Source organism: Camellia sinensis, chromosome 4 (assembly GCF_055761805.1).
Source record: "Camellia sinensis isolate YWXY chromosome 4, ASM5576180v1, whole genome shotgun sequence".
Taxonomy (NCBI): Eukaryota; Viridiplantae; Streptophyta; class Magnoliopsida; order Ericales; family Theaceae; genus Camellia; species Camellia sinensis.
Window position 1 is genome coordinate 210,948,740 of NC_138964.1, and position 72,089 is coordinate 211,020,828.

General features: G+C 38.3%; 3 protein-coding genes across 5 annotated transcripts; 2 read left to right on the forward strand and 1 right to left on the reverse strand.

Moving 5' to 3' along the window:
* The first annotated feature begins 9,000 nt into the window (after nt 1-9,000).
* LOC145789885 (isoprenylcysteine alpha-carbonyl methylesterase ICME-like) lies at nt 9,001-27,015 on the forward strand. 2 transcript variants are annotated; one of them, XM_082867453.1, is made up of 11 exons: nt 9,001-9,546; nt 11,495-11,571; nt 11,853-11,922; nt 12,035-12,115; nt 13,205-13,279; nt 13,884-13,985; nt 14,066-14,203; nt 14,434-14,499; nt 14,623-14,766; nt 25,911-26,001; nt 26,463-27,015. In XM_082867453.1, exons 1-11 carry the CDS (start codon nt 9,269-9,271, stop codon nt 26,622-26,624), a joined length of 1,284 nt encoding a protein of 427 aa, XP_082723579.1. In that variant the 5' UTR covers nt 9,001-9,268; the 3' UTR covers nt 26,625-27,015. The 2 variants fall into 2 exon arrangements, with proteins under 2 accessions (XP_082723579.1, XP_082723580.1); XM_082867454.1 differs by having other exon boundaries at nt 9,002-9,546; nt 11,500-11,571.
* Nucleotides 27,016-28,588: 1,573 nt separating this feature from the next.
* Nucleotides 28,589-45,571, forward strand: LOC114307974 (histone acetyltransferase HAC1). Of its 2 annotated transcripts, none has more exons than XM_028253462.2 (17): nt 28,589-28,782; nt 30,666-30,883; nt 31,030-31,132; nt 31,571-31,817; nt 31,902-32,135; nt 33,042-34,360; nt 35,711-35,998; nt 36,080-36,358; nt 39,578-39,706; nt 40,177-40,377; nt 40,512-40,654; nt 40,960-41,263; nt 42,150-42,289; nt 43,445-43,523; nt 43,681-44,073; nt 44,768-44,997; nt 45,083-45,571. In XM_028253462.2, the coding sequence occupies exons 2-17, from the start codon at nt 30,690-30,692 to the stop codon at nt 45,168-45,170; spliced, it is 4,371 nt and encodes a 1,456-aa protein (XP_028109263.2). In that variant the 5' UTR covers nt 28,589-28,782; nt 30,666-30,689; the 3' UTR covers nt 45,171-45,571. The 2 variants fall into 2 exon arrangements, with proteins under 2 accessions (XP_028109263.2, XP_028109264.2); XM_028253463.2 differs by having other exon boundaries at nt 31,571-31,793.
* A 1,670-nt stretch (nt 45,572-47,241) lies between these two features.
* On the reverse strand, nt 47,242-57,150 carry LINC1 (little nuclei1). The gene is made up of 8 exons (XM_082867455.1): nt 56,336-57,150; nt 54,760-54,969; nt 52,785-53,038; nt 52,369-52,643; nt 52,144-52,223; nt 49,618-51,671; nt 48,617-48,785; nt 47,242-47,836 (listed from the first exon to the last, which is right to left on the reverse strand). Exons 1-8 carry the CDS (start codon nt 56,621-56,623, stop codon nt 47,627-47,629), a joined length of 3,540 nt encoding a protein of 1,179 aa, XP_082723581.1. The 5' UTR covers nt 56,624-57,150; the 3' UTR covers nt 47,242-47,626.
* Between the last annotated feature and the right edge of the window lie 14,939 nt (nt 57,151-72,089).

The following is a 72,089-nucleotide window of genomic DNA, read 5'->3' on the forward strand; positions in this document are numbered from 1 at the left end:
GCTACTGATCAAATACGAGTGCTTATCTTTCAACTCTTCACTGTTCAAATACTCCCAATCTAAATTAGTCTTCAACCGATAAAACATTGGGTCAACTTCACCATTCTTGTGATCGAGGAGAAGGCAAACCTTGTAAATCTCTCATCAGTTCTCCATTATGGAAAACCAAAACTCAATTGAAACTTCAACTGCTTCCTTTTCCATAGGGACTTAAACTTGTGAATTTAACAAATCAAAAACAATCTAGCTGAAGCCCGGCCCACTCCAAGGCTCACCCTGCCTAAGGCCCAATGTTATTTTCAAGCTATTATTTGTGAAAAAAATAAAATTTTATTGGAAAAATATATATATATATATAAAAAAAAAATGGCCAGGCCAGACTTGCCAGCTTGCCCCAGGCCCAAGTATCCCCTAAGCGCTTGGGCTGAGATTTTACACGAGTGAACCGACCAGACCCGATTTTTGACAGGAGCTCGCTAGGCCCAATGATGAGCTAGCCAGAGCTTGAGCCCAAATTAGGCCAAGTTAGACCATTTTTACACCTCTAATGACATAGTATCAATAACAAAATTTACAAAAAAAATTGGAAAATATTATAAATTTTAATAATCAATATTATAAATTTTTTCACTAATATATAATATTCTTTTAAAAATTACCGTGAATAATAATTTTCCTCACCTAAAATTAGGGGTGCAATTTGGGTAGGCTCATCCCGAACTCAGCCTGAATTTTTTTAGGGGATATTTTCAAATTCGGTATGGGCTTGTGTAAAAATTCAGAAGTCTGAATTAAATCTGGATAGGCTTGGGCAAGACATCAAACAAACCAAGTAACCCGAAACCCGAATTGTACATATATAGATATATAAAAATATTAAATATATATACATAAATTATTAGTCTTTACATAATATTAAAGTAATTTAGATTCTTAAATCATATTGAATATATATTATATATGCATATAACATAAAATCTTTTCCCTTTTTTTTTTCACTCATAAATTGTAAAGACTATTATAGCAATATCTCTCTTACATTATATAAATTATTTGTTTTGATGGTATTAATGATTTTCTATAAAATAAAATAAATGTAAATAGAGTCAAACTTTAATATTTTAATAATTTAATAATGTAACTACAAAAAAAAATATATATTTACAATTCAGCAATTCGGGTTTAACTCAAGTCTGGCTTAGGTAGTCAACCTCAGGTTACAATTGGGGCCTAGGCAGATCTCAGCACAACTTGGACTAAGCTTAAACAATCTCCCAACTTGACCGAACCCGCCCAAGTTATACCCCTACCTAAAATCACTAATTTTGTTCAAATTTGTTTCTTATTTATTCAATTTTTTTCTATCTGTTCATTTTTTTACCCTATCTGTTCAATTTTTTAATATTTTTAATTCAAATTTTCCTTATCTGTTTAAATATTTATCTACGTAAAATTCTATATGTTCAATTTTTTCTCTATATGTTCAAATTCTTTCTTCTTTCTACCTCTATCTCCCTATCAGTTGCAATCAATTTCCTCAGCATCATCACCAACAACCGACAACAACACATATACCTTTTAGATCCCTAACTACACTAATCTGTAACTAGGAAACAAAGAAAAGAGAAATGAAAACCCTAGGGTTTTGTAATTTGGCAAAAACACACTTTCGATCCAAATCACTGATATCCGCTGTCAAAGTATATTTCCGATCTCTATTGCAGTGATGCAAATTTCGTCAATATACGGTTAGAGTTTGCTTCTGATGGCTTCTTCGAAGACTCTAGCTCACAGATTTGAGAAGATTATCACATATCTGAGAATAAGAGTGGTCTAAGGCAAATTTAAGGAAGATTGGTACTTTTATCGGTGACGATGTCTTGTTCCGGCGGGAGATCAGTAACAAAAGCCAAAGGAAGATCGGTGAAGATACCCTAACGGTTTGTTCTGTTAATATCTCCGATCGATGGATGGCTGGTGATCAATTGGCGGTAAGGCAGTAATGGAGGTGAGGAGAAGAGAGAGAGAGAAAGGAAGAAAGACAAAGGGTTTATTTTGGCAACGATAGAACGATAAGACGGTGACGACGATGACAACACAGTGGTGGAAGACAACGATCGCAAGCGTGACGCCGACGACAACATGGTGGTGGTAGAATCGGAAATGAAAAGAGAAAGAATGAGGGTTGGTTTTACTTTGTGGACCTCATAATACATACATATATATATATACATTGATGGTTCGGTCTTTTTGTATAAACTTATCCTTATAAGCAAAGAAAATCGGCACTTGAACCATTAAACAGTAGCTCCGTTTGGGAAGTGGGGTTGGCTTTTTGGCTTTTTAATTTTTTTGGTTATTTTAGCCTGGGGCTAAAAAGTCTGGTTTGGGAAGGGCTTTTGGCTTTTGACTTTTTTGGCTTTTTTAACTTTTTTGTGGGAGAAAGAATGTAATAATTATGAGTTGGATGTGATATTTTGTCTTATTGAGCTAAAAAACCTATTTTGTTTTTTATAGCTATTTTAGCCCCCAAAAAAAAATCCACAAACCAACTTCCCAAACGGAGCTAGTGAAAATTTAACTCTGTACTTTTAACCCTAGCTTCCATGTATTTTTGAAATCCTAAAACCAAACAGATTTTAAGGGGTGGTTTGGAATGATCTAAATAAATGCATTTTTTGACTTTTTATGAAATATAGGCCGGGTATGGGTTGAGTTTGAAGTGATGTAGTAAAGAGGCGATGTGACTTAAATATGATGACGTGACTTAAATAAGATAGTGACTTTTTTATTTTTTTAGATTATAACAAGGGTTTTTTATTGATAAATCCCATTTAGAGGTGTTTTAACCCAATAAGTCCACCAAGGAAAATTATAACCTAATTAGTCCCATGTATTTATACTTTTATTCCATGAGGTCCTTTTTTCCTAATTTATATTGTTTATTGGACTATTAAATCCTTATGTCTATTTGTTGATATATATTATATACAAAATAATATACATGTTTCTCTTTGTTTGTTGTGGTAGGATTTCATTCCTATAAGAGAGAAGACGACGGCACATAGTTCATGGTAGCATTTCATTGCGATACGGTTTCATTCCTGTAGAAGAGAAGATGACGATTCAGAGTTTATACTCAGTTTTTTTTTTTTTTTTTTTTTTTTTGGCCATAGTTGTGATTTCAGCCAGAAATCAAATAAAGAGAAAATGATTTGAATCAAAGAAACAGGGGTAATGGCTTACAAACTTATTCAGTAGATTGACTAAAACCCGCATTCAACTGGATTGAATCAAAGGGAAAGATGAGATGGATTTGAATATTTGTTCTTCGAAGGTGGGTTTAATTTGATTTGGATTGGTGGAATGGTGAAATTACACGGGTTGTTAATGATAGTGATATGATGAAGCTGAAGATGTAGGTGATAGTTTTTTGTTTTCAGAGAGATTGAGTTTTTTTTTTTTTTTTTTGGATTTATAGTTCTATTGCTGCCATTCTTTTTGGTTTTTCTGTCAATCAATGTGAATGTTCACATTTCATATTGTTTGGAAGCTTAAGAAATGAGTGTTAGAATTGTGAAGAATGAGATTTCTGATACAGTAATGTAGCTTTCTTTATAAAGAGATGAGGAGTGTTTGGTTTGATTTGGATTACTTTAATGGTGGAATTGTAAGAGGTTTTAATAATAGTGATAATGATGAAGATGGAGATGAAAATTATGAAGATACAGATGAGGATTTGTGTGATGGTTTTTTTTATTTTTTGAGAGATTGAGATTTTTGAATTTGGAGAAGACGAATACTGTGCTCTGTTTGATTACATTGTCTTAAGGTTAGTATGTAATGGATGCATGTCATTTGTGATTAGATTTATATGAAGTGTTATATGGTCTGTTTTTTGCTTCCAATTTCATTTTCTAGAATTGATGGACATGGAAGTTTTTTTTGGTTGTATGGGGTTATGGATTTTGGCTGGTTATGTGGTTGAGTTATGGCTCTGTTTTTTTGAATGTGGTGAATATTCACATCGCATTGAGAATGTGAATGTACATGAATGATTGTATGATCTATTTCTTGCTTTCAACATCATTATCTAAATTAAATTTTTGTTGGTTATATGAGGATATGGGATTTTCCTAGTCATGTATATTGTGAGGCATGCATGTCTGTGATGTGAATATTTGCATTCTTGTTACCATTGATAGTATCAAAGTAGTTAACATGAATATTTATATCACTGTAACCATTGATATTACCAAAATATTACCAAATCATTTATGTGAATATTTAGATTTGTATTATGAATTGTCATTGTGAGTATTTTTTGCTAGCAAAATGGGATGTTGTTGTGTATATTATGATGCATGTACGGGCGCGGTGTGAATATTGACAAGTCTGTTACCATTTACAACATGAAAACATGTGATGTGAATATTCACATCATCTGCAATATGCTATTTTGATGTGAATATTCACATTCTTATTACCACTGACAACATCAAAGTAGTTAACATGAATATTTATATCATTGTAACAATTCACATTATCAAATCATTTGATGTGAATATTTAGATTTGTATTACGAATTGTCATTGTGAGCATTTTCTGATAGCAAAACGGGATGTTGTTATGTATATTATGAGGTATGCATGGGCGCGGTGTGAATGTTGACATACCTGTTACCATTTACAACATAAAAGCATATGATGTGAATATTCATATCATCTGTAACTATTAACATCATCAAATTATTTGCTGCGAATATTCACTTATGTGTTAAGAAATATGATATTCACACCAGTTACATTGTATTACAATAATATTTTAAGTAATATTCACATCCATGTGAATGATCAATACGAAATAGGCCTCAAAATGCATATATATATATATATATATATTGAATGAAAAATTGGAGTACAAGCATTGATACAGAATTGATTTACACTTAAGCTAGTCTGCTCCAATATGTCAAAAATATTGATACTAAATTGTCTTAAATGTGGATAACAATTATGGATAACAATTACAGGTGGACACCCCCCACCTATAGGTTTTTATATTGCACTGTCTTTGTGTGATTCAGAAAAATGTGTACAATGAGTCTCTTATTTGACACCATTCAAAGCGATTAAGGCTGTCAACAAGTTCCTCACGGTATACATGCGCCCTGATGATGTAACACACTGCGGGCCCGCAATCCACCCTGAAAATGCAAAGTTGTTATTGTTAGAATTTGAAATTTAGGTGTGTATAATGGTTGTAGAAGATGTGTACAAATTGATGTAAGGCTTACCATTGGTTTTTAGTCATTATCAATATCTGACAATTTGATGTACATATTGACATTGTGTATAATAAAATTCAGATTGAACCCAAAAAGGGTTGACAACCATTCAAGATTAGGGACTTTTCATCAACAAGCAACAATACTAACAACTTTGTTAATATCTACATCATATTCCATTGATAACAGGAGGTAAATATTGACATTGATGTTAGAATGTGAATATTGGCATTATGTTCAGAATGTAATTATTTCATCACCATCAACAACCAACAACATTAACAAATCTGACATTGACACAAGGGAGAAGATAGGAAGTGTATTACAAAAGAGTGTATTACACGTGTCAATTTAAGACAAACAAGTCATTACCAATATATAGCAGTATGATGTAAATATTGACATTATGTATAATGAGATACACATTGAACCAAAAGAGAGTTGACAACCATCCAAGATTATGAGCTCTAATTGCTTTATAACCATTAACACACAATAATATCAACAACTCTGTAAATATTTACATCATATTTCATTGATGTTAGAAGTTGAATATCTACATTATATTGATAATGTGAATATTCACATTGAAATAGATATTTACATCAATGCCAATATTTACACCATATTCACATCATATTTGATCACATTTTAAATATTATACAGATTATGTATAATGGAATACACATTGAACCAAAAAAAAGTTGATAACCATTCAAGATTAGGGGCTCTAATTGGTTTATAACCATCAACACGCAACAATACCAACAACTCTGTAAATATTTACATTATATTCCATTGATATTAGAAGTTAAATATCTACATTATATTCATAATGTGAATATTGACATTGAAGTAAATATTTACATCAATGTCAATATTTACAACATATTTACATCATATTTGATCATCCTTTAAATATTGTATAGATTATGTATAATGGAATAGACATTGCACCAAAAGAGAGTTGACAATCATCCAAGATTAGGAGCTCTAATTGGTTTATAACCATCAACACGCAACAATACCAACAGCTCTGTCATATTCGATTGATGTTAGAAGTTGAATATCTACATTATATTCATAATGTGAATATTGACATTGAAATTAGAGATGCGAATATTCACATTACTGCTAGGGTACAAATAGGAGTGAGACAACACCAATATATGGTGGTTTTTCATATTGACACAAACAAAATTTCACAACATAAAGGAAACAACACATGTGAAATAGCTAGCCTTAGAATGTGAATATTCACATTGATTGTTACTCAATAACAGATAATCAACAAACAACACAAACATTGATTATTACTCACATTACTGCTAGGGTACAAATAAGAGTGAGACAACACCAATATATGTTGAATTTTCATATTGGCACGAACAAAATTTCACAACATAAAGGAAACAACACATGTGAAATGACTAGCCTCAGAATGTGAATGTTCACATTGATTGTTACACAAACATTTGAGACTACGAAACTAAGAATAAAGCAGATAATCAACAAACAACACAACAAACATCATAATGTAAATTTATAAAATAGCTAGCCTCAGAATGTGAATGTTCACATTGATTGTTACTCAATAACAAAAGAAACAATAAGATGTTATTATTTATAACATGCCTACAAGAATTCACATTGAACTAAAACAACGTTGACAACCATCCAAAATTAAGGTTGTAATTATTTGATCACCATGAATAACTAACAACACCAACAAGTCCGACATTGACATAAGGAGGGAGATACAACATACACCATAATGTAAATTCATAAAATGGCTACCCTTAGAATATGAATGTTCACATTGGTTGTTACTTAATAATAAGAGAAACAATAAGATGTTATTATTTATAACATGCTTATAAGAATTCACATTGAACTAAAATAGGGTTGGCAACTATAAAAAATTGGGCATCAACACCAACAAAAACAATGTAAGTTTATCCAGTAATGAACAGTAATGTGAATGTTCACATCATCTATGTTTGCAAAATCAATTCCGAAAATAACAACAGTTATAGGGCAATGTAAATGTTTACATTGGTGATCACATTATGTTATAATTGGCTGAAAAACAAAGGGTGGAACCAACAACACCAAGAAGTCTGACATTGATGTCACAATGTGAATGTTTACATCATATTCCATCACATTGTTGAGTGAAGATTGGAGGTTCTATGGACATCAACAATCAACATTATCAACAGTGACAGTAATGTGAACATTCACATCAGTGTCTACTAATGTAAGTTTATCCAGTAATAAACAGTAATGTGAATGTTCACATCATCTATGTTTGCAAAATCAATTCTGAAAACAACAACAGTTAGATGGCAATATAAATGTTTACATGGGTGATCACATTATGTATAATTGGCTGAAAAACAAAGGGTGGAACCAACAGTACCAAACAACACCCAACAACACTAACTAGTCTGACATTGATGTCACAATGTGAATGTTTACATCATATTCCATCACATTGTTGAGTGAAGATTGGGAGTTCTATGAACATCAACAATCAACAATATCAATAGTGACAGTAATGTGAACATTCACATCAATGTTCACATAAGTATCTACTAATGTAAGTTTATCCAGTAATGAACAGTAATGTGAATGTTCACATCATCTATGTTTGCAATAACAGATATAATATGAAGTTCACGCATTGAATGAATAAGATCATATACTATGAAACTCACTACTGTAGAAGTTCGTATTAATGAAATGGGTATAGGAGATTCACATGATTAACACATACAACAACAACAACAACATCTGAAATAATTGACTTGGCCCAACATTTTTCATTCCCATGTAAATGTTCACAGCTTTTGACAACACAACGTAATTGCTATTGCATTATTTTTGGGTGAACAAAACCATATACTTGGAAATTGGAATTGAAGGGTTCACATTAACAATTAAGGCATGAACAATAAAAATATGAAGTTCCACACATTGTATGAATAGAAATAGGGGATATTGGAAGTTCACAATGGTGTAATTTGAATAAGAGATTTAGGGTTTACATACAAGATTGGTGAGATTACTTACTCTTTTTCCATATTGACAGTTGGGTTGTCACAAATGGTCATCGGTGGTGATTTTGACGAAGATGGAACTTCAAGATGTTCACCAATGGTGATTTCCACGTTTCCGTAGACAGATGGTGGAGGTATGACGAAGCCGACGATGAGACGTTGCGACGATGGAACAATGAGATACGTATGGGTGTGAGACGATATGGAATACGATTTTGGGTTTTCGAAAGTGTGGAGATATTGTGTGTGATTTTCTGTAAAAAAGAGAGGGGAAGAGGGACAGTTATTTGATTCAAAAAGAGAGGGAAAGAGGAGAATGGTGTTTTGGTCTTCTAATATAAAATAAGACTTGATGGAATAGTAGAAAACACTATGGAGTTTATGAAATAGGATTCTTAGAGAATGGATTTATTAAAAAAGCTCCCTTATAACAAACCAGGCTTAAATTTTAGACTGAAAATTAAGGGGTTGTTTGAAATGACCTAAATAAGTGTACTTTTTGTCTTTTATAAAAAAATATGTAAAAAAATAGAAAAGTAATATAATGAAAAAAAAATATAAAAATAAAAAGATGAAAAGATGAATTATTTGAAGTATGCCTAAATTTAAAAAGGAAACGAAACGGAGCCAATAATTTCGTACAGGAGAACAAAACATTCAAAACTTTCCAATTCCTTTTCTCCTCCTTTTTCTCTCCTTCCAAACACAGCATTATTCCAGACGTTTCACCGTTAGAGCCTTGAAATATCCGTTGTCCATGGTTTGGCATCATCATCCCTCTGGCAGTGTCGGTCTCTGGCACCGCTCTAGTCACCATCATCCTCCTAACAATCCAGATCTCTCTCTCTATATGTGAAACCCTAGAGATCGAATTCATTCAAATTCTGGTTATTGATCTTGATTTTCGCAGGCGACGACGATGACGATGTCGCCGGCGATTCAGACCGATCTCATTCAGCCCCAAAATGCATCATTCGAAAAGAACGATAAGAAGAAGCAAATGGACGCTGAGCCCTTGCTTTATAGTGCTTCGAGTTTCAACAACAACAACCACCACCAAACGAGGCGCAGAGCCGCCGCGAAACTGTCGTCGTCGCCGCCCAGTCGGCAGCAGTCTTTTACTCGCAACATTGGGCACGCTGCGGCTGAGACCTACCTCATCACTGGGTTTGCCTTCAAGCTCCTTGGATACCTCGGGTACAATTTCATTTCTTTTTCTGGTTGCTGATTAGTGTGCTTTAGCATGATGTGACCGAATTATCTGGATCTCTTTCTTGTGTGGGATTTGAAGTTTTAGTGGTTTGGAACCTGAATTTAGGACATATATAATTCAAATAATTGTTTTGATTTTTATGCAAATTTTGTTTGTTTTGAAAAATTGCATTTATATGGAGTGAAATATGGGAGAATTTAAATGGGTTTGGTTCTTGAAGAGGAGCTAACGGAGAGGAAAAGAAATTGCTTTGATAATTATGTGAGATGCCTTCCATTTTCGGGCTCCTTGAATTATTTTCTCACCCCTAATCTTGCCGTTCTTTTGAGAGCCAAAGTGGGGCTCAGTTTAGTTGTTCAGGTTCCTAATCAGGGTTGCTTTATATTTTTCCCGAATTACCCGTGTCGATCGGATATGACAAAGGTGTGGGATATGTGCCTGTCATCCGTATCCAATTTAGAGAGTTGGATCTTCTAACTTTTTGATGTTTGAAAATATGAAATTTACATTTGCTAGTAAAGAAATATTTATAGCCTCTTACATGGATGAGATGAAAGATAGAAATTTCATATTTTATCTAAATCTTTTTTAATTTCAAGTACTTTTCTACATAATTTAGATTTTATCTAAAAATATTATACAATATGTAATATACATTAGTGTCCCGTATCCATATCCAACTTTTTGGATACATGTCCCAATATCCTAAGAGTTAGGTTTATAAAGTAAGAAATTGACAATTCCATACTGGGAACTCCTGTGGATGATAGAGGAGAGAGCACAACCTTATGGATACTGAGGAAAGGTTGAGGTATGAAATGGAATTTATGGAATAGTTGCTGTTATAACAAGATGATGAAACCAGGAACAATATGGAACTAATAATATTTAAAGACAAGTGACAGATTCTGGGTGATGAAATTACAATTAATTGGAACAATATGGCAATTTCTATGAAAAAAGTAACAAAAGGGGTTCTTTGGAGCAGGAAAGTAAAGAGTTTGGTGGAACAATTCCAGGATATAAGCTGTAATTGGCGTGTGAAGTGAGGAACTTTAGATGTAAGAGTGTCAATACAATAAAAGATAGAATACAAATGAATTGAGTCGAGTAACTAGTGGCATTCTGAAACTATGACCAATAGATGCACCAATTAGATGTAGTGAGTTGAGATTAAGTGGAATGTATTGCAAGGACAAGAGATAGGCTGCATAAATTATTGAGCGCATGGTTGATAGTGTAAGAGATGATATGATGCACCGGAAAGTTTTCCATAACTGGTTTTGTTGCATTTCACAATTTTCTGTTGCCTTTTGGTGGAAACACCAAAATTTCATTATTCCAGTAGTGTTTCATTTAGGTGTCTTAGGAAATTGTAACTTTTTGGCCATTCAATGAAAACAAAACGAAATTTTGTTCCTTGCTCGTTTGTCTTATACAAAAGTTCATGTTCTCTTACTTTCCATTGGAACCAGCAGAACTAAGAGGCTTGTTCAGTGGAGAAACCTATTATCATTACTTTATATAATGAGTTCCAACTAATAATTTGGATAGGAGGGAGTGGTTTTTGGGCCTTTGGCTGCTTCACAGTCTGCTCATATTTTAGGACCTGAGCCTGTATAGGTTATGGTTATGGTTATGGTTCTGTAATAGCTAAATCATTTGGAAACCATGCGTGCCACAATTTGGAGACTCTTCAAGAGATGAGATTGAAAATCTGAACAATCTCTTGCCACTATTGTTCTTCTCCTATTTGTGCTTGGCTTTGTGCCAAATCTGGTATGACCTGGGTCAGGCCTATGGCCATGTGTGGTTCAGTTGGTATTCCAGGGAAAAAATTGGTGGAAAAAAAAAAACATTTTCATTGTCCCAAAATTAACTTTTAATATTTTCTTTATTTGAAGTGCTACCTAATCATTTGTTTTTGTTCAGGGTAGGCTACCGGTGGATCCTGCAACTTCTTGCCCTTTGCTTTTATGCCATGCTACTTTTGCCAGGCTTTCTCCAAGGTGTGTTTCTGGTGATGTTGTCTGCATGATATTTTGTTGATTAGTTGCAAGTTGGGTTGGTTTTCATTGAAATCTTGATCGTAGATAATTTAGTATTGGACCAACCTAGATAAAACAGTTGACATTATATGAAAATGTTATGCATGATTATTTTACCTTCTATTCAGAGTCTGTCTGTGTGTTTCATCCAACTTTAGGTTGAGTTTCGTACATCTTACAGTTTTGCCATGGAATTTAGCCTCTTGTATCCAGATTAATGGAAGATTTTCAATCTTTGACAGTTGCATATCACTATTTCTTTTCAAGCCAAGTCCGCCGGAGTGTTGTTTATGGGGATCAACCTAGAAACAGGTATTTGATCTTGAGATTCTGGTTTTGTGCTCCATTTTAATATTTAAAAAACTGTCATGATACTTTTAGTAAATGTGTTTGTGCCATTGATTGTTTTTGCAATTTTGAGCAGGCTGGATCTATTTTTACCAAAAAACAGTGATGGCCCAAAGCCAGTTTTGGCATTTGTAACTGGTGGAGCTTGGATTATCGGGTGAGCAAGAGAGCTAGCTTCTCCATGACGTACTGAACTTGACATATAACATTTTATTGTTAGTGACCTACATTGAATACTGAAAACTACACTGGTACACCATGCATCTAGTAAAGCTTGTAGTTTGCTTCATAGTATCTTATTGACAAAATGGGGTGCAAAGGCCTTGAAAATATTGCTTAATTTTAATCATTTTAGTGGAATAAGTTTCTTCTGGATAATGTGGTTGAATTGATCTTCCCTTTTAGTTACAGTGACTAAGACAGCCAGATGTGTCTGGAATTCAAATGCATGGCATGTCTTTTTGAACTGGTAGTGATCTGACCGATATTTGTGTGGAATTGTATCTCAGAAACACAAGGAGCCGTTGAGTAATTTAAAAAATGCTTGGGGTATATGAACGACACTCAGTTGAATGCAGACATGACATCTGTCTACTTTATATATTATGAGAAACTTTAGTTATTTTAATTACAGAAAATACTCGCAGAAAATTGGGGTGGGAAATCAAATGCATGGTCTCTTTCAAGTGTTAGTAGTACCATCTAGGCTGGAAATTCTAATATTTCAGACTAGAAACTTTTAGGGATTATTTAGAGGTAATTGTAGCTCACTCTTTGAAGTTCATTTTGCACTTCAAAACTAAAGTAAGTTATGAGGTAAAAGCTTACTTGACAAATCCAAGCTTTGTTGGCCTGTTTTTTCTTTCTTGCCCCCCTCCCTTTTTCTGTTCTGGACAGCATTTCAAGATAGAATATGTACATCTAAATATATTAGATTTAGCCATGTCTGATAGCAAGAAAAATTACTAACTTATAATTTTTGTGATCAAATTTAGTGTTGATTATTATTATTATTTTATTAAATTTATTTATTTATTTAATTTTTTATTGTTTGAAGTTGAGGGACAGTTTTATGCTTGAATGGCTAATGTTCAGGTTGTGCTGTTAAAAGTGACGACAATTTCTAACCATATATAAGCATGCATTTTTGTCACTTTACTACTGTTGATAGCTGAAATAATTCCCTTTGCACCATATGAAACAATCTTCATTTGTAGCATTGAAGTCTGTAGTTTTCTGTCTGCAGGTACAAAGCATGGGGTGCTCTTCTAGGAAAACAGTTAGCAGAAAGAGACATCATAGTGGCATGCATTGATTACAGGTGATTTTTTCAGTTCAAGCACTACCATGCTGTAGTCCATGTTCTACATATCTGTGTATGCTTTTTCTAACAAAGTTGAAGTATACTGACAGACACATGGATGCTGTTGGACTGACACTTGTACACGCACCTTCTTTTTATTTTCTTCTTCTTTTTTTTAATCCTTTTTTATGCAAGAGATGTGGTTTCACACCGAACTGCTCATTTCTTCATTAATAATTTATTCACTGTAGATATTATAGAAGCAATATGATTTACCTTTGAAGTGGATGTCCATAATTAGTGAACACTGTTAATATCAGAAAGTGATGAAAGTTATTTGATCCCTTGTTCACCAACCTCTGGAATAATGTCCTGTGCCTTGGTCATTATTCCTTTTTTGTTGATTTATACATTCAAATGATCATTTAATTGTGTTGAATTTGGCATTGAAATTGATTAAAGTTTGCATTTTACCTTGTTGCCTAAATGATCAGGCTTCAGGTCATCAAAATCAGCTGTACGTTCATTTGATAAAAGTTCTACGTACTGCTGTACTAGTCACATTTTACATGTCTAATGCCAATCCATGTGACATAATCTTACAGTTGACATGTGAGTGCAGAAATTTTCCTCAGGGGACCATAAGTGATATGGTTGAAGATGCTTCTCAAGGGATATCATTTGTGTGCAACAATATTGTTGAATATGGGGGTGACCTTAACAGGTAAGAGAGTCATTTGTTTGTTATCATATGCTTTCTGATCTTCCACTATGTCATGCTCTCTACATTGCATGCTCATGTAGGATTTACTTAATGGGGCAATCAGCTGGTGCGCACATTTCTGCATGTGCTCTCTTGGAACAGGCAATTAAAGAATCCAAAGCAGGGAGCATCTCTTGGAGTGTCTCCCAGATAAAAGCCTATTTTGGATTATCTGGCGGGTGAGTGTGATTAATGGATGTTAGTTATTGTTGCTGTTGAGAAGCTTATTTGTAAACTATGATGTTTCTTGTGCAGTCTTGTGCTCAGGTCCTTTTTAAAGCTTATTTTTTATGTTTCTATTTTGTTCAGTTTTTTATTGCATTCTTCGTAGATCAGCAGCCATAATAGACTATGACAATTAATTATTTGACGTTGGATTACGTATTTCAACATTTCCTTCAACTTCCAGGTACAACATACCCAACTTGGTCGATCACTTCCATGGTCGAGGACTCTATCGCTCCATCTTTCTAAGGTTCCAAACATTATTATTTTTTTATGATGCTGCTATCATCACATAATATTATTAAATTTTGATTTTTTTGATTATGTCACACTTATTGCCCCATAGAACTGATGTGTTGACACATCATTACAGCTTAATGGAAGGGGAACAATCTTTGCAACATTTTTCTCCTGAAATTAGGATACAGGACCCAAGCCTAAAACATGCTGTTGGTATGCTGCCCCAATTTATTCTTTTCCATGGAACTGCAGATTATTCCATTCCATCAGATGAAAGGTTTGAATCCTTCCTAAAGCTTGCCGACAGTTTTTTTTTTTTTTTTCTTTTCTTGCGGTTATTATCCCTCCTCCGTTGTAGTAAAGCTACTTATCTCCACTTTCATGCATAACACAATGGACATTTTTTAATGACATTTTGTAATTGCCATTTTTAAGTTGTGATTTTGCAATCATGAACTAAGTCCCACATAGCCTAGTGTAGACACTCCATTTTTGACCCTCCTCAACACTTGGGCGTCATCCATTGAACACTCGATAATCATCTATGCTCGTGCTCGTTTTGAGTTCCCGAAGGTTTCGGCTACGCGCCTTGTCTTAAGATCTCTCAACTTGTTTGTTTTGTGCTTGGTTGTGGACCAAGGACTTGTAGTTTTGCTTCTGAGGGAAGAGGGATGGCTTGTTGGCCATCCCTACAACCCATCGGCCAAGCCTTGTGCTTGTCGACCTTGTTTTCTTGCCATCGGCCATATATTTTGGCCGAGACCTTTCAATCTGCTTTTTCAGATATTTTTGTGCTAGCTGTAACATCTGGTGAGCACAGATCTCATTCTCCATACACGTGTATAGAAGGATAGAATCAAGACTCAAGCTTGCTCAACAAGCTTGGGAATTGATTTTCTATAAGAAGGGAAACCCCTCTCTTTCCAGAGGTTCTGAAAAATTGATATAGAAGATATATATCACTCTCTCTCTATATTCTCTCTCTCTCGCTATATATATTTGCCCTTGTTTGTGCTCAAAAGTGCATTTTCTTCACACTTTTACACTAAAGCACCAAGTAGAACACCATCCTTTTGTTGCTGAGGTACTTGGGAGCTGGTATTAGTGTTTTTGGATTGGTTTAAGCTCAGAAAAGCTGCTGGAGTTGTGGTTTTGAAGGTGTTCTTCAAGGGTGAGTCAACTAGCCTTTAAACCCTTGTTTTGGCTTAAGCTTGTAAAAATTTATGTATTATTGATTGATGTTTATTGATCTCTATTACAATGATTCATGATTCCTATATATAGAAGAGGGTGAGTGTGTAGTAGGTAAGGAGTAGGTGAAGTGGAGGTGGTAGTGGTGTAGTGGGTTAGGTTTAGTGGAGTAGGTGAGGTGGTAGTGGTGTAGTGGGTTAGGTTTAGTGGAGTAGGTTTAAGTGGGTGAAGTAGGTGGAGAGTAGGTGGATTTTAACAGCCCCCCGCAAACTCAAGGGGGATAGGAACTAACCAACTTGAGTTTGGAGAGAGTAACAAAACAAGAAAATACATAAAAATAAAAGAGCATAAGAGACACTGTATGGTCGTGTCAGACCATTGGTGAAGACACTGGATGGTGGTGTCATAACGTTGTAGAAGACACTGTATGGGGGTGTCATAACCATGTAGAGGACACTGTATGGTGGTGTCATAACGGTGTAGAGGACACTGGATGGCGGTGTCAGACCGATGTAGAAGACAGTTTATGGGGTCATGTCGGACCATTGTAGAAGACAGTTTATGGAGTCTTGCTGGACCCTTGTAGAAACTAACCGGAATCAATGTCGGGACAGTTTACAGAGTCTTGTCGGACCCATAAAGGAGCTAACCGGAATCAATGTAGGGACAGTTTACAGAGTCTTGTCGGACCCATGAAGGAGCTAACCGGAATCAATGTCGGGACAGTTTACAGAGTCTTGTCGGACCCATGAAGGAGCTAACCGGAATCAATGTCGGGACAGTTTACAGAGTCTTGTCGGACCCTTAAAAAGTCGCACCCTCAAAAGGTGTGCCCAATTTTTCAAAAAAGGCGTGCCATCAAAAGGCGTGCTATCAAAAGTTGCGCCCTCAAAAGGCGCGCCCACTTCATCAAAAGTCGTGCCCGACAGAAAGCGTCGAGCCATCAAAAGGTGAGCCGGAGACGTGGCGAGGCACGTGAGCGACAGAGCGGCGTGTCGGCCGCGTCGTCAGTGTCAATATAAACCAATGCGGAGGCGGAGGAAACCAAACCAGACTGAAACCTCTGAACTTGTCATTCTGAAACAATCTGTAAATACTCTGTATTCAACCCTTCTCGGAAACACTCAGCAACCCAAAAAACATGGCCTCTTCTTCCCGTTCAGCTACCCAGAACATGGCCTCATCTTCCTGTGGTCTGCTCACTCTCTTTCCCGACCTCAACGAGTCAACAGGAGAGATAACAGGTGCGGTGGCCCGTGAACCTCAACCAAACACCTCTGGTTTTGCTCCGTTGAACTTTCCGATGCGGTCGGTGGAGCAAAAAATGGCGGTGCAAACTGATATTGAGGCCAATCAGTATACTCTGAAGTCATGTGTGGAAACCATGACTGCGGTCACAAACTTGTCGCACCGGCTGCAGAGCAGGACAAATGAGGTGCAACAGTTAAACTCCCAGCTGGCTCTGCTCCAACGCATGTATAAGGATGCGCGAGCAGAGATAAGTGTGCTAAAGACAGAAAATAAGGAGCTGAAGCGGAAGGCCACCGTGATGTTCCGATTTGGAGGTCCACCATATGCTGTAGTGGAGGAGCAGGGAGGTGGCAACTTGCTTGGTGGTCTAGGAAGCACGGAGGCAACACCGGCAAGGACCACCCAGGACGGAGGCAAGAAGAAAAGACCGGCGGCTGAGTAGAGAAGAAAAATCCCATTGTGGGTGTGGTAGTTTTGTTTTTGTTTGTGTGGGTTTTTTTTTTTTTTTTTTTTTTTTTTTTGATGTAAAAGTGTGATCGGGGTTGATCCCCTGATATGAATAAAATGACAAGGTTGTGGAATGTTGTTGGTGTTGTTTTGTTTAATAAGAAAAATAAAATAAAAGAAAATAATGGATAAAGAAAATAGAGAAAAATATTTGTGGATGGGTGATAAGAAAGAACAGCAGTGTGATTTTTTTTTTTTTTTTTTTTTTTTTTTTGGTGGAATATAAAATAAATAATAATAAGAGAATGGAAAACGGGTGATGTTGGGTCCATGGAGAGAGAGAGAGAGGGATGTCCAAGAAGCTTGTGCTTTTGACAGTTACACATTACCCAAGCTGTATGTGAAGATGCATGTTACTGTCTTACACTTCTGCAGGCTTGGTATTCTTTGTGGGGCACTTGCAACACGTGACATTGAAAATTGTATTCGAAAATGATGACATCTCCAACATGAAACGTTTTGGAAGCAGCCCAGGCCTTGTAATCAATATTCCCAATGATGGTTCAACCAGCGGAGTCCCCAACCTTGTACACTGCTGCCATTGAAACCTTCAAGCCAGCAAACATGGCTACCAACAACAGAGCCACAGCTCTACACCCCACACCCAAATCCATGGCTAAGAGAGAGAGAGAGCAAATCGGGAAAAAAACAGCAGTGACGAGCAGAAAAGCAGCGCCAGAAACGCCAACGACGACGACGAGTAAGAGTACAACCACGGATATGTGAGAGGCGAGGTGAACGGCGATAGAGGCTAGACGATGATGCGGGTGCCGCCGCCGACATAGCGGAGGAGGGGTGTAAGAAAATGTTGAAGAAGTCAAGGTATGTGTAGAAAATAAGCGGAATAGGTTAAGGTCCGGCGGGCGGCCAAGGCGAGGTTGCCGCCCGCCGGTGAAGCGAGAAATACTAAGGTCTTAACCTTGCTCTGATACCATGTAAAAATTTATGTATTATTGATTGATGTTTATTGATCTCTATTACAATGATTCATGATTCCTATATATAGAAGAGGGTGAGTGTGTAGTAGGTAAGGAGTAGGTGAAGTGGAGGTGGTAGTGGTGTAGTGGGTTAGGTTTAGTGGAGTAGGTGAGGTGGTAGTGGTGTAGTGGGTTAGGTTTAGTGGAGTAGGTTTAAGTGGGTGAAGTAGGTAGCTTTTGGACCTATTTGTATGCTGATTTAAGCTTAACTTTCTACTGAAAAAAGTTATGATTTTGCATGCTTATAATGATTGTTTAAGATCACTTTTGTGTTGGGTGTAGTCTACCCCCTCTTAGGCCTTGTTTGGCTTTGTTCTTGTGCCATCCTTTTAAGCTATTGGGATCACCTTGTTTTGGCCTTCTCACCACTGAAACTCAGAGGAATTCCTGTGGTGGAAATGGTGTTTTACGGTCCCAAATAGGAGAGGGTCATCCCCTCTCCTTGTGTCTTGCATACTTGTATAGATGGCTCATCAAAGTAGCATGTTTATCTAGCATATGTTGGCCATATCTCAGCATGTTTTTGATGTTGTTTTGCCATGTTATACCTCTGTCTAAGGTTGGTTTGATAGCATCTTGCATGCTTCACATACTTGTAGTGCAATCTTGCATGCTAGCATAACATGCATCATGTGTTTGGACCATCATTCTTGCATGTTTTGGCTCAACTCCAAGAAGCTTTTAGCCTTGTTTTACCATGCTTAAGCTCTGATTTGTGTTGTTTTGGTCATGCATGCCATGCTTTGTATAGCCATAGTGCATTATAACTTGTTAGCTTTGAGTTTCCAAGCCATTAGCATGCATTGCGTAGGCTACTTTCATGATTTGACATCATTTGAAATGTGATTTCAGTACATGTAGTGTGGTCATACACTTGCATTTGTTACTCTTTCAATGCTTTGAAGAGTTGGTGTTTCATGCCTTAAGAATGGGTCATTGTGCATGCCATGTTGCCTAGGCTTTTGGGCTAATCTCATGCTTGGTTTTGGGGGGGTGTAGTGTAATCCTCTTTATTGGCCTATATGTATCATGTTTTGTGCTTGCCATGTAGGCCTGTTTTGGCATCATTCCATGCATGATTTCAGAGCTTATAGTGTTGTCACACATCCATGCTTGTCACTCTTTAAGTGCTCTTGAGGGTTGTCCTCTTATGCCTTGATTCTTGAGCCAATTGGCATGCTTGTATTTCATGTCTTCACTTCAACATTTTGGCCACTGATTTGGGCATGGCTAAGGTCTGTCCATTTTCGGTTTAAGTCCATTGAGTATGTGGTTTGCATGTTGTTGCATGCTTATTGCATGCATGTTGCTGCATACTCGTTACATTGCCTCATATTTGCATGCTTGTGTTGCTTTGTTAAGTTGATCATGCATGCATTACATTGTGTTTAATATGCTTGCTTTGCATTGTTGTTTGGATTAAGTGTTTAATCCAAACATGAGGAACGAGGGACATTTCATACTTGAAGTGATGAAACGTGCCTCAATCCTCGATCGCCAATCCTCTTGAGCATGCATGATAGAGGTTAAGGCATTTATGTGTTTTGGTGCATTCATGTGATATTGATTTGTGCAAATCGGCCTCTTTGATCATCATGCATCGAGATGCGTGATTGATGGCTCGAGGGCCGAGCACTACACACCTTTGAGCCTTAGACATGATAAGGGGTGTAGTTGCACTCATATTTTCTTGCAAATATATTGCCATGCCTCTGTTTGTGCTCTGTTGCAGCAAAAAGGAGAGTTTGCAAGAAGCAGTGGCCGATCGGCTATACAGTGTGCTGATCGGCTATCAACAATTGGCCGATAGCCTCAAAACTGGTCGATGACCTTCATCCTTTGGTCGATGGCCATACCTCTTGGCCGATGACCTCTCTGCATGTCCATGAGCTGGAGCAGAAGTGTTTTGGAGGTTGGTACAGTTTTCAGAAGCCTAAAACTGTGCAAACAGAGGCAACATGAGGCATGGTAACGGATTTCCAAGCGAGGCGATTGAGCATGCATCTTCGAACTCTTGGAACTAAGCTGAGGCTTCGTAGTTAATAATTAGCTTTACTTGTTAGTTAGCTTTTCAATTTGTAAATTAAATTAGCTAATTTGTTAATTAGTTAACGTGTTGTAATAATTAGCTTAGTGTTAGCTAGTTATTTAATTTGATTATGTAATAATTAGTCTAATTAGATTATTAGATTAGTTAGAATAGTTTAGCGTAGCTAACTTAGCGTATTCATTCGGACCCTCCGTCGCGAGGGCAAATGTTGTAATAAGTGTGCATGTGTGTGTATATGTTTTCCGACCCCACGTCTTTTTCCCTTTTACTTAACTCGCTTTCAATGGTTAGTTTTAGGGCATGTTTCAATTAGCATACTTATGCTAGCATGTTTGCATACATTCATTCGTATTGCATGCACCGGGCTTGGCGCATCATACTAACTGGATAGTATTTCAATTCCAATTTGAATACATGTATCAAGTTGCATTTCACATGACATCTTAGAATAGCCGAGCCTATTCTAGTTGCATTTTTGCGTGTGTTGCATTAGGCACCATTGACATAGCTAGGATCATGCATTGATTACTAATTAGCTTCTGTTTTGGTCCGGAGTACACTGTGAGTGTTTATGCTTTAGCATCTTGCATGTGTGTAAGTGTTGCCATGTTTAGCATGCTTGCTATGAGGCTAACTGCTTAAATGTTTAACTGCATGAATGCCTGTGGATGAAGGCTTAATTGTTTGAATTGGAACAATTCATCGAAATGCGAGTTTTAAGCCGACTTTGCGAAGTGGCAAAATCATGTTTTTCTAAGCCTACTCGAGGGTGGCAAAATCCACGTTTTTGCCTACTTGCGAGTTGCACCTCCAAACCGTTTTCAAACAAACAAACATAAGATGTTTTGTTCCAACTTAGTCAATCTAGTCTATACTTGTATGTTGTGCGCATCACTTAGTAATTCTAGCTAATAATCGGAATAAGAACGCATGTGTTTTCAAAAACAAAATATCATGTTAGTAAAGGCTGATCCTTTGATCGGGCGAGCGGGGGTGCTCATTGCATGACGTTCCCCTCTTGTACCCAAGTTTTTGAGCCGAGGCAACTTTGGTGATGACGGACACGTGACCTTCGGCATGAGTCAGGGTTTCCTAAATTTCTCCAAAATAAAACATTTAGGTGGCGACTCTGTATCTGGTAAAGCAGTCCATGTTTGACACTTCTTTATTAAAATCAGTTTTTCAAAACGATTTGTCCGATTTGGACTCTTTGATGATTTATCAATCTTGCATTGCATTTTGCAAGATTAGATTCAAAACCGTGACATTGAGTCCGAACTGTAGTAGCTAATAAACAAAACGATTTTGCGCTCGCGGAGTTGGGATGTTCGGGCCGTCTACACCTAGGTACAAAAGTATTATGCATTATATAAGTGTGAGGCACCCTCACATCAACAACCAACTTTTGGGGTTCGAGTTCTAACCCAAAACTATGCAAGCATGGTATCGGACCTCAAGTTGGGAAAGGTCTTGGGTTGAAGTTTCTCCGTTTTCATTTGCTACCCGTTTGCATTCTATCTTCACTATATCTATGGATAGCTGAGGGCATTCTCTCTTGTTTATCTCCACGTGTACACAAGAGAGAGTCTTGGATAGCTTGATGTTAAAATCCACCTACTCTCCACCTACTTCACCCACTTAAACCTACTCCACTAAACCTAACCCACTACACCACTACCACCTCACCTACTCCACTAAACCTAACCCACTACACCACTACCACCTCACCTACTCCACTAAACCTAACCCACTACACCACTACCACCTCCACTTCACCTACTCCTTACCTACTACACACTCACCCTCTTCTATATATAGGAATCATGAATCATTGTAATAGAGATAACATTACATCAATCAATAATAATACATACAATTTATTCTCTCTCTTTCTCTATACATTATTTCTTTCATGGTATCAGAGCGATAAGATTTAAGCCTGTATTTCTTTCTCACCGGCAGGCAGCCGGCCGACACCTTTGCCTTTGCTGCCCGCTGGAATTTTCTACACATACCTTCCACTCTCCACAGCCGTAACTCTGCAAGAAGAGAAACTTCGCTCCATCATTTTCTTCCACGAATCTTCTTCGTGGCTTTCGAGCTCGTCTCTCACTATCTCGTGCAATCGATCTTTGCACTTCATCGCCACATGTGAGCAACCGTGGCCGTCGTAAACGCCGAAAAAGTGCAAATCCGCCGGATTCTGACTACTCCGGCGGCAAAGCAAGGGGTGAATGGCCACAGCGTCTTCCATATCTCTCCTCCTTCCACGCACAGAAGTCATGCCTAACTTAGGGCATTTCTGAGCCACCTCAGGCTCGTTTGTCACATTTGAAGTCGGAGATGCACACTGTTTCGCAGACGTCGTCTCTGATTCACCGTTCTCCACCAAACGACCTTCACTAATCACGCAATTCTCAACTGCTTTTCCGCACTCAGACAGCTTCGAATCTGCCACCAAAACATCCAATTTCTGACGTTTTCTACCGTGCTCTTCCAGATTCTTCTCAGCTTGGTGATAGATTTTTCATAATGGTTGCTACCGCCGCTACTTCTACATTTTTTTCCAGTTGCATCTCCTCCACTCGATTCTGGTGCCAAGACATCCAGCAAGCTTGGAGGACCTCCAGCAAATGTGGATGCACGAGGGATTAAATCAAAATCTGCTGCCACTGGGGGTTTGCAGGTTAAGGCCAATGCACAAGCCCCTTCCAAGGTAAACGGTACCAAAGTTGGTGTAATGGAGGGGCTCAAGAGTGAGGATGATTCGCCATCACTTCACCAAAGGACTTTTATCAACCAACTGTTCACCCACGTTGGGCAGTGTTACAGCTGCAAATTTGTCTTCTTATCACGTGAGGTGATGATGAGATTTGTGAATTATTTGAAGTGGTTTGAGCTGGAATGCATATCTTCAGAAAAGGAATGTGCCGGTAAACCTAAGATAAACTATGTTAATATGTTACAGTGTGTCTCTCTCTCACTTTACTTTTTCCACCACCCACAACACATTATCATCGCCATTCCCTAACCCACATGGACTTGTTCCCATCGTTTCATACAACTCATCATTCATCCCACTAGAATATATAGAATATATATATATATATATATTTAAAAAAAAAAAAAAAAAAAAACAACAACAACCACACCCACAGTGGGATTTTTCTTCTCTACTCTGCCGCCGGTCTCTTCTTTTTGCCTTCGTCCTGAGCGGCCCTTGACGGTGCTGCCTCCGTGCTTCCTAGACCACCAAGCAAGTTCACTCCTCCCTGCTCCTCCACTACAGCATATGGCGGCCCTCCAAATCGGAACATAACGGTGGCCTTCCGCTTCAGCTCCTTGTTTTCCGCCTTTAGCACACTTATCTCTGCTCGCGCATCCTTATACATGCGTTGGAGCAGAGCCAGTTGGGCGTTTAACTGCTGCACCTCATTTGTCCTGCTCTGCAGCCGGTGCGACAAGTTTGTGACCGCCGTCATGGTTTCCACACATGACTTCAGAGTATACTGATTGGCCTCAATATCAGTTTGCACCGCCATTTTTTGCTCCACCGACCGCATCGGAAAGTTCAAAGGAGCAAACCCAGAAGTGTTTAGTTGGGGTTCACTGGCCACCGCATCAGTTATTTCTCTTGTGGACTCGTTCAGTTCCGGAAAGAGCGTAAGTAGACCACGGGAAGAGGAGGCCATGTTCTGGGTAGCTGGACGGGAAGAAGAGGCCATGTTATGGTTGCTGAGTGTTTCAGAGATGGGTTGGTTACAGAGTGTTTACAGAGTGTTACCAGTGTATCTCTCTCAGCCCACGAAGAGTTTTTCAGAGGTTTCAGACTGGTTTGATTTCTACATGGTCTCTCAGCCTCCGCCTTCATTTATATAGCACATGACGAAGAGGCCGACACGCGTACTGTCGATCACGTGCATCGCCGCGTGTCTGGCGCGCCTTTTGATGGCACGTCTTTTTATGGATTGGGCACGCCTTTTGATGGCACATCTTTTTATGAATTTGGCACGCCTTTTGATGGCACGCCTTTTTATGGATTGGGCACACCTTTTGAGGGTGCGACTTTTTAAGGGTCCGACAAGACTCTGTAAACTGTCCCGACATTGATTCCGGTTAGCTCCTTCATGGGTCCGACAAGACTCTGTAAACTGTCCCGACATTGATTCCGGTTAGCTCCTTTATGGGTCCGACAAGACTCTGTAAACTGTCCCGACATTGATTCCGGTTAGTTTCTACAAGGGTCCAGCAAGACTCCGTAAACTGTCACAACAACTGTCACAGCATTATCTGCTACAACGGTCCGACATGACCCCATAAACTGTCTTCTACATTGATTCCGATTAGCTCCTTTATGGGTCCGACAAGACTCTGTAAACTGTCCCGACATTGATTCCGGTTAGTTTCTACAAGGGTCCAGCAAGACTCCGTAAACTGTCACAACAACTGTCACAGCATTATCTGCTACAACGGTCCGACATGACCCCATAAACTGTCTTCTACATCGGTATGACACCACCATACAGTGTCCTCTACAACGTTATGACACCACCATCCAGTGTCTTCACCAATGGTCTGACACGACCATACAGTGTCACCTATCCTCTTTTATTTTTATGTATTTTCTTATTTTGTTACTCTCTCCAAACTCAAGTTGGTTAGTTCCTATCCCCCTTGAGTTTGCGGGGGCTGTTAAAATCCACCTACTCTCCACCTACTTCACCCACTTAAACCTACTCCACTAAACCTAACCCACTACACCACTACCACCTCACCTACTCCACTAAACCTAACCCACTACACCACTACCACCTTACCTACTCCACTAAACCTAACCCACTACACCACTACCACCTCCACTTCACCTACTCCTTACCTACTACACACTCACCCTCTTCTATATATAGGAATCATGAATCATTGTAATAGAGATAACATTACATCAATCAATAATAATACATACAATTTATTCTCTCTCTTTCTCTATACATTATTTCTTTCACTTGATTTATATCGTTGGATCCATTTACCAACAACTTGAGCTTTTGAGACAACTGGTGACTTAAAATGATCAAAATACCCAAATTATATTTCACACTCCTCACAGTTGTCAAATGTGAAAGTTTGCATTGTCAAGTCGCACTATCATTCCAATAGAATTTCAAGCTATTTCATCTCTGAAGATAAATTATAGAGCCAACAAAATCATGAACTGAGCATATTACTCATGAATGTATGTGTCTCCTTTGATTTAAACATTAATTTTTAATCATTACACTGGTTTTTTCTTCTTTTTTAAATTTTCTTATGGGGGGGTCCATTCTATTCGTTTTCCTTCTGTGCTATTCAGTGATGTAGCATACAACTTTTTCTTTTTCTTGTCACTGCACATAGAGTAACCAGACTTCCAAATTTCTAATGCTATTGTCATGTTTCTATTTGCAGTAAAAATTTTGCAGATGTTCTCCAGAAAGTAGGAGCTAAAGCAGAACTAATTTTGTATCCTGCAAAAACTCATACAGATTTATTTCTTCAAGTGAGTGATATTTTGGTCCCAGGCTTTTAGTTGTTTCTGGTTGTAACTATAATGAGCAATAGACTGTTAATGCAGGTTAGGTTGCTCATTTGAAAAGCTGTTTAGTTGTAACTTTTAACTTTCGCATCTCTTTTTCACTTTGCTTAAAGTTAGGATATTAGCCAATGTCATTAATTTGGTCTGAAGCTAATAATCAGAAAGGAGAAGTTAAAAGCACCCATTTGAAATTCATTATTAGATCTGAGTGTTTCAAAACTAATTTTCCAAATGCAGGTTATCTAAATTTATTTCTCAAACTCAGGTCATTTCAAAACACTTCTTCACAAGGAAATAAGTTCGAAAGTGTTTGGCTTTGGGAATTTTGATTGGAAAAGAAACGGGTTAGGTAAAAACTCAGGAATGAAATGCTGTTCATCTAATTACACCCTAATTCTTCTTCTTCTTCTTATTTTTGTATGCAGGATCCTATGAGAGGTGGTAAAGACGAGCTCTTTGAGCATGTGGTTTCTTTGATACATGCCGGTGATAAAGAAGCTCTTGCAAAAGATGCCATAGCACCTCCAAGTCCTCGCCTTGTTCCTGAATTTCTATTGAAGTTGGCTCATACTGTCAGCCCATTTTAAGCCTTCCAGTTTTAAGGTTTATTATTGATGACTGTTTGTCATTATAGTGTTGTTTTATGTCCTAGTTTCCATGTTTATAGGTACAGCATCCGAGTTTGTCTGTAACTTCCTAGGGCTCTTTCACCTGTATTATTTTCTTAGTTGAGTTTATCGTTAGTTGAGCATGAGATACACAGAGAAATATGTCTCTATTTAGAATTTATCGATAGGGAACCAGGCCATATTCCTTTATTCATTATTATTTTTGAACCCATAAGCTTCTAGTAAGGTACATAAACGCTGGCCGGCAGGTTTGTGTATCATGATTCAATGTTATTGGATTTGTGTCCAATAGAACGAATTGTACACATGATTCATTGCTATTTAATGCCAATATTGTTGTTTAAACCTTCATATTTTTGCAAACGACAATGCTACGTAGCTCAAATTTTGTGGCTCAAAAGTGGCTCAAATGGCCAAAACGACGTCGTTTTGAGTACAGAACAACATAAAAATGGCCAAAACGACGTCGTTTTGGCCATTTGAGCCACTTTTGAGCCACAAAATTTGAGTTACGAGACATTTTCCTTTTGCAAAATATTTGTTTGTAATAAATATTTATGTATTGTGTTTCGCTACTAATTTATAAAAATTTGTATTATATTATTGTTGTCGATTATTATTATTTTTTATTTCAAATTTGTGATTAACAAGTGTCCCTACTAAATAATTTGTTGGCTCCGCCACTATAGCATCCCAATTTTGACAACTCTGATCACTAGGGTTACTGTCTTACTTAAGCAGGATGCATAAATACAAATTACAGCAAAAATAATGCTCAGTGTCTTAATTTTGAGTCATATAATATAGTATGTTTAATACAATTTTTCCAAAGTTGAAAGTTTATAATAGAAGATAAAATTAAAAGCAACTCTCTCACTTTCTAAATAATCAATTTGGAAAATATAAAAAAAAAAAAAAAAAATCATAGTTTCAATCTTATAATAAAATAAATTTTAAGTTATTTATTTTATCAATTTAAATATTAAACTTTTGATTCGTTATCAATTTAAATTATTTTTCTATCTTCATTAAGTAAAATTGATGAAAAATAGTTATCTTACTCATTAAACATAAACTTAATAAAAAAAATATTTTAAATATTTTATATATTTACTTTGAGTTTAATAACAAAAATAGATAAATAATTTAAATTTAAAATTTTTAAATTAATAAAATGAAAAACTCAAAATTAATTTTGCTATAAGATTCAAATCTTGAAATTTTTTTATACCCTAATTAATTTTTACAACTTAAATTTATCTAAAAAATTACAAGCATAAATAATAATAATAATAATAATAATAATAATAATAATAAAATTACAAACAAATTCAAAAGATGGCACTATTTATCCCCTCGGGCAAGGCATCATCTCGGCTATGATCGCCGCGCGAACTGGGCCGTTAACTCTTCACTCTGAGTTTTGTCCGTACACGACTCCCACGTTAATTAACTCGACATAGAAATCGTTTAGACCGTCACACCACACACTTCATAGTCTATAGTCCAATTTAGAATAACAATAAGGGTAAATTACACTTTGGCCCCTGGCCACTTTATCACTTTTATTTTAAGAACTTATTTTTTCTCATTTTGATATTTTATATTTTAAATTTTTTCGTTTTATTCTTAAAGTTAATTTTTATTTAAAATTAAATTAGAAATAAAAAATTGACAGTTACGTAGTATAAAAATATTTTATTTTATATAATTTATATGTCTGACATAAATTTAAATTATAATATAATAATATAAATTTTTATGTTATTAGTTTTAAGAATGAAGTGCAAAAAAATTGAAACATAGAGAATTAATTTATTTTATTAAAAAAAAAACAAATTTTAAGTGCCAAATAAAAAGAGACGAAAAGGAAAAAATATAATTTACTCTAAAAAAAAAAAAACGAAAGATTCGTATGAACCGGAGGTCGGTGGTTCGATATCGTACCCAATTGTCATGGTGAACCGGACCACCACCACCCCTTTCTATATCACAGTCCCAGAGACCTAGGGTTCGAAAGTTCTTCGCTTCAATAGTCTTCCAGAACTCGTAATCTCTGTTCGATTTCACCTAATTCAAACTCGAGAAAGTTCTAATTGATCGCAATTCTTTGCAGGTCTCTCTCCTGTATATATATTGATAGATTGATAATCATGAATATCATCAATTTTATATGTTTGATTTCTGTTTACATTAGGGTTTTGATAAAAATTGTTGTTTCATTGTGTATGCAATTGTAAGTAGAAATTATGACTTCATATGTTTACTACACAGTGTTGAGTTATACATATATATAGATATATAATGGATTGTTTTAGGAATGTTGTGCGTCTTTGAGATAACCCTACAAAGTTTATGAACAACGAAGAACATTAGTAGTTAATCAATGGAAATTTTCATACCCAAGGAAAAAAAATTAAAAAAAATTCTTGTTTGTGTTTTATCTTATTATGATCATGACATCATGCTTTGGTTTTGGTTTATTTAAAGTTGAACCATTGACTCTTGGAGTCTTTTTCCTCCTGGGTTTATGGAGTGGTCCATGACTTCATATTTTTAAAGGTTAATTATGTTGACCTACCTTGAGGTTTGCCTAATTGCAGGGTTCTCCCCTAAGGTTTAGACTAATTGTTGGAATCTCTTTTGTAGTTTCAATAATTAGACTAACCTCCCTGATTTTGAAATTGATGTACAAACACCTGTTTATGTTGTCTAATCATAAAAAAACTGACAGAAATGGATGATATCATTAATTTAGTTGTCAAAGTACCAATCTTGCCCTTGAGTAATATTGAAATCTCATATGAAGTGAAAAGGGGGCAGCATAGCATCCATGGGCATGACCACATTGGATCACAACCCCCTTTTTCATCTTCTACCTCTAGTAGTCCAGTACAATGGCCAACAATGAAAGTGGCATGTTTTGGAAGGGCGAGTTTAAATTTTTATCCATTTTGGATCTTCAGTATTCATCAAAATTAAGAAAAGGGGAGGAAAACTCCAGAATTTAGCATAATCAGGTACTGTTATATTAATAGGGGCACATTACTTGATTAAATCCCATGATGATGAACCCCTTGGTCATCATAGGTTTGCATTTGCTGGATTGTCTACATGAATTTCAACATCATCCAAGTCAAGAAGGTTGGAAAAGTTTCTGGAGCATCTCACAGATGGCCCCATCCAGAAGCCTAAAGATGAACAGTTAGGGTAATTTAATACGTATTTTTCCCCTATAGAGTTCCCTTCCTCGGCAGGGACATGTTCCCGTCAATGTTACCAGAAAACACTAATATCCTAGCATATTATGTTTTGGAACATACTTTCCGAAATATGGTACACCTTTGTTCCAAAATGGTAAATTTAGTGATCTAAAGCGATCCCAATTTTTTTCCCAATATATTTCTCAAAGGTTTCCTTAGAGTAAAAAAAAAAAAGAGTCGGATATAATGAACTAAAATATAAGGTGAGTGAAGTTCTGACGAAATAAAACATAAAAAATGAGTCATAATGCTCACGGAAATGTGTTAATAGATTATTAATTTGGGGAAAGAAAACCTACATTTTAATGGATGTCTAATTGTCAAAAGAAAATAACTTTAGAAGTACCTTAATTTCTTATAGTGTAATTTATACAAGTCTACTCTTATTGTACCGTGTTTTAGAGCATGTGACATACTAGAACAATCCATGATATCCTGGTAACATAGGTTCCAGTTGCTTGCATCTGATGGCTGAGAGTGAAAGTGCTTTTAGAAATTCTATCATATTTCCAGCTTTGGCTGAATCATTGATTGATCAAAGTAACTGACCTTTATCCTTCTTGTCTGAATGCTACTAAAGTTGCAATTATTTTGGGATTCCAGATTCTTTTGTTTTCTAACTTCTGTTGTTCTTTGAAAGTTTTAATCATAAGATGATAAAACAATCAAGATCATGAATGTATCCTTCATAAATTATATTACTTACGTAATTTCTATTGAATTGCAACTTTTGCAGAATGAATAAACCCTCATAAACTGCATGATGGATGTCAAGGCATACACGTTGGGGCAGGTATGCAACCAGGTTGCAAGCCAGTTTGTGAGCAATGATTCACACCTTCCCCAGCTGCGTGAGATTGATTTTCATCAACACTCCATACATGGAGATTCTCTAGCTGATTGGTACAAGGATCCTAGAATGAGTCATGTTAATGAATTTTTCAAGAATAAGACGTAAGGTTTTAATGTTTACATGAATTGCATTATTAAAGTCCCTGAGAATGTCAAATCTGCTATAATAAAAATCTATATTTCAGTTTGTATTCTGTATTTTGTATTTTTTATTTACCTTTCTATATCTTATCAAATTTCTTCTGCAGTACCAAACATTCTATGCAGAAAACAAACCGTGAGTGGGGACAGTGGACATCTGGTCATGTTCGTGTCTCTCAAAGTCAGCTATCTGTTGATGGTGCTTCAAAGGTATTTTAGAATAAGTAAACAAAATTCAGTATAGCAGGTTATTTTCATTTGTTATGTAGTGATTTGCTTTGCTTAGCTCTTTTTTTCTTTTTCTTTTTTTGTACTGGCATGTAAGATCAGTACTCTGCTGATTTTTTTCAATATCATACTATTTTAAATAATCTTTTAGTATGTAATTTCTTGCTTCTAATAGTTAGGTCAGCTGATATATTAGAAAATTGGTCTCGTCTTTCATGCACTAAGCCCCCCCCCCCTGTCTCTTCTCCCGAGGGTTTTATGAAGTTGGGGTCCAGTCATTAGCTTATTAATGCTTCGTTCTTTTCTGAGGAATAATGTATTTATTTATATAGATCTTGAACCTTGTGGAGTGTTATTAGTGAAAGTTTTTGTCTGATTTTCTAAGTCACCTGAGCTCATGTATTTTCAATCGGTTCTTAGGAGTGCATGAACCAGAAGATACCGCCTCGTCGATTGCAATTGCAAAACATGATCCAGCATGAAATATCTGGTGCTAGCTTCTCCAGTCAAGTAGCCCACTGTCTTACATCCCCGTTTGTCAACTCAAATTCACCATACCCTGTGGTTGATTACTCCATGGTTGTTTGGAATAACAGTAACACATTGCAGACCAATAATGTTAATGACTCTAGCTTCTTTGAAGGTAGATCATTTGGCTCTTCCAAGGGTAAATTGATTAAACGATCATTATGCTCATGTATTGGGTTGTTCTGTAATTATATCTCATTAGTTAATAAATATTTACTTGCAGGATCTCCTTGTGATGGTTATAACCGGGGAGTTGCCACTACATTCATGGGCACAAGGCATGTTGCTAGTGGGATGGTTCCTTCTCCTGAGAAAATCTCATCCATCACAGCATGTTCTGATGCGGATATGCATTCTGATACTGGACCTTTTGATGGTGCACCAACTTTTCCTAGTAGTAGCTTACTATCTGAGTCATCATCAGAAAACTATGTCCAACAGAAGCATCTTAATGAGGGTATGTTCTCTAATTATTTTGCTAAAATTCTCCAAATTATAAAACCTTGAACAATGCCCAACATTTTGATTGAAAGTTTCTCTTATTGCATTTGCTTCTGTAGAAGTATATTTTGACCTTTTTAATTTTGGATGTTGTTAACGAGAGTGCCTTAGGGTACTCGTTTACAAGCTTGAAATAGTTGTACATTCTTTGTAAGAGTGTGTGCCATAAAGAATGTACACCCATTTTAAGCTTTGTTAACCAATGCCCTTAGGGCACTCAACTAGACCCTTTTATTTTTTGTTTTTCCTTGAGTATTTCTCTGTTTGTTACCTTGTGGAACTACACTTAGTGTTGGTATCCTAAATAATTTGGAGCAAGCACCTCATTTTCTCCCAAGCAAAAAAATTATTTCAGACACTATACGACTGAACCTTGATCACCATCTCAAACTTGTCCCTGTACAATGTGTATACACTAATTTGGACCCACTACTCAAGAGTATACCCCAAATTCCTGCAATCACCCACAAACCACAAGTATTGGTTAACTTGTAAGACTACAAGAAGAGTTGAACCCAAGATGTCCGAGTTTATGGCTCACTCCCTTACCCGTTGGCCTACGCATGTGAATTCTTCATTGAAATTTGTTTTTCTTAGATGCTTTTGGGAGACTTACATGACTGAGGCAAAATTGGGATTGGTGGCACCTATGTCCTCATGAAAGTGGCACCAATACCTTATTGTTACAGATGAGACCAGTTCACCCATCCTTGGCAACTCTTCTCTCTTCCTTTTTTTTTTTTTTTTTTATTTTTTTATATAATTTTGTTTTTGTTTTTGTTTGCTTTTAAAATTTTCTTGCCTTCGCCAGCATTCTTTTTCTCATGGCTTTATTTGCTTTTTGAATGATTATTTTCACCAGGTGAGTTGAATTTGATCAAACATGAAGGTTTCATGGAGAATAATCAGAATGTTTATTCGGAGAGGGTTCCATTATTTTTTAGGGAAAACTTGGAGTTACCTTTTCCAGACTTGCAGAACCTGCAGAAGGATGCACAGAGGATTCCTGAAGCATCTGATATTTTTCCTCGTGCAAATTTAGATATTTCAAAACCAACTTGTGAGGATTTATTGGAACCCAAGCCGCAGATGCCAGGGTCTCATCAGTTCCATCAGCAGCACCAAGATGAACGTTTGAATGAGATAGCGCCGCGGAAAACGTCTAAACAGTTGTATCTTTGTTCAGAACAATCACATGGTGTTAAACATGTTTCTTCAGAAAGTTATGCAATCCTTTTTGGTCCAACTGGAGCTGCCAAAGTTGTGCATTCAAGTGATCTAACGTTTAAAACAATTCTAGTTTCTTATATGAACTACAAGAGAATGAATGTAGATGGAAATCAAGTTTCCTTTATGAAACATATGCATGCGACATTATGTAATGAGAGCACATGCTACTGTGACCAGTATTCTGAACTAGTTTCCCATTTTGATAACTGTCATTGTTGGGAGTGCAACATATGCAAGCCTGTCCGAAGGTTTTGTGTTACTGGTAAACCTCTCGGGGGATCTAGAAAACAAGGAAAAGTTCACTTTGAGGGTTCCTGTGACACAGATTTTAGTTGTACTCCTGTCCCTACTGAAGATAATCTGCCTCCTCCTAAACGTCTGAAGATAGGGAATCCTGGTTCCTTAGAAACTGGGGTTTCTTATGTAGTTGCCTCTTCAAAGAATCAACCTTGTGAACCTGAAAAACTCTCACACTTGCAGCAATTGCCTGATGCTCCTGTATCAAATAATTTAGATGAAATGGAGATTAAAATGGGAGTGTCAACTCCCCTTCAAGACTCCATAAGCACTACTAGTTCAAGTAGGAATAATGTTACAGAAACTGCACAGAGGTCTGACTTACAGGGTACACCCATTCATCCTGAAGAGTTCATTGGTTGTTCTAAAGAAGGGGAGACAGTCCATGAGTGCATTAGTGAGGTTAGAAACAATGTCATGGATAATTTTAAAAAATCTGAAGAGCTCATTGTTGATCATAAAGTGGAGGAGAGAGAAGTCAGGACCAAGTCTGACCAGGCAAACCTAGAGACAAAAAGTAATTTGATTGCACCAGCAGCTAATTCAGAAACGAAGATGGAGGAGCCAAAGATAATGGGTGTGTCTTTGATTGAGTTTTTCACAGTAGAGGAAATGAAGGAACATTTATTGAGTCTCAGGCAGTGGGTTGGTCAGGTTTGTACAGCACTTTATGATTTTTGCTGTTTTTGATTTGCTTTAATTATTCTTTTGGATTGTATATATCATTAGGATTAGCATAATAAGGTCTTTTAATAGATTGATCCATTTGAAGGTTTTCCCTATACTCAACTTAGTGAAGCCACATTTCAACCACTTTGTCCTGGCTGAAGAAGTCTTTTCTTGAGATCATGTTCTTTCTCACAACTTACATTCATATCTTGTTGGTCTATCTCTTGTTCTTGAGGCTTCAACTTCTCCCTCTTAGTGGTGCTGTCCTTGTTATTTGACACAAACATTCAATTCGTGTAGCCAACCAATCATATATTGTCTTCATTGTGCTCAATTGGACTATATAAGAAGCAAAGGAGGAATATTTAACATACCTTATTCTTACATGGTGTTAGCTTGAGTTGCATCTCCTGGCACCCACAAAAAGGGAGGTGCAGAATTCAAGTCCTTGTTAGGACCCACTCTATCCGAAAAGAACTAATCTTTGTAATTTAGTTTCTAGGACTTGCTGTTGTCATTTTGCCTCAGAGAAATTTTTTTGCACCTCATTTGTGTAAGGTTCCTGTTCTTTAAAATGTATGCAAAGAAATATATAAATAATATTAGATTATATATTTTTTTACATACATGTTAAACAGATACATAAAATATATTAACATGTTACCATGTCCTTGCCATGCTGTGCTCTACTTTTTTAAGATTTGCTGTCAGTGAGTTCGTATTGTGTTGTGCTAAGCTAAGAAGCACCGACACTCCAAGATGTGTGCTATGTCCATGTTCTTGTCCAACACAGCAGGGACACACATGTCAATGTCACATCACATCACATGGCATGTCAATTTTTTTAATTATTAATTTTTCATAGGACACGTAGGGGACCTCATGCACATGCGTGTTCGTAAATAAAATATATAAAAAAATATATTTTTTCGCCATATGTTGACCGATTCCATATCCTAATTTTTTTAGAATCGTCGTGTCCACTATCCGTGTAGGTGCTTCTTAGGTGTTGTGTCTTTGATTGATTTCTTGGACCAGGCTTGTAGATTTTCCATCAATTTTGGGAGTATTTTATTCAAATTCAGCATGTAGTTTTTACTTACCTAAACATGGTGTTAGATATATGTGACCTTTGGTGTTGCTACAATTTAAATATAGTAACCTATGGAAGGGGTGACCATTGGTTCAATGGTTAAAACTTGACCTAATAACCTTGAGGTTATGGGTTTAAGTCTTGAGAACACCACTTTGTGCATTATGCCAAAGGTGTACTCAATCTTTCCCCTCCCAAACACATATTAATGTGTACTAATTGGGCGTTATTTTTTTATGCAGGAAGTAAAAGGAAGCCCAATGGCATATTCTGTTGGTGAAAACTCATGCCAGTTGTGTGCTATGGACAAGCTTGTGCTTGCCCCAGCACCAATATATTGCTCAGCTTGCGGGGCTCGTATGAAATTCGGTATGGTTTATTATTGCGGACTTGATGAGATGGGTACACAGCATTGCTTTTGCACTTCATGCTTCAAGAAGTCTCGTGGTGGTGATATCTCATTTCATGGCATTTCCGTTTCCAAGGAAAAGCTTCACAAGGAAAAGAATGACCATGAAGATGAAGAATCGGTAATCTACGTCATTTTCCCCTTTGAGATATCAGTTTAAATAAATGGTTTAAGACTCCATACAATCATTTTGTCTTTGCAGTGGGTTCAATGTGATAAATGCAAAGGCTGGCAACACCAGATATGTGGTCTCTACAATGATAAAAGAGATTTAGGAGGAAAAGCAGAGTATATTTGTCCAAAATGCTACTTAGAAGGAATAGAAGTTGGAGAGCGTGTGCCCTTACCAAAGACTGCTGCTTTTGGAGCAAAAGATTTGCCAACTACTATGCTCAGTGATTACATTGAGCAAAGGCTCTTTAGGCGTCTCAATCAAGAGAGAGAGGAGAGGGCAAATTCTTTACAAAAGAACCTTGATGAGGTATAATACAAATACTCTGTTTATAAATATTTTCTTTTTCATTTTTGACACATGAATTAATGTATTATATTCACTTGGTAATGACCTAGAAGAAAGGATAGAAACATAAACTATCAAGACATGATCAAATTATAGCTGGTCTAAGACAGAATTATTGTGTGATCACTCAAAAGAGGAACAATATTTGTCCATGCTTGCCATTAGCTGTGATAGATTTTCATGCATGTCATGCCTAATAAATATTGCACGTGTTTGATTTCTTTAGCCATGGGATATAATTCGACCTCCGAACAGTTTGATTTTTGCATGCATGACAAACATGGGGAACTCATGCAATTTAACAGTGGGGTGGGGCCAATACAGATTAATGTAGGACAGTGATGTGTATTCAATATAGCCGTCTTTTGAATGACTTTTTGGTGGGAAATGTTACAAAGTTGTGGATTTTGGGTTTTAAATGATAGCATGACGGGTGTAGGGTTTTAATGAGGGTTTGGGAACAACAAATTAAAGAGTTTTGGAGATATTTTGATGGCCAAAGGGTGAGGAAAGAGGTTACGCTTTATTATATCTTAATATGGGGGAGTTTTGGGACTGAAATTTGGGCTGTTTTGGTCCTGTACATAACAAGCTGAAAACAATACCTTTCCCTTTCTTTGTTGGGGATTGATTATTTGGGTTGTCTTCATGTAGGGATTGCTAAAGGATGATTTTTTGGTTGAAAACAAAAATTTTTAAGAACTAGTTGTAATGTAAAGCATAGACTGTAAGTTAGTCTAGGAATCTCACATAGACTACTTGGTCTTCACCATCGCAAGGGTTAGGCTTCATCACACAGCACAAAATATTTTGGTAACACTTACGTTTTCAGTTTTCTGTTTATATTTACAAAAATTTTAAAAACTCAAATAAAAACTTGTTTGGTAAAATTTTTGATTTATAAATTAGTGGTCTCAGTTTATAAATTTGGCCAAAAAATGAAAACACAAAAAATGTGTTTCCATTTTGAGTTTTCAGTTTTTATTTTTTATCACCCAACATTAGTCACCACCCGCCACCATTTTTTACCACCATCTTCTGCTACCACCACCCACCACCACCATCTGCCACCACCACTCACCACCCACCAGCTACCACCAACCACCACCCGCTACTACCAGCCACCACCCACCTGCCACCCACTTGCCACTACCACCCATCCCTCGCCACCGCCGCCACCGCCACCACCACCACCACCACCACCACCCACCTGTCATCCACCCGCCACCACCCACCACCTGCCACTATCATTCACTGCCCGCCACCACCACCCGCCACTTACTTGCCACCACCACTCACCAGCCACCTGCCACCACCAGCCACCCACCACCACCACCACCACCAGCCACCTGCCACCCACCCGCCACCACCACCCATCACCAGCACCACCACTACCACCCACCACCCACCCACCACCACCCACTCGCTACCATTTACTACCCGCCACCGTCACCCACCCACCCGCCACCACCACCGCCACCACCCACTCGCTACCACCTACCACCCGCCACCGTCACCCACCCACCCACCACCACCACCACCCGCCACCACCCGCCATCCGCCACCCATTTGCTACCACCACCACCACCCACCACCCGTTGCCACCCATCACATGCCACCGTCACCCACCCACCCACCCGCCACCAACCACTACCACCCGCCACCCACCCGTCTCCACCACCACCACCACCACCACCACCCACTCGCTACCACCCACCACCCACCACCGTCACCCACCAATCCACCACCACCACCCGCCACCTATCCGCCACCCGCCACCCGCCACCCACCTGCCACCACCACCCACCACCCGCCACCACCACCTCCCACTCACTACCATCCACCACCCGCCACTGTCACTCACCTACCCACCACCACCACCAGCTACCCACCACCCACCGTCACCACTTTCCACCACCGTCTTCCGCCGCCACTTGCCACCACTTGCCACTTCTCACTCTTTTTTATATTTTTAAAATTTTTTAAACATTTTGTCAATTACCAAACGCGTTTGTAGTTTATGTTTTTCTAAAAATAAACAAAAAATAAACAAAAACCAGTTTATAAAAATTTTGTAAATCTAAACTGAAAACGTAAACGTTACCAAACACACCCTTAAATTCTCCAAACTTTAGTCTTTTTGCATAGAGAGATTACATAGGTGTATATATGCTTGTGCCCAATCATACTCCGCTATGACTAGGACTTCAAAATTATAACTTTTTAACTATTAAGACTATTTTAGACCTAACAAACCCATATAAAATGACCCATTTAAATAACTTGACCCGAAACAAGACTCATTTAAATAATTTCCACGCCCTTAGTTCCTATAACAAATAAAGCACAATTAGAAGAACCAGCAGCTTATTAATTGTAAATAAAGATTGTTAACACTACCATGGACATTTTTCTTTGGAACAATAAGGCTTCTTGATAATTGCTGGACCCATACAGAGATTACATAGCTGTATATAGGTTTGTGTCCAATCCTATTCCAAAAAAAAAATAAATAAATAAGGGTCACGATGCTCCCACTAAAGCATGGTCTAGGGAGGGTAAGCATTGCTGTAGGGTTAACCCTACTCCAGGACTTACAAAAAAAGAAGTGTCCAATCCTTCTCCAGCTTTGTCTTGGACTTTAAAATTGAAAATCTTGACCTTTTTACTATTAAGACCGTTCTCCACTAGCAAAACCCATATATGATGACCCATTTAAATAATTTGACTAGAAACAAGATCGATGGATCCACATTGCGGCAAATCTAGAAATTGCTAAGATGCTCTCAGCTCCTAAAACAAGTAAAACACAAATAAAAAGACCAGCAGCATACTGACCATATATAAAGACTCTAAACACTACCATGTACTTTTTCTCCTTCGGAGAAATAAAGCTTCTTGATAATTGTGGGACCCATATTCTTTTGTTTTAGGACTCCAAAGCCTGTCATACTTGTTTAGCCCATTGTTGGATGTAGCATCACAGCTCCTGTATGAAGTATTCAGTGATGTCGAACTAGCTAGTGATTAAGATTAGGATTTTATCCTGTGGCAAAAATGTTTGCCCATTTGAGAATTTTCACACATTTGTTTTATCTAACATTTCTCAGCAAGAGTATATCTAATGCTTTATGTTTCAGAATACAATTGCTTGATATAAGATGTTCAACCTATTTCTAGGTACCTGGAGCAACAGATCTTGTTGTCAGAGTGGTGTTATCTGTCAGTAAACTATTGAAAGTGAAGCAGCAATTTTTAGATATTTTTCATGATGAGAACTACCCGACAGAGTTCCCATACAGATCAAAGGTAAGAGAAATTTCAGTATTTCATGCACAAGCAATTTCCTGTTGCTTGTCTTTGTTGATGCAACTTATAAGAACTTCAACTAAGATATATGAAAACACCAAAAATCTCCTTTAATTCATAAGTGACACCACCAACCTTCATTTTTTGGGTTGACTTATAGTTGAATCTCTCCTTTATTAAACTTCAGTATTTTGCTACTCAACTGTTCGTTTTTTTATATTGGTTAATGATTTTTCTACGATAATGGCCATACAAATCATTTAATTTCTTTTTTCATACGAAATGTGAAAGGACTAGAGGTGAGTACGTTCTGATATAAATTCATAGGGGAGATTGATGTTACTGCAAATTCTTCAAGAAAGTTTCTTATTTTCTTTTTTTTCCCCCCTTTGTTAATCACCCACATGTTGAATTACAGCTGTTAATTGTTTTATATTTTCATGAATTCTGACACATTCTTTCCCCATCAGGTGATTCTTTTGTTTCAGAAAATTGAAGGTGTAGATGTTTGCCTATTTGGAATGTATATCCAGGAGTTTGGTTCAGAATGTGGTCAACCCAATCAACGTTGCGTATATATCTCATATCTCGATTCTGTCAAGTACTTTAGACCCGAGATAAGAACTGTGTCCGGTGAAGCTCTTCGTACTTTCGTTTACCATGAAATATTGGTAATTATCTTCTTCTTTTTTCCTGGTTTATTTGTTTAATCCCTATTATTATATCAAGCATTTAAAGCTTCTATTGGAAAATGTAAATAACAAGAAGATTGGCTCTTTGCTTTGTCCTTTATTGTCATCATCAGATAGGATACCTTGATTTTTGCAAGAAACGAGGTTTTGCAACCTGCTATATATGGGCATGCCCGCCTTTGAAAGGAGAAGATTATATTTTGTATTGCCATCCAGAGAGTCAGAGAACACCCAAGGCTGATAAACTGCGACAGTGGTATTTCCTCTCTCCGAACATGTTAATTTTACATGTGTGTTTATGTGTTTGCATTATTTATGTGATTAAGATATGTGTAATACCTCGGTATCCCGCACTCTCTCTCTTTCCACACCTTGACATGCTTGCATGTATGCATTTATATATGTATTTAAGCATGACACATGTATTAATGCATGTCATTCCTAACTCAGGTGATTGGTCTGTTTTCAGATGTTTGTTCATAGTTTTTTTTCTCTGATTTCCATGTCTGCAGCTTTTGTTGGGCATGCATATTTCTTGACTTGAAGATTTTCCACGTGCAGGTATAAGTCAATGCTAAGAAAAGCAACCAAAGAGAATATAGTGGTGCATTGCACTAATTTATATGATCATTTCTTTGTTCCTACTGGAGAATGCAACATCAAGATAACTGCAGCTCGTTTGCCATATTTTGATGGTGACTATTGTTCTGGTGCTGCTATAGATATGATTAAAAATATTGAACAAGGAAGTCAAGTAGGTTCACAGAGCAAGGGGAAAAATGTTCTGACAAAGAGAACCTTAAAAGCTATGGGACATACCAATCTTTCTGATAATGCAACCAAAGATATTCTACTGATGCAAAAAGTAAATTCTGCTCTTCTTTTCTGTCCTACTCTCTAGTAACCTCTATAGATGTCATTGATTTGCATAGTCAGGTGTTTTGATTTAGTTCTTGTTCTATTATACCTCATGCTATGCTAGGCTTCCAGTTTATTTACTTAAGGTCTTTCTTTTATTATTATGTCACTGGGTGCAACCACCCCACCTTCTTCCCTCTCTCCTCCCCAATAGGGGAACCTAATCTTTCATGATACGTGGAGGGGACCAGACCCCTTACATCTGGTTGATCTGGGTTAGGACTCATAGTAGTTGAACATGGACAGAGTGTTTCTTCCAGTGCCTCACATCAACTCAGTTAGTATTTGGCCATTTCTTGGACCAAAATAATGCTGACTGATGCGTTAAGTACCATGACCTCAATTGGTCCTGATTATAATAAGCTATAGACTATCTTAGAGGCCAAAGGACAAAACAGTCCTTTCCTCAACTCAGGTTTGCATGGAGATGACCCCATTAATGAGAAAGTTCCCACAAAATGGGAAAGCTTCTACAGAAAAGGAGATATTGTCTTTGTTGTTGCACATCCCATTTATTTAGAGGTGAATGTTTCCATTGAAGGAAAGGCTCTTTATCTCTGTACTAGAGGTAGGATCCTAAGAGAAGTGGAATTTGTTGAAAGGCCTCTTGAATAGCCAGAAATGGCTTAGAAGAACTTATCATTCTCCTTTTAATTTTGATGTTGATGCATACCTATTAATATTTCATTTTATATGCTACATCCTTTTGTTGGTTTTTGAAGATTCTGATTTTCATTCAACACTGCCCCGAATTATTAAAAGCATTGCATTTCTTTTATATGATGATACTATTTGTTAATCCTTGATTATTTTCTTGTTCTTTCGTTTGATAGCTGGGGCAAACCATCTTTCCTGTGAAGGAAGACTTTATCATGGCCCATTTACAATTTACTTGCATGTGCTGTCGTGAAATGATACGATCTGGAAGCCGATGGTATTGCAATGAATGCAAAAACTTTCAGCTATGTGAAAGGTTATTTTCTTCTCTGAAAGTTTATTTCTGTGTTTTTTGTTTTTCCTTCCTTTCGCTGGCTATGGAAACTTATAATTTGATGATGTAGTTCTTGCCTGACCTTTACCCACTCTCCACTGAAGTCCTCCTCGATGTCTTCTCTTCAATATTTTATTTTCTAATTGTATTGACACATTCTCTAGCTTTTTTTCCTTTTATCTTAGAGATTAGATAATTTTATTTCATAATAAATAATATTTCCCACATAAGATAGTGAAAATTCAACTTTTCAACTAACCTGTAAGATGTAATAATGCCTTTTTCATCAAGCCACTAAATAAATAATAAATAATATTTGGGTTCCATTTAAGGAGTGATTGCAAAGCATAAGAAAGTGAAAATTCAACTTTTAAAGATGTAATAATGCCTTTTTCATCAAGCTAAGTAATTTGAAAGCATTACAATTTGTGAAGTCTCTGGGTTGAGTTTTATGTAGAGTTAGTTAACAATTAATAATGATAATTTGCTCGGTATACATTTTCTTTTTTCAGGGAACAAGTGATCAGAAATAGTTAAGAGTTTAATTCTGTTTCATATTACAAATATGATATTTAGCTATTAAAAAAAGGATTTTGTCAACGTGTGCCCTTAGGGAACATGTTAAGAAATTTAAAAAGATTGTACATTTTGCATGAAAATGCGTGTAATAAATAATGTATAATCTTTTTTAAGCTTTCTTAACATATGCTCTAAGGGCACACATTAACAATACCCATAAAAAAATTCAAAATTTTGGGGTTGAAGAATAAGGATATGCAAGGCTTAAAATTATGGAAAAGTGACTGAAATCATGTTTTACTTCACATTTGGTCACTTATGTTATGGATGTGAAGATTAGCATCTCTCCTCCTAATAATTGATGGTGCCATTTTCATATTATAGATAAGCTAATCCTATTTAAGGACTGTTTTTTGAATGCAAGTCCATTGGTAAAATTTAGTAGTTTATCATTCTTGATCTTTTGCTAAAATTTTCTTGTCAATTTTGCTTTACCCGATGCAAGAAGATGTGATCTGCCTGAAGTTTTATGCTGGAGTTGTATTCATGACTTTATGTAGTGGGTTGCAGTAGTCCTCAAATTTTTAATTCTTATCCACCCTCTCATATATGTTGTAGATGCCATGAGGTGGAGCAAAATCTCAATGAGTGGAACACACACACTTCCAATACTGGGGAAAAACATTTTATCTCTCAGGTGATTCCCAAATTCCAACGTTACAACCATTTTCCGCTGTTTTTTTTTTTAACAAAATGAAAACAAAAATTCTTCCACACACATTCTAGTTTATTTTGGTACACAGTCCTTCTCGAATTCACTTCCTATTTTACATATATACATTTATTCTCTTCAGGTTGCAGTAAATGATGTGCCCATTGATACGGTGGATACAGATGTTATTCTGGATAATGGTTACTTTGAGAATAGGCACTCCTTCTTGAGCTTTTGTCAGGGGAGTCATTATCAGTTTGATACACTTCGTCGTGCCAAGCATTCCTCAATGATGATTCTTTTTCATCTCCACAACTCAACAGAGCCAGGTGTTGGGGCCACCTGCTACATTTGCCATCAGGATATTATGGTGAACCAGGGATGGCATTGTGAGATTTGTCCAGGGTTTGCTGCTTGTGATGGATGCTATCAAATTAAAGGTGGTGATTTTCATATTCATAAGTTAAGTCAACGTTCATCCATCATAAATTGTGGGGCAAAGAATAGACAGGCTCAGCTGCACAAACATATGCCGGTATGGAGAAATCTTTCATATGCATTTAACTATAAATAAAAATAAAAAATCAATCTTTTGGCATTCCAGTGGCTGCTGAGCGAAGTTGTCATTGTTTTTAGAATCATATGTCATCTTTTGTAGTATCTAGAAAACAAGGTCCGGTGTCCTAAACGTTCTATTATTTTCTCTGGTAGCATCTTTTAGCTATTGTTCGAGTAGTGTGCCCCCCCCCCCCCCCCCCCCCCCCTTGCCCAGTGCAAGGGGATCTTGTTCTTTTTCTTTGGTTCGAAGAGCATATTTTTCAGTCTTGCAGCGATAAAAAATAATATTCCAAGGGTTTTCCTAAATGAAAAATATAAAGTAAGGTATTAGATTCAAGGACTATATAAATGATATTTGCAATTTGCTATATCACCTCTTCAAAAGTTAGGCCCTTTTGGAGGTGGTGTTTAAATTGTACCTCATTGCTCTTGGTACTACTGTGTCAACTTTTCCCTAGTGTTGCTCCAATTGGAGAATAACATATGGAATTGACAACTGCATAAACTAGTGGGGAAAAAAATTCCAGAAGGAAGGTAGCACCCATGTTTTTAGGTGCTACTTCCGTATGATTTTACAATGATTAGATGGGTCCTTTCTACAAAGCTTAAAGATTGCTATAATATTAATTTTGTGCTATTGAACCATTGAAATTTTTTCCCTGGTGGTGCAGATGAGGGAAGCCCTTGATGTTCTTCTGATGCATGCCTCTCAATGTAATGCGACCAAAATCAAACCCTGCTCCTATCCAAACTGCCTTCAGGTGAGAAAGCTCTTCCACCATACACAGCAATGCAATCTTCGGCTTGCTGGGGGTTGTCAAGTCTGTCAGAAAATCTGGAAGCTGCTGAAGGAGCACTCAAAAAATTGTAGAGATTCTGGTTGTGGAGTACCGCGCTGCATGTGGGTTATGCTAACATTTGGGAATTTTTTATTTCTTTTCTACTTCGATTTGGAAATAGTGAAATAACATTCTTCCAATATGCAGGGATCTGAAGAAGCGTGCCGAACTGCTTGCATCACAATCTGAAACTCGCCGAAGAGCTGCGGTTGTAGGGTCACTAGGAGATAGCTGAGAAGATATTGTTATAGATTGATCATTGTCAGCGACCATTTGTACAGTCAAAACAGAGCGAGAATTGTACAGTTAGCTAGCAGGCTTAGACAAAAGTATGAATCACCCATTTATATCAGATATTAAGATGGATTATCCAGATAAGGAATTCGTTCAATACATACCAAGTTTGGAGAGAGATTTGGTGTACAGACGAAAAGTAGTAATTATTATTTAGTTTTGCACCAAACTACAATTGTGTATATCTTTCTTGTGCAAGAATACATTTCAGAGTAGTTTGTAAATACACCTTCCATTTTTTCCTTCTAGATTTTTATCTTGGTTTGGTTGTGTAGTTTAGTCAGGTACATATTTTGACAAATTCATGTGGAATAATAAATTTGAAGAGATCCATTTTTGCTATTTTGAAATTTTTCATGTTACTTCATTTATCCCCAAGTGACAATCTAAGGGCTATACTGGAAAAGAAACCATCTTTTTTCTTGAATAAGATTTACCTATTCAGCAGGTACAGCGGCAGAGAAAAGTCTCTGTTCATGTGTTTGCCTGCAGGTGATTGTCGGGGCAACTTCAGAAAGAATTACAGCGAGATGACACCTGGCTATTAATTTTTTTTTTTTTTTTGAAGATTTAGTCCGAGAACATAATGGAGTTGGAGAAATCTTTGGCCATGCTTAAGAGGGAGGTCTTACCCATTGAAGAAATCTCTCATTATGAACAAGAAGTCTACCGGATTAATCTATCCTCTGCAGGTATGCAGTCCTAACTCATTTGTTGGATTTCTGATATACCGATGAGAAATGGGTTTTAGTTGCAATTTATTTACTTATTTTCTTATGTATTACAGCTGAGGCTTCAATATGTTCGCCTTTTGTAGCTTGACTTGACATTCTTTGTTCAACAAGAGGAGATTACAGCTTTCTGAAGTGCGGAGAGTGCTGAAACCATGATTGACAATTCTCAAGCAGATCATAGAAATTTGCCAAATCAATGAAGTCTTAAAGACAGTGGTTAGCTTGATATAATCCTATGGAGGTAAACCTAGAACTCTGCGACACAAGAAAGAATTGACTCTCAATACAATAAGTGGTGATGATTAAACAATATGTGGGCCGTTGTGACCTATTTACTTTTCAATTGCAAATCCCACTTCCTATGTAACATTTGTTGAACAGTAAACAATACATACTGTGTCAGATCATCCACACACTCCCTAATGAGTCCAGTTATGGACACAAACTAAAGCACCGCCGTTTTCTCTCCCGAAGACCTACATTCTAATTCTGTCACTGATTTGAATTGGAGGAAGATATTGTAGCAATAGAAAGCAAAAATATGGCAAGTGCCACCAGTTCAGATATTTTTATTGTTTTGATGTGAATATGTAATCATGTAAGCCTAATTGGGAAAGTTCTATTTCTGTTAGCATTTTTATTAGGCGTGTATCAATAACCTGTTTCCCATTTAAATCACATGTTCTTCAATACCATTTACAAGTAGAGCCGTAAAATGAACTACACTACTCGAGCTCTCGTGGCTGGCTCGTTAAAAACTCATTTGAGGGCAGCTTCTTATCTAAACAAGCCCAACTTGAACACTTTCTAGAACTCATTAAGTTTTTAAAAGAAATTTGAGCAACTTACTCGGCTCATTTATAGCAAGTTAGCAGCTATTAAATAGTGAATACATCCTGGGAAAGAAACAAATTAATAATACCATCACAGTTAAAGAGTAAAGTTTAAACTTGTTTTAAAACCTTTAAATAACACAACCTTGAATACGTGTACTGAGATCAGAAATGCAACCAAAATATATGTACATATAACTAAAATTCCTTCTGAAGTCACAGTGGGCACCTCCAAGTTGGATTCCACCAAAACAAAAACCAAAAAGCACAAAAATAAAAATAAAAATAAAGGAAGAAGCATGACATTTAGAATTATGTCAGAAAATTGCCCAATCTAGCAAATCGTATTGCCCTGCTAGATTTACAATTTGTAACTCATCAATTCCTTTAGGAGAACAAACATAGCATATAAGAAAGACTTCTCTAGAAAAAATTTAAGACCGACTTCTCAAGAAAAATAAGTTGTTATATAAGAAAGCACAAATGATCTATGCAGGAATTTGAGTTCAAAAGGTACAAACAATCCTTCCCAAAGGAAGAATAAAAATACAAACATCTGATACAACAAATATGGATAGAGAAGAAGCCAATTCGAGTCATCTAGGACTGTTGTGAAAGAATAAACAGCCCCCCATACCCTAATCGAAACCCACAAAAAAAAAAAAAAAGACACAGGAACCAACCCCCTTGAATTGAATTTCCGTGGGTTGTTATAACTACATTTCAAATTAATACACACTACTACACATTGGGGATCCCTAACTGTTAAAAAATACCAATAAAAATAAAAAAGCAGCTAAGCCAGAACAGCAATAGGGTTTAAGCAATTATCATGTGGTGATAAAATTCCACAACTTCTTCCCTATCGACACTTCACCGGGATGCTCAGATTCTTCATCGTCTTCGTCATAGTCGCCGTCATCATCCCTGCATTCGTCATTGCTGTACTCCCTAGTCCTTTCTGGGGTCCCGTTCACCTCTTCACTCATCACATCCATGTTATCCTCATTGCCACCCTGAGCATCTGCCGTGGTTTCAAACTGTCACAGCACAAGAATCATACAATTCATGTCAGCAAAGTTGGTGCTCTTTGAAGGACTTGAAAGTTGCAAGGCGATTCAATATTTCACAATTTTGAATAACTTTTCTTCTTTTTCTTTTCGTTGTTATTCTGTAGGCCACAGTTCTAAATAACATTTAGCACTGACAAGTGTGAACAGCAAAACAAAATTAATAGAGCAAAACGGCTCATATCAAGTAACAAGTTAAAAGTCATCAAAATGTTCCAAACCCCAGCCATCTTGACTTCAATCAAAAAACGAATACTAAAGGGGTCAAGCCTCGAGTGGTTGATATCAACAGAAAGGCCTCAACATTTATGAATTAACCAAGTATTGTAAATGTCAAAGATACAGCAGAGGTCAAATAGCTGCCATGTTTATTTCTTCATAACAGAAAACCAAAAGCACAAAACACAAAATAATACAAATTTACATGAAAATATATACTTTGAACACAACAAAATACAAAAGAAAAGGAATTGATATCAATAGAAAGTTGATAATCATCAATATTTTCTCCAGATTGCCCAATTTTTGGAAATGATAAAGATTGAGCAATGTCTGCCATCTCTATGTTGGCCACCATAAAAATCCAAAAACTGCAACCATAAAAATTACTTAAATTTCACTATATATATATAATATACATTTGGCCAGAAAAACCAATTTATCGATACCATGTATACGACAGAGAGAGCAGAGCAAGTATATGAAAAAAGAGTATTCATGCACATAGGGAATGCTTCTACAAGTACTCACCTGCATGGAGTGTGTGCTTCCACCATTTTCACTAACAAGCTCTATCAAAGGTGCGGCCACAGCTTTTGAGTTAGAAATTTCATCCCTCATATCTCTTCCATCATCACCATCTCTTTCCTTTCCTTTGCTTGGGTCAGGCAATGCTCCATTAGCAGCCACTGTCACCGGACTGAGCCATACAAAATATTAGGAATTCCCAAAAAGTCGAAAAGGAAACATAAGATTGAGGTTCAGCTTCGAAAATTTTGTGCATCAATTAATCAGTGTGCAGACATAGGTTCATTAACTTCTCATGCTGATAATTCAATTTAAAAGCTAGCTCTCTTACAGCCTGTTTGGATTGAGTGATTTGGAAAGAAAAGAAAAGAATATGTAAAGATGAGAGAAATGGGGTGAAATGGAGAGAAACCCCCATTTCTCCTACAACCCTCCACTTGAATCTCTCCAAAAGTGGAGATTGGGAGAGAAAAGAAACTAACTAATTTCCATTTTTTATAATACCAAAACTGTCCCTTTCGCCATAGAAGAAATAATTTTTTAAAAAAATGACACCTATAAAAAGTTAATTTGGTAATATAACATGAAGCAATTTATTTTCTTTTGTGTTGTTTAACCATACAAATGAGAGAAACCATATATCTTTTCTTTTCATTTCTCTCCTATTTATTCAAAAAAGAACCAGGGAAACCACAATCTTTTCTTTTTTCTTCTCTCTCCTAACTTGTGTAATCATTTCTTTCTTTTCTCTCCTAGGTTCTCGCAAACAGAGTTTTTTAGACAACTCATACCCATAATTCTAGAATTAGAAAGAATTAATCTGATTGCTAGTTCAACTCCATTACGAAGCTATAGTAGTCCTTGGTTTTAAATGCACCATGTCCGAGTCCAAGCACCGAATGTGCAGGCACACAAGGCATCGGTGCAGTGGAAGGTTGGGCCCTGCATCAACTCAAGGTGTTACCAGAGCATTACCCTGTATACAGCTTTTTTCATGGACTTACATTTTGGGTCGCCGGAGGTTGTATCGTACTTCACCAGGAGCTCGTACAGCTTGAGCAACCTTCTGTCTCCTCTTGCGACCGCCTGCTGTGACACTTTCAGAATGTCCTTCACTGTAATCACCATCCTGCTCGCTCACTGTATTTTGAGAGCCATGAGCACGGTTCCGCTTTCGTGCATTTCTTGCCTTTCCTTTGTTCACAAGAGTAGATTCTTCCTGGCCTTCCTCGTTCATATGGGCAGAATCCTCAGCCTTACCATTCTGTTCAAAGGCATCCCCAAGTATAGACTTGGCATCTGCAACAACCGCCTTCACGGAGAGGGTTCTATTAACTCTAGGCCTACCTCCTCTCCTGCCAGGTTTGCGGCGGCCCATTTTCAGATCAGATTGCTGTGAATCCTCTGCAATTTCTTGTGCCTGGCTGTTGATATTGCTCTGATCATCAGCAGATGGATCCTGACTGGCTCCTATCTCTCTGATGCTGTTGTCAGATTGAATCCTATGAACATCCACAGAGCCGGTTGCAATCCCCAAGGATTCTGGTTCATCTTCGTTGCTCAATAACCTTATTGGTTGTTCTTCTATACCATTGAGTTCATTCTTTTTACCCGGTGAGAAAGTAAATATCTTTGAGGTGCATTTTCGGAGCCAGGACATAGTTCCTCCAGAAATCGGAGATCCTGAGTGAATTACACCCGGGGATATCTCATTATTTTGCCTCTCAGAAGTGACCGTGTTACCCCGGACAGCCTCCTTCAAATAATCATTAGTTAGTCTAGGCAAAGGAAGTGCCTCCACATTGTCTATTCCATGTAAAGATTGAAGATCAGAAGCCACAAACTCACAAGTAATCTCCCCACAGGTCTTGCAACTCTTGTGTTTCTCAACAAATGCAATGAAGCGTTCTCTTTCCTTTACGAATTGTTCCCGCTGGTCCTTCAACTTCCCGCTAAGACCAACAAGTTCATCAATGTCTTTTTGCATTTCAAGCCGCTGTTCTTCAAGATGTTTCTGGTTTGCAGTGATTTCTAGTTTCTCGTTTTCTGTCCTTAGTCTTTCTACTTTCATTTCTTCCATTTCTCTTCGAGCCACTTCCCTTAAGTAATTAATATTGTTCAGTTCCCTCTCCCTTTCTTCCTCAAATGACTTCTTCCTTTCACTCAAAGAATTCTCCATCTCCTCCTGCCTCTTCTGCATTTCAGTCTCGAGTTCTCTTTTTTGCAGCTCAAAATCACGCAACATTTGGGTTTTGTCACTTTGAGTTTTCTCAGCCATCACTGCTTTCTCATGCTCCATGCTAGCAGCAAATGAATCTTTAGCCAGTTTGAGAGCTTCCAATTCCCTTTGAACATAATCCTGTGTAACCTGCTTCTCATTCTCTAACCTTTCCTCTTCAGATCTCGTCAGCTTTTCTAACTTTTCCTTTTGTACAGTCACCTGCTCTAGCTCCTTCTTAATCTCAGCTCTTTTTTCATCCAGCTCTTCCCACTCTTTCTCAAACTTCTCCCTTTCCTGCTTCAACTCCTTACCTTCCTTCAAAAGCAGTTCCCTCTGCTGTCTACCCTTGTCTATCTCTAGTTTCAGTTCTGATTGCAGGCGCACAAATTCTGACCTCTCTTCTTCAGTTATTTGAAGCCTTTCCCTCTCTTCACTAATCTTCAGTTGCTGTTCTTCAATCTCAGCCTGTATCTTCCCAAGCTCCGCCTTGAGATTAAGCAAGTTCTCATTATCAACAAGCATTTGTTTCCTTTCATTCTCCAACTTTTTCTCATCAACTTTGATGGATTTCTCTCTTTCCTTCAGAGCTTTCGACCTTGATTCAAGGTCCTTCTCTTTCTCTTTAAATTTCTCTAGTTTCTTCTCATAGGCCTGTTCACGTTTTGCAACCTTCTCCTCCAGGTGTTTGATTTCGGCTTCTTTCTTCTCCACTTCAACTGCCTTGTTTTTCAAGTCCTCGTCAAAAACTTTACTCTTTTGTTCCATTTCCAATTCAAATTCGTGTTTCTTTGCATCCAGGATGGTCTTGTGTTCATCCAGAAGTTTCTGAATCTCAACCTGTACAAGTCCCATACAGAAGGTAATAGTCAATAACACGATAGCAATTATAAAAGATAGTGATTGAGAGTCACAGAAATTTTTCTTTTTCTTTCTCAGCACAATTGTAGTTTCATTGGTCGCTTTTGTCCATGCTCCACCCATTGAGAAAGAGAGAGAAGAGGCCACTTCTCCAGTAATGATAAGACAACAATAGGAATGCATTGCCAATATGAGAAAAGAAATAGAGTAAAACACGAGGGAAGGAAAAACAAAAACAAAAAAATTAGAATGATTTATCTTCCTTTTTTTTTCTTTTGGGGTGGGAGGAGCAAAAGAATGAAATTCACTTTCTTAGACCAGGCAAATTTTAGTCAACTACTATACCATGTTCAAGGAATAGAGTAATGTCTGAGCATTTGCGTTTGTATGCTTTTCTTTTTTCCCATTGAAAAGTGGAAATTTATACATCGGATGAGTTGTAAAGACTCACTCTTTCCCTTGCCTCAAGCTTTTCCTCTAATGCAAGTAATTCCTTCTCTTTTGTCTCTAAGCCATTTCTCATGGCATCAGCTGCCTGCTTTAGATAATATAAATAAATAAATAGACATAAATTTCAATTTCATATTTAACAAAAGTTTGGCAAGAAAAAGAAAAGGGAAAGAGAAAAATAACAAATAAAACATTAAAATACAAAATAAAGAAAGAAGTAAAACACGTGCCTTCTCTTTAACAGCTAGGTTTGCCAGCCTCCTGCTTATATCGTCTTCTTTCTCTTTCAAAGTTGAGTTGGCTATGTCAATCTTCTTTTGTGCCTCTTCAAGGTCATTCTGTTTCTGATTAAAGATTGTGTCGTTCTCATTTGCCCTCTCCTCTCTTTGGTTGAGCAATCTTCGAAGTTCAGCCAGCCTTTCTTCTCCCTCTTGTAATTTTCTTTCCCATTCTCGTAAGTCTTCTCTCTGTTTAGATAAAGTACTCTCATGCACTTCTCGCCTGAGAAAAAAATGGGAAAAACTGTCAGTTAAAACAAAAGTTACATTTTATGATAACATCTATCTATTCTTACTCCATGAATTTGCAACATTCAGGGAAATGAAGACAAGAGCTGTGATGAGCAATGAGTGTTGAGCATACTCTGTATTAAAGGATAGCCGTTCCCTTCGAATTGCATTTTCTCGAACCCCCACTTCATGTGATTTTCTTTCAATCTCCGAACTCTTTCTGCTCACCTCTGCAAGCTTGGCATCAGCAGCATGTAACTTTGATTCCACCTCCAAAGATTTCTCTTCAATGCTAGTGATGAGTGCATTAGCTTCAGCCAACTTCGAATCAGACGTAAACTTGATTTCTGCATATTCCGATCGCATCTCGCGCAAAGCCTTCTCTAGCTGCAGCAACCATGATGACATTAGAAATACAAAGCCAAGAAATGATATTTTATTCCAGGAAATGATATTTTATTCCAAAGGATCAGAATAAACCTCAACTAAAATAGTCTTTACTTAAGCCAAGACTACTCAAACAAGTGGGAATGAATCATTAAAAGTCCCAAAATATGTAAAAATATATATAACAATCCATAAATATAAAGCTGTTCACAACCAGCTCCCATACAAAATACATATCTCGGTTGTTTGGTGCAGCTTATGGACTTTTTAATTTGCAAATCTGTGCCATAGTGTTTGCGGCAGATTTGAGGCAGAAATAGCTTAAATAAACTGGGGGGGAGAAAAAAAAAAGATTATTGGGAAGTAGGGGGAGAGATTTTAACAGACACCCATCATGTTAACACATAATGTGCACTCAAATTAAAATGGACAGCCCCCAGTATTAATTCAATTCAACCTCCAAATCTTAGTATGAGAATAAACAGTTTGTTATACCAAAGTCCTACTCTTCAGGACAGCATGTATGTATCTACATAGCCATAAATGGTACAGGTTAATGTAACCAAAATATAGAAGTCACATTACCCTCAAACCAAATGCTATGTAACTTAGAAAAGATTGATTCAGAAATACATTCATAGCTTTTACTCCCCAACTTTTAAAAAGAAAATAGGGTTTGGCACAATCTAAGTGGGTTTGGATTATGTTTTATAATCTAAGTGAGTTCACACTTGTACAGATCAAAATAGTAAGACCCGTTCATAATTATGAAGGAAATCGATGGTCCACAATCTGTCTTTTTATCACAGTTAGAACAAATATTATAAAGATGTATATATAGTAAATTATTTCTTACAATAATTAATAAAACACACGAATCTGCTAAACTGCACAAATTGTATATTGACTTCAAGACTTTGTTAAATTGGAACTAAACATGTAAATCATAGATAAGATAAGCCACTGGTGTTGCTGGCTCTTTTATTAATTCTTCCACCAAAACATACAACTCTGATCCATATACAGTCCAAATCATAATCTTAAAAATTTTCTTTCCAAGGAGAACAATGGGAAGAAAGAAGCCGCAAAAGGAACACATATCTATTGGATAATAAAGCACAGACCTCCACCCTAGTGGTGGTGACAACTTGTTACTGCTAGGCCTATAACATGATTAAAACATGCAATCCAAAAAACAAATCACTAGGCTTTCAGCATCTTTTGGTTACTCTGATTCAAATATAGAAGTGAACATATCAATATAAAATAATAACAAGCACATCTCTTCTTCAATCATCAAACATCTCCTTTAGGTAAATTATTCTTCCAGCAACTTCCATGCTAATTCAGGATGAATAATCAAGTGTAAATATGACAAATAAATGTTGGTCTTTCCAAACAATCCAAAATGTTGGTCTTTCCAAAGAATCCCATTGTTGAACGTTACACATAGACATTTGGGAAAATAAACTTTTAGAATAGCTAATGCAAATTTTTTAAATCATGTTGTTCAATTATGCTATGCCTCTATAACTCGGTTCCATATCAATATGGTTTTCAAGCAAACACAGTGCAACTCATTGCACTTGATTCTTTAAACCATACAACAGATTCTTGCAATCAGCAAATGATACTATACTAAAACAGATCACAACATTCACAGCATTTACCAAATTGAAAATAAAGGAAATTCAAGAGGGTAGGGTAAGCACAAATCATACATCAAGCACGCACTGCTTCTCCACACCCAAGGCCTTCCTCAAATTCTCTTCTCGCTTCTCAATCTCAGACATTGCAATTAGATGTGCCGCTTGTTCTCGTTTAAGGGAATCCCTTGTTTCTTCTATAGCTTGCTTCAGCTCTTCATACTTTGAAGTCCATTCCTTTTTCTCAATGAGGAGAAGGCCCATATTGTACTGGTATTCAAAAAGCTGCAAACAAAATCAATTCAGACAGATAAGACCCCACACTGTATTTGATTAGCACGAAAACCTCCACCTTGCCTCCCCTTTTCTTCTTTTCCCAGCACCCCCAAAGAATAGATAAATAAGTACCTTGTGGGGGGGGGGGGGGGGAGAGGGGAATTTAAATATCTACAGAAGGCCCAAAACGGGAAGGATGTGACAAGCGATATAATGACGGGAAAAATAAAATAAATCACACATAATTAAGCATAAAACCCAGCAATAATAGAGAAGGGTGGATTGCTTGCAGGACAAATCCAAAAAAAACAAACAGTACTATATTTTACATTTCATATACTGAAATATAAACCCTAAGAATCACGGACACTCCCAAAAAGGTGTGTCATGTCCGACACCAATACTTGTTAGACACTTCCCGACATGTGTCGGGCACAAATCTAAATGTGTTATATTATTATTATTGTTATTTTTGAGTAAATTACACTTACCTACCCTGAGGTTTATAAGAACCTTAAAAACAAATAAGAATAGAAGTATTGCATGTGGAGAACTTTTGCGCCGTTCATATTACTGTAGATAATGTTCTCTAAATGATGTGATAAGACAGCATATTGTCATAAAATAAATAAATAAATACACCAGCCACAAGCATCTCCAAAATTCAAACCAAATCAAATTGAGTCAAATAAAATGTGCAATGATAAACTAGACTCCTGATGTCTTTAAGATACATGGTTTGATTCAATTCACTACTCGGAAAAAGATAAATTTGATTCGCAATTTGATAACTAAGAGGTGGACACGTCCCAATGCCATGGGTTGTAACTTTACCAGAGACGAAGTCATACATCTCAGCTATAATTTATACTGAGCACCTATGTCAATGTCAGCATACTCTATTAAGAAGTGATGCTCAGTACAAACTTTTATATCCCCATTAGCTCGTAATGTTTCCAATGTTAAAACTGTCACTCCACTTAAAGATGGTTCTTAAGTCTTCAAAATAAATAAAATATAAAATAGGTTCTTACCCAGTAGAATATGGAATTGTAATATTGGAACACCATCGAAGATGCACAGTTTGAATACTATAATTCAAAGGTACCCAGGAACACACACACACACCAAAAAAAAAAAGTTTAATTTCCTAGTGATCCAACCACAACTCAATCATCTACCCCCAATTAAGGTCATTTTGTTATCTAAAATTTCCATTAATAATCAACATGGGCTCTCAAAATCAAGAAAGACTGAAAATAACAAGAATTAAGTCCCAAAACCAAAGAGACCCTTTTTTTCCACTTCGTTTGGGAAATTGAAAGAAACCCAACAAAACAACACTGAAAATATGTAAAATTGTTGATTCACTCACCTCATTTTCGAGCTTTGAAATCTTCTCAACAGTTGTTTCGCGGTCCAAGGCCGCGTCTTTCTTAGTCCCACCATTTTCGCCTGATAAACCCATCGGCGGAAGCGTCGTGGACTCAATCAAAGCCACACCCTTACCCCTCGAACCCGTCTCGCCATTCCTAGGGTTTGAATTAGGATCCAAATCCGAACCAGAACCAGAACCAGAACCAGACCCAGACCCAGAACCGTTCTTCTCACTCCTGGGTGTGAGAGGCCAACCAGACCACACCTTCCTCTGCGGCGTAAACATCACGAAAGTTCCCCCAAAGTTGAAGATCGCAGATCCACCCTCACACTCACAACCAAGCACTCCCAAATCAGAATTTAGGGCCAAAAAAAAAATTCAAAAGAACCCTAAATTGAAGAGTGAATAAGGAAGAAGAAAGAGAATCGATGGGCCGGACGTGAACAGAGTTCCCAAATTCCGGCGAATTGCAGCGGTGAAATCCGCAACGTCTCGAAACGAACCTCACTCTCTCTAACTTTCTCTCTCTCTCTCTCTAACTTTTTCTCTCTCTCTTGGCTTTTCAGAGCCACCTTTCGTGCTATGCGCGGATTACTCACGTTCTTTCTTTTTTATTAAGAATGTGTACTGGTAGGAGAGCAATTCTGTTACTTGATTTTACGTTTTTGCCCTTGGTTAAGCCTAATACTGACCCTTAAACCTAGGGTATATTTGGAATTTAAATATGCGGGCACCTTTGAACGGAACGTGGGGGTTCGTAAGTGTACTTTTTTCAATGACCCAATTGCCCTTTGTTTGTTAGAGGCTGCTGTAAGTTGAATGTGGGTTGACTGATGGGTTATAAGTGCGTAAAATATTACTCAATTACTTGTTAATCTTAGCTTAGTAGTATTTTGAAAAGTTGATAAAAAATTAATTTTTAAAATTTTTTAATTTATTTTATTTTTTGTGAATAAAAAATATGAAAAATAATTTAATTTAAAATGGATAAAAAGTCAAAAATTTGCGTTTCTAACTCTTCTCAAAAGAGTCATTAATTTGATTTATAATTTGAAATTTATAAGTTATTTTTAAAGTTGTCTTCTCTTGTCATAATTAATATTTTTTTATTTTTAATAAAATATCAAAATAAAAATTAATATATAAGAGATCTGATATGTAAAATTTAGTATATATATTTATACATATGAAAAATCTATTATGTTATATATATAAAAAATATTATGTAAATCCGTATTATGTTTATACAAATATTTAAAAATTATTTAAAATTATTCTCTAATCAATTAATAAATTAAAATCATAATTTAATTATGAATAATAAATTTATGTGTCATCTGCAATTTGATTAGTGTAAAAAAAGGGTATAGAGTAGGAGTGTTTGAGTAAATTGAAATGGCTTTTTTAAGTGGAATTATGTTAAGATTTTAAATAAATTATCAAATATTTTATCAAATCTCTATATAAATCTTTAGATCCCCACACTATTTAATAAAATATTTGATAATTTATTTAGAATTTATAATTTTTTTTAAAAAAAAATTTAGTGGAGGGGAGAGAAAGAGAATATACCCGAAAGAATTGAAATGCGACGGCGTGTATAAAGGCTGCTGGAAACTTGGGGAATGAGGCGAGTTGAGAGATGTGAAGAAGATAAGCATCCACTTTGATTTGTCTTTGTCCCATGTGCTTACTACTTCTAATGGGTCCCATCATTATGCGTCACCTCCCTCTCTTTCATCGCCTCTCCTTTTTTTTCTTTTTTTTTCTTTTTTTTGTGCGCGAACAAAGTAAAAAAAAAAAACTGTGTTTAGAAAAATTTTACAAAATAAAATACAAATTCAATGGTGTGATGCTTGAAGCCCTATTTGATGAATGATAAAATTATTTCAGCAATTTAGACAATTTGATGAAGCAGTTTTGAAACATGATACATATTGGACATGAATGATATTGTAAAAAATAAAAAGTTATAATTTACACTAAAAAAAGTATAAGTAAGTTTTATATAATAGAATAGATAAAAATATATGAAATGATAACACATATATATGGAATGTATTTCATTGTATAATTATAATGTAATTATCTTTGGGTGGATTTTGTTGGTAAGATCCATTCACAAGGATTTTCTTTTGTTATCATATGCTTTAGCAAAGAGAATTTCTTAGAGTTCGATTTTGTTCATTTAATTAGCCGGTGTGTGAATGTCATTATAATGGATTGGTTTGTTTTTGTCAACAAAATGAACATAAAGTTTATTTAGAATGTTTATTCGATCCAAAAGTTATCATAAAGATAATTTCTTCGAGTGATATTCACAAATGTAGTAATAAATTTCATTATAATAATCAATTAGATATGAAAGTAATATTCTCTCATCTTATGTGGATGAACAAATTATTTTATTATTTTTTATTTCTAAACATATATTTTTAAAAACACTTAAATAAAATAAATTATTCAAAACACTTAAATCTCAAGCATTGAGGATGAAATAATAAATTTGTGACCAAAAAAAAATTATTTTTGTCTGATTCTCAATTTCTTTAATTAATTGAAGTACACCAATCAATCATCATCATTGGTGATTACGATAAAGCCTTAACTATCCATCAGGCATATAAAAACTGTTATGATTATGAACACATCACTGTTTTTCGTTGTGGTATAGTTGGGTAACTTTTACTTTTTTTTATTATATTTTGGTTCATAAAAAAATATTACATTTAGATTTATGCCTTTTTTTATAAAAATAAATTTAAAATATTATAGATTTCTAATAAATTATTAAGTATTTTACACAATATTCACATGAGTGTGGATATCAATATCTCATATCCACGTGATTAAATGATAAAAATAATTAAAAATAGTTGGTGAGAGGTGACTAATAGGAAAAAGAAATATGGTTTCGAGTAGGGGTGAGCAGCGGATATACTGATCCGTCAAAATCGACCGAATCGAACCAATCCGCCGCATTTTGGACGGATGCGTGATGACAAGCGGACGGTTGCGGATTGATTTTCTTCAATCCGCTAATTTGGCGGACGGATGGCGGATTTAAGGTTCCTTTGGCCGCAACCGAACCGCCAAACCGCGAGCACCCTTAGTAATTTATAAAACTTTGTGTTTTCAATTTGTTTAAATATTTTGTTTGTGTTTTCAATTGAAAAATAGTTCAAATATTCTGTTGAAAAAAAGTTTTCAACTTGAATATATTTTTTGAATTGAAAAAAATAAGCGTATTATTTATCTATATTTTTTTGTTTTTAAATCTAACTCTAAAAGTAATAAATAGAAAATATGATATATGTTAGTTGGTTTTTATTTTCAAAAATATATATAAATATAACAATACAGAGACATAATCTCTACTATTGCTCTATTTATGGTTTTGGTGGTTTGAATTGTTTTTATATTTTAAGAACCACAAATTGTAATATTTTATATGGATGAGGCATGCTGTGATTGTAATATGTGAATGAGGCATGCAGTGATTGTGATATTCTAAAGCTTCAAACTTTCTTTCGTTGGATGAGGCATGCAGTAATTGTAATACTTTTTTAAGTCATTGAATGTAATATTTTCTCTTCTTTTTTTTTTTTTGAGGAAGTGCACAAGTTGAACAATGTTAAAAATTTATAAAATTTCAAACCGTCAAACCGATTCGCATCCATCCGCCAATCCGCTCAATCCACATCCGCCGAATTGGCGGACGGATGCGGATTATTTTTTCCAATCCGCCAATCTAGCGGACGGATGGCGGATTGAAGGTTTCGTGGCCGCAACTGACCCGCGCCCACCCCTAGTTTAGAGCACTAAAAAATGAGCATTAAAAGAGCATTAATTTGTCCTTTTCTTCTTTGTATTTTGTCTTTTTCCTTCTTTTTTTTTCTTTTTTCTTTTCTTTTTGTTTTTGTTTTGGTGCATGCCAGCTCAGTAGAGTTACTTTTAGAGTAGTTCTACTAGTGGTCTATATTACCGCTGATAGGAAAAATATATTTTATTTATAAAATTAAATGTGGTGTCCCTAAGTCTTATAAATTCCTAGTTAAGTTAATGTACAACAATTTTCTTTTGCTTTCCCTTTAATTAATATTTGGATTCTATCCCTCTTGAAAATTTTATTTGTTTGTATAAGAAATAATTCGTTATTTTCAGAATAATTAATTCTTAACCATAATTATGAGAACTGACCAATTTAGAAGTACAACGTTATCTCTATTTGAGCTCATCTGTTTTCTGTGTTAGCCTAATTAGATTGGGCTCCATGTTATTATCACGTACATATCTTCTTCCTACATACATATAAGGATTTTAATTAGATAATAAATGTACGTGAAACTTAAAAGTGAGAAAAATTTAAAAAGAAGGAAGAAAAAATTGTAGGGATTGTGAATGTGACTACCATTAAGACTTCACTATTTGAATTATTGTTAAATATTTACGTATGATACTTATATTGTATTGAGAAATAATGATGACGTGTATAAGTTTATAAAGGTCATGAATCACTATGAACAATCCAAGCCCATCACTTAGATCCCAATACATAACTCAGCTGGTGAGATCCAGGACAGCTGGAATCCAACATGGCATAAAGAGCCATTGACATTTAGACACATGGCAAGCGAAGGACGAGTCACATCAAAAAACAAAGATCTGCAAAGTTATTGCCACTGCACATCACCATTAATGCAGCCCATCACAACATTTATTACGACAACACCTCTCCGTCGGAACAGGACCCCCTTACTCTGAACAGGGAAAGCTACAACATAGACTTTCGGCGAGGAGGTCAGGTCGGAAGGGACAGCGAAATGATTACCAAAGGATATAAGCAAACGTTGAAGACAAGAAGAAGGTTAAGCTTTTCTATCTCTAATCTCTCCCTCTACACTCTACTTCTCTTCCTAACTTGCTCGTCGGAGGGTTCACTGGGGGACTACTGTCATGACCCAAACCCGGCCCTATGGGTTTAGCACCGTAACCGGCCAGTAATCCGAGATTACCGAAGGCCTACTTAACGGTAATACAGTAAAACAGAGTACAGGGCCTGGCGGAAGCCAATACAGTAATTAAACAATGTCCAATGAGCTGTGACAGTCTGTATGCCAAAAAGATTTTTCATGCATTCACATATATACACAAACAGTACAGTCTATACAGAATTTACAATCACACAGTACAGGGACCTAATCCCTTGATAACAGTACGGTAAACATTCAGTCTATACAGAACAGTTAGACAGTATGAAGACAGGCGGGGGAAAACAAACAAAACACCCCCAAGCCATAGCATGGCAACTCGGAACCTCGCAGTGAGGCATAAAGGCTGGCTTGACAAGACTGGAGTCTAACCCACGCTCCTAGCTCCGGTCTGGTGGCTGAGCACCTACATATAAATATAAACAGTGAGCTAAAGCCCAGTGAATAACAAAATGCGTAAAGAGGTTTAGAATGAATGTCCTTACGGTAATGAAAACAGTTCAATTCAATCAGTATTTCAGTTGTTCAGTACAGTAAACAGTCATATGTGGTACATCCATTAGCGTAACAGTAACAGTAGGTCTTAAAAGACCGAACAGTAATGATGGCCATCAGTCAGTAAACAGTAGTGGTTCCACGAGGGAACCGACAGAGATCTCTGTAACAGTAACAGTAACAGTAAACAGTAGGTACTAAGGATGCCACAGTACAGTTCAGAAATAAAGGACATACATTCATTCAGTAATACCAGTTCAGTAAACAGTTCAGTCCAGTATTCAAAAGATATCAGTTGAACATATCTTTACACAATTGTTACTCACAGAGCTTGGGCTACAGTAGGCTAGAGCGTGTCTCCCCAGTCGCCAACCCTACATAGTTCACAGGTTGAACACACACTAAGCTACACAGTTGGGAAATATCATAACTTAATCCCTAATTTGCCTTGGTGTGTTCTACAACGATATCCTCATCTAAATGTCTTAAACTAGGCCTAAGAATGCCTAGGATGGGATGAGGATGCAAAAAAATACACTTAGAAAACATTTTGCAAACTTTGCTGAAAATAGGAGCCTCGCTCGAGCGAGACTTTCTTCGCTCGAGCGGAAGTCCAAAATCAAAGGCTTCGCTCGAGCGAGGAATCCTTCGCTCGAGCGGTCTGCAAAACAGTAAAAATACTGGATGCTGAGATTTTACGCGCGATGGTCGCTCGATGGTCGCTCGAGCGGAGCCCTGGACAAAGGTGCTCGCTCGAGCGGGGAACCCTTCGCTCGAGCGAGGAAGCCAAATCTGGAATTTCCAGATTTGCCTCCCAAGCTCAAACCAAGCATTCTACCACTCCAAACTCGACCTCTTGGGCCCAAATTCTGGAAAACATAACTAAATTCAATGTATATCAAGTTTCAAAGCTCAATTTATGAATTCAAGCCCCAAAGGTGAGTCAATTAAAGCCATATTCAAACCCATTTTCAAGAATATGAAGAACATGCAAACATGCATGGATTCAAACCAAATTCAACCTTCAAAGCTTGCTCAAATGGACTCATTCCTTCAAGAACATGATGAATTCATGGAGTATGACCAAAAGATGGACATGCATGTGAGGAAACATGGACTTACAACCTCAAAACTTCAATATATGTACATGCATGCAACAATTAAGCTTCAATTCAACAACAATGAACCAATTCATGACTTAACTCTACAATTAAAGCATGAATTGTGCAAGAATGGATTCTAAGACAACAACAAGAAGATGAATGTCCTACCTTAGTCTTGTGTTCAAGGTCTAGGAGCTCAAAGTAGCAATCAACACTTCAATTCGAAGCAAGATCAAGCAAATCTCTCAGAACAACTCAACTATCTCTCTCATGGTCGGCTAAGCTCAGGAGAAATGGCTGATGGAAATGTTTTGAGTCAAGGATGCAAGGCTCTAGCATCACTAGGTAGTGTGCCACTAAGGGTGGCAATATGGTAAATAAACCGAACTCCTTAATTAGCTTATTTTAATCTAATTTAATCATACCTAATCAAGTTTCAGATAATTATACTATAAAATCACATAAATTATGTTGATCATTAAACATCAATCAATTTTGGATTCGGCCGCCGATAAGGCCTTCCATTAGCAGTTTAAACATATAAGCATGAACAGATAATCATACAGTCAAACAGATAGAATGCAATTCAAACAGATGCATTCATTTAATTCAGTTTAAAGTTCGGTCAGTCAGTTCAGTACTTTAATCAGTTCAATTATCAGTCAGTTATCAGTCATTATCAGTTAACAGTATGAGGGTTGTTACAACTACCCCGTTCCCCGTTGAACTTGGTTGCAGGTCATCCGGTGGGCTTGATCATTTGGATCTGGGCTTGAGGAGCTTGGACCAGTCCAACCCATTCACTGGGACAAACTGTACCATCAGTTGGCCCCGTCTGTGGGAACGCTTTGCTCCTCGCGCCAGTTATGTTCACTGTCGCCGGAGACCTCGTTCCAACAACCTTTTTCTCCTACCCGTCAAAGTGTATGGTCACGACTAGATCCATGGCTTCTCACAATAATGCCGCCGACCATCAGGCCGACCCCCCCAATCCAAACAACCCACCGCAGTATTTTATCGAACTTACCAACAGCATTAACCGCATGGCCGAGCAAAACCAGGCCCCTGATAAATGCTTTACTCCAAAGAAACCTTCCGATGCGTCCTCTACCACCTCCAGATATTCCACCCAACCAAGAAAGAGCCCCGAGCCATACTGTTCCGCAACCCCATCCACCCAACTGGGAAGGTTTGCAACCTCCTCCCCCACATATAAATCTACCACCTCTACCCCCACACCCGTCGGTCATGGCACCAGCCCCTGAAGGGGAAGCCAGCAGCGTCTAGCCCCCATTGACTGACCACGGTGACCACGTTCTCCTCTGGGATGCTGAACTCCGAGCAATGAAGCTCCAACTCTAAGGGGTCATGCAGAACATTCAGCATAAACCCTCGACCACGGTAAATTCACCATTTGTTGCCTTCATTCGGGACAAACCTCTGCCCGCCAAGTTCAAGATGCCCACCATTAACTCTTTTGACAGTACGACGGACCCAGTCAACCATCTGGAGACCTATCGTACCCTCGTGATCCTCCATGCCTTCCCTGACGAGATCATGTGTTGGGCTTTCCCTATGACACTGAAGGGGTCAGCTCGACTGTGGTTCAGCCAGTTACCAGCAGACTTTGTCTCCACTTTCCAACATCTCAGCGACTCCTTCCTTAGCCATTTCATTGGAGCCCAACGCCAACGCCGCCCGGCAACCCAACTTCTCAACATCCATCAGACCAAGGCGGAGTCGCTGCGCAGTTTCGTTACCCGCTTCAACACCGAAGCCCTGCAAGTAGCGGAAAATGATGACAAGGTCATCCTCACGGCTTTCATGGCCGGGCTACAATCGTCCGATTTCTTCTTCTCCCTCTTCAAAAATCCCCCGACCTCCATGGCAGCCCTACTCTCCAAAGCCCAGAAATACATGAATGTTGAAGATTCACTAGCCGCCCGGCAGGATCCAATAGCTAAAAACCCGACCCCCAAAGAAAAGAGAAAAGACTTAGAACCCAGAAACACCCAGTATAATAGCCAAACACCCCACTATACAGACCGACCCCCCCCCACGCTGACCGGTCGGCACCAGCCCCGCCGCCCTGTCGGTTCGAGCAGTACACCCCCTTTAATTCTCCCATGGAACAAGTTCTCAACCAGATCCAATGGGACTACCCCCTCAAATGGCCCCTACCTTCACGGACCCCTTCCAATCGGAAAGACCAGTCCAAATATTGTCGTTTCCACCAGGACCATGGCCATAACACTAATGGTTGCATCAACCTCAAGGATCAGGTCGAGACCCTGATACGTCAAGGGCGTCTTAGCCGGTTCAAAAATCCCCCGACCTCCATGGCAGCCCTACTCTCCAAAGCCCAGAAATACATGAATATTGAAGATTCACTAGCCGTCCGGCAGGATCCAATAGCTAAAAACCCGACCCCCAAAGAAAAGAGAAAAGACTCAGAACCCAGAAACACCCAGTATAATAGCCAAACACCCCACTATACAGACCGACCCCCCCCCCCGCGCTGACCGGTCGGCACCAGCCCCGCCGCCCTGTTGGTTCGAGCAGTACACCCCCTTTAATTCTCCCATGGAACAAGTTCTCAACCAGATCCAATGGGACTACCCCCTCAAATGGCCCCTACCTTTACGGACCCCTTCCAATCGGAAAAACCAGTCCAAATATTGTCGTTTCCACCAGGACCATGGCCATAACATTAATGGCTGCATCAACCTCAAGGATCAGGTCGAGACCCTGATACGTCAAGGGCGTCTTAGCCGGTTCACAGACATCCGCCCATAGCAGAGGCAAAGAACCGAGCCCCTCAAAAACAACCGCCGACGCACCCCACCCCGGCAGCCAACACACCCTAACCAAGGCCGTGATCACCCTCCACAATAGCCTCGGCCGCCAAGTAATCCCCCTCCGCTAGTTGGTGAAATCTGAGCCATTTCAGGTGGCCTTGCTTGTGGGGGACCATCTCGCTCGGCTCAGAGAGTAGAGCTCAAAAAGATAAGACAAGGCTCAGACAAAACAGTTGCCACGATAGACCGACCCTCCAAACAGCCCAAGCAGTGGACAGAGCCCATCACCTTCACGGACGCCGACTGTACAGGCATCCATTATCCTCATGATGACCCTCTCGTCATCTCTGCCCTCCTCTCAAACTATAAGGTCAGACGGGTTCTCATCGACAACGGCAGTTCTTCAGACATCATATTTCTTAATTGCTTCCGCCAGCTCAAAATTGGGGAGGAAAATCTGTCTCCCCTCTAAACCCCTTTGGTCGGTTTCACTGGCGACCGGGTGACCTCTATCGGCTCCATCGATCTCCCCATCACTATCGGCGAATACGCACGGCAGACTACCAAGTTGTTCACTTTTCTTGTGATCGACTGTCCCTCTGCCTACAACATCATCCTTGGTCGCACCGTCCTTAACGCTCTCCAAGCTATCACTTCAACCTACCACCTCGCCATAAAGTTCCCTACCGACCTAGGCGTCGGGACAGTAAGGGGAGAGCAGACCATAGCCAGGGAATGTTATGTCGCATCCCTCAAGGAAGTCAAGCTGAAGGAGGCCATGATCATTGAAGGACTTGACCTTCGAGATAAGGACGAGCTGGTCAGAGGAGAACCGGTAGAGGAGCTCATTGAGATTCCCATCGATCCCACCAACCCACTGAAAACTGCCAAGATCGGCAACCAACTATCCCCCCAAGCTGAGGCTGACCTTGCCGCCCTTCTGATCGAGCACAACGATGTATTTGCCTGGACCCATTAAGACATGTCGGGCATTGACCCATCTTTCATAACTCACCGCCTCAGCATCGAACCCCATTTCCGACCTTACCGCCAGAAGCAGCGCATCTTTTATCTAGAGCGCAATACTCTTATAGCCACCGAGGTTGACAAGCTCCTTGAGGCCCAATTCATCAAAAACGTAGATTACCCTAAATGGTTGTCGAATGTGGTCCTAGTCCGCAAGAACAATGGCAAATGGCGATTCTGTGTCGATTACTCTGACCTAAACCGAGCTTGCCCCAAAGACAGCTATCCTCTTCCCCACATAGATCTGCTGGTCGACGCCACGGCCGGTCATCAAATGTTCAATTTCATGGATGCTTTCTCTGGTTACAACCAAATCTTGATGCACCCATCCGATCGGGAACATACATCCTTCATTACCGACCGGGGTACCTACCACTACCGTGTGATGCCATTCGGATTGAAGAACGCTGGGGCCACCTACCAACGGTTGGTCAATGTCGTCTTCCATCACCAGATAGGTCGGAATATGGAAGTATATGTCGACGACATTCTAGTCAAGAGCAAACTCTCCACTGATCATCTGACCGACCTGCGAGAGACCTTCGCCACCCTGCGCAAGTACCAAATGAAGCTCAACCCAGAGAAGTGCACCTTCGGCGTAGGATCTGGGAAGTTTCTGGGTTTTATGGTCAGTTAGCGGGGCATTGAAGCTAACCTTGAAAAGATCAAGGCCTTGATTGGGATGCAGTCACCCAGAACGGTCAAAGAGGTTCAAAGGCTCACTGGCCGAGTTGCGGCCCTCAACCGCTTCATTTCCCACGCAACAGATAAGTACCTACCATTCTTCAAAGTTCTTCAGCAAACCTTTGAATGGACAACTGAATCTGAATTCTTTTCAGCAGTTAAAGCAGTGCATGGCCAATCCCCCTCTCCTTTCACAAGCAATTACGGGCGAGCCCCTCTTCCTCTATTTAGTTGTCTCAAGCACCGCAGTCAGTGCAGCTCTTATCAGGGAAGACGACTCTGTCCAACAGCCGGTCTACTACATCAGTCGGGTTCTAAGGGGAGCAGAGCAGAATTACTCGCTGTTAGAAAAAATGTCCTTGGCCTTGGTCACCGCCTCTAGACGACTCCGTCCTTACTTCCAGGCCCATTCCATAGTGGTTCTCACCGACCAACCCTTGAAGAAGGTCATGCAACAACCAGAACTTTCCGGCAGACTCATGCAGTGGTCAGTGGAACTCAGTCAATTTGACATCTCTTACCGGCCTCGAACAGCAATTAAGGAATAGGCTGTCGCGGATTTCATACTGGAATTCACTAATCCTACACCAACCACTGCCCCGCCACCCCCACCAACCCCTACCAAGCCAGAAGACCCGCATTCTTGGACTCTCAACATCGACGGATCATCCCGCAGGGAAGGTAGTGGGGCTGGCCTCATTCTGACCGCCCCTGAGGGTGGCTATTTCAAATGTGCTCTCTGTTTCTTGTTTAATGCCAGTAATAATGAGGCCGAATATGAGGCATTGATAGCAGGACTCCGCCTCGCCAAGGACATTGGAGTCAGCCACATCCGGGTGTTCAGCAACTCCCAGCTCATTGTCGGCTAGATTACGGGAAAATTCGATGCCAAGGAGGACACAATGCGAGCTTACAGGGATATGGCACTCCCCCTTGTTCGCCTCTTCAATACTTTCCACATCAAGCACATACCTCGAGTGGAAAACTCCAAGGCAGATGAGATGACTCAGTTGTCCTCTGCAGACCAGTCCGGCCTTAGCCACGGTGTCCGCCTCGAATACCTAGCCCACCCGGCTATCTCACCCGACTTACAAGAAGTGCAGTTCCTCCAAAACGAACCCATCCCTTGGGCCTCTGACATCTTCCTATTTTTGACGACGGGGGAACTCCCAGATAACCAACACCAGGCAGCCAAAGTCAGGGCCCAATCGTCCAATTACATCCTGGTCAGTGACGTCTTGTACAAACGTGATTTTTCACGATCATACCTACGATGCCTCAATTCAGCTCAAGCAACCTATGTAATGAGAGAAATCCATGAGGGAATTTGTGATAATCATTCGGGCTGCAAGTCTCTAGCCCACAAAATACTCCGTACTGGTTATTTCTGGCCAACTCTCAATTATGATGTGACAGATTCCGTGCTTACATGTGATAAGTGTCAACGTTTTGCCAACATCCCTCATGCTCCTCCTACAAAGTTAATCACACTTTGCAGCCCTTATCCGTTCGCCAAATGCGGAATCGACTTGGTCGGTCCGCTTCCCACCGGCCGAGGCCAGACCAAGTTCGCGATCGTCGCCATTGATTACTTCACCAAGTGGGTAGAGACAGAACTCCTTGCCATCATTACCGAGCGGAACACAACCAAGTTCATCTGGTAGTCGATCGTTTGCAGGTTTGGCATTCCTCAGGCCATCGTCTCCGACAACGGCAAACAATTTGACAACGCCAAGTACAGGAAGTTCTGTGTCGACCTCCAGATTCAACCATGTTTCTCTTCCCCCAGTCATCTCCAAGGCAATGGCCAAGTTGAGGTCACCAACCGTTCTCTCCTGAAGATCATCAAAACTAAGCTAGAAGCTGCGATGGGACTTTGGGCTGAGGAACTACCGAATGTACTCTGGGCTTACCGAACTATAGCTCGGACTCCCGCTGGGGAAACCCCTTTCTGCTTAACATACGGCGCTGAGGCGGTTATTCCAGTAGAAATCGGTCTGCCTACTCCCAGGGTTTTACATCCGGATCCAGCACTCACCGAAGAGCTCCGCCAGGCAGACCTGGACCTAATTGAAGAACTCAAAGAGACCACCGCTGTCAGCTTGGCCTCATACCAACAGAAAATGAAAACACACTACAACTGCAAAGTCCGACCAAGGGAGTTCGCTGTAGGGGACCTTGTCTTGAAAGAAGCAACTCTTGTCACCAAAAATCCGACTAAGGGTAAACTGGCAGCCAAATGGGAGGGACTTTACGTTGTGAAAGCCCGACCACGTCCGGGCACCTACCGACTTCAGGACATGGAAGGTTGAGACCTCCCCCACCCCTGTAACGCTGAACACTTGAAACGCTATTTTCAATGAGTGCCTACTGTTGTGTTTCTCAGTTGTTGTATTTTCTTTTTGATGCATAATGTAAGCTTTGATCGACTAGACTACACCGTCCAGGACAACAATCCTATATCTTAGTTATCTGTGTGTTGTCTTAATAACGTTCTTATTTACAGCACTTGTTAAAAGCCTCAGCAAGACTGAGCATTAAAAGCCTCAGCCAGACTGAGCACCATAAGCCTTGGCCAGTCCGACTGTCAATAGCCTCAGCCAGACTGAGCATTAAAAGCCTCAGCCAGGCTGAGCACCAGAAGCCTCGGCCAGTCCGACCGTCAACAGCCTCAGCCAGACTGAACACTAAAAGCCTCAGCCAGACTGAGCACTAAAAGCCTCATCCAGACTGAGCGTGAAGCACTCGGCCAGACCAAGCCTCAACTAGCCTAAGCATAACAAGTCTCAGCCAGACCGAGCGCCACAATTTCAGGTTCAGACTGAGTTACTTACAACGTCAGTGAATCATAGCTTACCCCCAACTGACCACGCGTGCAGGGCTTGGTCAAAACCATCTATGCAAACTTCATGCTTTTGGAATTAGTAGACACACTTAGTCACAATTCCAGGTCCAAGTCTTCACACCACTCTTTGCTTAGTCAAATTGCAAAGACGTTCTTACGCATTTTCTTTACAAGTCAGGTTATTTTCTTCTCAATCGAACTCTTACAACTCAGCCCGTTTCCTTACAAGCCAAGCCTTACTCCAATAAACCACTAATCTACTTCAGCAGTGTGGCAAACACAGACTTATAATTTCACTCTGCATTGAGGAGTTCTTAACTTTACTCTGCATTGAGTTTTTATTACAAGTTCAGTTTCACTATGCATTGAGGAGTTCTTAACTTTACTCTGTATTGAGTTTTTATTACAGTTCAATTTCACTCTGCATTGAGGAGTTCCTAACTTTACTCTGCATTGAGTTTTTATTACAACTTCAATTTCACTCTACACTGAGGAGTTCTTAAATTTAGTTCTTATTACAAGTTTAACTTCACTTTGCACTTCACAATGAGTTATCCACACGCTTCGCCTACGCCTCATTCATTTCAACTGCACAAGCACAGACAATCAAACGAAAACATAATTGCAATTTTATTTATTCAGAGATTTGTACATGAGTTCATTACAGCCATTCAAAACAAAAACAAACAAAAAAAAAACTCTCTTAAGTACAAACTTTCTCCACTTCACTCATTCCTCCTCACTGGAGACAAGGTATTCTTCTTCAATACCCTCATCCAAGGGGGTCTAGGCCGCATCATCTTCACTAATTGTTACACTACTGAGGTCTAAGTCTGGGAACAGTTCTTCAGCCCTACGTTTGAACATTTTCCAGCCACTGTCCCATAACTCAGTCATTTCGTGTTTATAGAAGTCTGACTGCTGAAAGCTCTCAATCACTTCCGCTTCAGTTCTGCCCCCAGCGGTTGTCCTCGATGGGCCCGCCCCCCCAGACTCCTCCCTCGCCAAGCTGCTGGCGACCGCGGCATCCACGACCATCTGAAATTCAGCAGACCCCTTGAATTGATCCACTGCTGCCACATACAGATCGAGGTAAGCCGCCATTTCAGAGGCTGCCTTCGCCCTCTCTTCATCCAGCTCCTTCTGCAGGGTCGCCGTTTCAGAGGCTACCTTAGCCCTCTCTTCCTCCCACTCTTTCTTCAAGGACGTCCTTTCAGCAGTTGCCTTGGCTTTCTTTGTCTCCAACTCCTTCTTCAAGGTCTCCCTCTCAGCAGTCGCCTTGGCTCTCTCTGCCTCCAACTCCTTCTGAAGGCTCTCCCTTTCTTCCAGTGCCTTTGCACGCTCGCCCTCCAGCTCCTTTTGCAGACCGCTAATCTTCACGTCTGCCTCATCCTTCTGCCTGACCAGCTCTTCATTACTGCTCATTACCTCTTCATGTCGTTCGACCGCGACCGCGCAGGTTTTTTGGGTCTCATCTAACCTCTTCTGCTCGCCAGCCAGTTGAAACTCGAGCGACACAACCTGGCAGCGTGTGTTCTCCAACTCCACCTTCACCGCTTGCAGATCAGCGTGGGCACTCCCAACTTGCACTCTTTTCCTTCAACTTTGCAAGCTGAGTCTTGGCCTCATCTACCTTGAGTTTTGTAGCACCCGCTTTCCTCAGCAGAGCCCCTGCTAAGGTGGTTACCTCCATTTGAGCGGAGCATAACCCCCTCAGGAGTTCAGCCTCATTGAATCTAGCTGCTGAGCGCAAGGCTGCCTCTTCTAATATCCCCACAAGGCGCTCTACCCTTGCCCTGGCTAGGCCTT

Coding starts and splice junctions, on each gene's coding strand:
- LINC1 (XM_082867455.1), bottom strand. CDS start 56,623: ATGTTTACGCCGCAGAGGAAGGTGTGGTCTGGTTGGCCTCTCACACCC. Junction 52,644..52,784: donor CGGCTATCCTTTAATACAGA/GTATGCTCAACA, acceptor TTTTTTTCTCAG/GCGAGAAGTGCATGAGAGTA. Junction 48,786..49,617: donor AACCTCCGGCGACCCAAAAT/GTAAGTCCATGA, acceptor TGTATGGCTCAG/TCCGGTGACAGTGGCTGCTA.
- LOC145789885 (XM_082867453.1), top strand. CDS start 9,269: ATGACGATGTCGCCGGCGATTCAGACCGATCTCATTCAGCCCCAAAAT. Junction 14,500..14,622: donor TATCGCTCCATCTTTCTAAG/GTTCCAAACATT, acceptor ACATCATTACAG/CTTAATGGAAGGGGAACAAT. Junction 14,767..25,910: donor TCCATTCCATCAGATGAAAG/GTTTGAATCCTT, acceptor TTCTATTTGCAG/TAAAAATTTTGCAGATGTTC.
- LOC114307974 (XM_028253462.2), top strand. CDS start 30,690: ATGATGGATGTCAAGGCATACACGTTGGGGCAGGTATGCAACCAGGTT. Junction 31,133..31,570: donor CTGTTGATGGTGCTTCAAAG/GTATTTTAGAAT, acceptor ATCGGTTCTTAG/GAGTGCATGAACCAGAAGAT. Junction 44,074..44,767: donor AGCTGCACAAACATATGCCG/GTATGGAGAAAT, acceptor CTGGTGGTGCAG/ATGAGGGAAGCCCTTGATGT.